The sequence below is a fragment of the Chelmon rostratus genome, chromosome 10, assembly GCF_017976325.1.
Source record: "Chelmon rostratus isolate fCheRos1 chromosome 10, fCheRos1.pri, whole genome shotgun sequence".
In the NCBI taxonomy this organism is placed as follows: Eukaryota; Metazoa; Chordata; class Actinopteri; order Chaetodontiformes; family Chaetodontidae; genus Chelmon; species Chelmon rostratus.
Window position 1 is genome coordinate 21,038,945 of NC_055667.1, and position 65,867 is coordinate 21,104,811.

Sequence of the window (65,867 nt, forward strand, 5' to 3'; positions counted from 1 at the left end):
GCTGGGGGCGCTAGAGGGAGTGTTATGGGGTCAGCAAAAGTTCTGCTGTTCTTCTCAAACTGGATCATTTCTCTAATGCTGATCAGTTCTGCTGCTCCTCATTCCTCCCGTAGGAATCCTCTTATAATTCATGCTGCAGTTCCGATGCAACCTCACCAATGAGTCACATCAGCTCAAGCTGGAATCAAGCCTGCAGTGCACAGTGACCACGTACTGTAAGGAGATAGCAATCATCAACACATGAGAGCCTCTGTCCTTATTCAGGGTGTCCATCTGTCTTTCAGCAAATCCTGACACATGATGACAAAACGTCACCTTCCATCTAATTATCTGTATAGTTCCCAAAAGGCACAGTGGTGACTGACTGGCAGAGACGTTTGGAATTTCACTTTCATCTTCAGGGAGCTCGAGCGCAGGTGAGCAACTGCAAACGCTGTGCTGATCAGAAGGACAACGTAATCCCACCGCAGCCTGTTGCTGCCATTCCTGCAGTGCCACAGCGTTCAAATTAGAAGCCACTAAAAGCCACTGAAAGGGAAAAGCCATCTCCATCATGTTTTTGATGTTTTGGTAAAATGTATTCTATAACAGAATTCTGCTTATTCTACATGAGCTGTTACAACCATTCAAATAAATGAATCATTCATTTTCTTTGGTGTTTCTGTCACACACAGATATGCATCGATGATGAGCATGAACATGTATGTTGATGTTGTCCAAAGTCTCTTAATCATGTGATAATAGTTTGCACTGGGGCCCGTCGTAACTTCCTTCCAGCCGCTGATGTCGACCCTGTGACAGTGCAGCAACTTGACACTGAGTGGCGGTCATGTGTAAAACCTTCCGTGGTAAATTGTGACTGAACTTTTTCTGTGCTTGGTTTCCTCCTGCTTGGCCCGAGCTGTGGTTTTACTCCACAACAGGCACGAATTAGGCCTCACCTCTCGCACACAATGGTGAACTGTGACACGATTACCTTGGTGGGTCAGATTTGATTAGATAAAGCTAGAATTTAGTCATCCTCCGGCTTCAGTTGTTTTGGGGCTTATGAAAAGCTGCCATTGTTGAAATGATTATGAAAAAAAAAACTCAAAAGGTGTATTCACAGCTTCTCCCCAGGCTGTTAAGACTCGGCGGGTTTGTTTACTTAAGGAACTCTCCATCTGAATACTGCCTCAGGTGATTATTATGCATGCACTTAGAGCAACCTCCCTCATTGGGACACACCCTTTTCTTCAGAATTGATATGCCATGAAGGCACCTTGTCCAAAAAAAGCCAAACCCTTGCTGTTGAGACCAGGAGTCAAACAAGGTGCCTCGGTTGGAGCGGACAGAAGCGATCCAGCTCTGAGTGCTGGGCAGGAGACACAAACCACCATCAGCACATCCTCACCTGAGGGCAAACGAACTGCTGGACCTTGACGTTAGTCCACACTTTTACTGCAGCAGGGGAACGGTTGAGGGGAAGAGCCTCAGCATTGGAAAACCTGCTGAATCCACTTTGTCAAACACTGACAAGGTAAGAGTCCAACTCACCATAAGTTTCCAAACACTCCTACTACTGCTACTACACTAACACTGCCACCGGAAAGCACTCAGGTTCTTTACTTGGGTAAAAGTAGTGCTACTTTGAGGAAGAGTAAGATGCTTTTTCTGTTTGTTTGATCAAAGCGTGGAGCTTTTCACCTGCAGAACTTACAGTGGATCACTTGAAGTAGTGAATGAGTGTGGTGTTTGTCTTTGAGTTTTATGGTAATTTTATTGCATCCTTGTGTGCTAGCAGTTTGCATCTTGTGCTGTTTTGTATAGATTTTAATTCTAGGGGTATTGTCCATGCTGGCTAACTGTCACGTTGTCTTGACTTGCTGAAATAAGATATTTTGTAGCTTAGAATGAAAACACAATGCTTGAGAAATGAACTTTTTGCTGTGACTGTCCACCTCTGTCTTTTGCAAATACTCCCGCTACTACGTGTGCTACTGTTGGTGCTACTGCTAGGACTGTAAAATGATCTCTGCTCCCGTATTTCCTTCACAGTTATTATGACTATAGCTGACTACACAGCCAGCAATGCTACTACAACTAACAGCTCCAGTGCCAGTTGCCCTCAAACTGCTCCAACTGATTATTATCATGGTAATGAGTTAGCTTTCTTTCTAATTATATCTAAAATAGACTTTTATTCCAATTGGTTGTTTTTTTCCCAGTTATTTTCTAACAAAGCACATATAATTGGATAAATGGCAGGTTTGTAGTGCCACTTTGTAAGAGCACAGTAACAAAAATGGCTGAGCTGCTTTAATAATCCATGTTTTGCATAAACAGTGTGCACAGCTACGATACGGTGACAGCACCTGTCTTTTATCATTTTCCTTTTTACCTGTAAAAAAACAGACATTTTTGCAGACGCAGAACGGCTCATGAAGGTGTGTTTTGTCCAAAGAACAGTGGAATACAGGAAGCGATGAATCACCACAGCTTTTCACATCAAAGAAATGCCCCTCATATCAGTTTTGGCGGCTGTAGCGAGGCGTGAAACGTGTCGCCTGCACCGAGGAGAAGCCTACAGAATAACAGACTGGCTTCCACGAGCGTGCCGCTTTCATTTAGGCAGCAGAGAACACACACAGAAAGGATAATCCAGAAGAGCCAGTTTTTACTGCCACTAAACATTTAACCGGCTGACACCTGGAGGCGAGGAAATCGTCGTAGAGACATGGACAACGTGTCCTGACACCTTGTTCTCATAGCCAGAGGAACGCTTTCTTCTAGAACTGCTCCTTTATTTTGACATTTGTTAAACAATTAATCATAACTCTGAAGATGATCCACCTTTGTGGAAAATAAATTTGATGGCAATAGGCCATAAATAACAGCTACTGATGTCTTTCTTGCCTCCTCTCATAAATCATTTTATCAGCGGCCACTCACTGACGGCTCTGTTCTGTCACAGCTCTTGAGAGCCGCCTTGTTTCTTATCGCGCCACCTCGCACCATGTGCCATTGTTTTGGAAGTGTTTTAGAATGAGGGCCCATTTGTGCTCCACGCTCATTGTTTGCTGAAAAGGTAGCCGGTGAATGATATTCAGCATCATGTGTTCAGAGTCTGATAGAGTGCGGAACTGGTTTTAGTAAAGACTGGGGATTTTTCATCACATTCGCTCACTTCTGCACATGCACTTCTACTTTAATCATGTTGAGCTGAAACAGGTGTATAATTTTGTCAAATGAAAAAAACTGGCCTGAAGCACCACTCCCAGCCTGGTGAGCTGTTCTCTTACTCATACCCTGATGAATACACTGCAGCTACTTATCCTTTATCCACATATTATATGAGTCCCACCCTGTATGCTGTATCCTATCAAGCTTTCTCTTGCAATTACCTTGTAATCCATCTCGATGACCTGCTGCACTTGACATTTTTAAAAGGCACCGGCCGTTACAGTGTGACAGTAGCCAAACACCTCTTTCACCGTGATCACGTGCATTTTGGAAGTACAGTAAAACTGACAAGCACATTCAGTTTTATTTATATTTGGAGTCTCAATCCAGGCTTTGATCCTCCTTTCTTTATTTGTATTTTCTATCTAAAAGGTGGAGCTGATTGCTTTCTGCTATTGTTGTTGCAAATTAAGGAAGATAAGGTCGGAATTTAACACAGGCTGACCCTGTTTGAGCTGAATATTTCCAATCATACAGATTTGTGAGAGAATTCTTCGAGTTTCTGATAAAAATTGAAATTTCAGTTAAATTAAAGCACGTTGAAAGGCAAACAGTGGCCTCAGTGGAGTTAACTTGTCATGAAGGCTCCAGCTGGCAAAGCTGGAATGACGGATTCCTTATTTCAAAGTAAGTCCCAGCAGAGTAAATAGCACACAACAAATGTCAAGTTTACTTTTGGATTGCTGCTGTTTAAATATTGGGCATTTGGGTATGGTTTCAGCAGAGCATCAATGCAAGTCTGTCTCACAAGGCGATGCCGCTGTTCAAAATGTCACACAGGGTGTGAATCTGTCACCGATGACAACGTTTTATGGACAGTGTGCTTTCTTCTTCCAGCGTTAAACAAACCTGAGCATGGGGAGTCCAGGCTGCACTGCTCCCTCGCCCCTGCACATCAGTCACCCCCACCACAGCGACACCAGGACGGCCTGGCTGGACGAGGCGGAGGACATCAAACCCACAGCCCACAGCTTGTTGGGGCTGCCCGAGTTCAGCTGGCCAGGGGTCTACCTCCCCTGCTGCGACAGGCTGGCTATAGAGGAGAACCCCTGGGTGCTGAGGATGACGGAGGCCCCAGCTCCCGCAGCCGCTCTTCCCTCCAGGACTCCGGAGCCGAGCCAGGCCAAGCCCAGCCTAGCCCAGGATCCCCCCTCCGGGGTGGAGGGTCAGGTGGAGGAGCGCTGTCTGGAGCAGGTCCAGACCATGGTGGTGGGAGAGGTGTTGAAGGACGTCGACACGGCTTGCAAGCTGCTCAACATTGCATCAGGTAGGACAGGACACAAGTGGTTAAAGTCGTGCTGTTATTGGACAGACATTAGAATAAAACAAACCCACTAGTGTAGGCAGAAGCTGCAGCATCATAAACCTTCAGAAGCCGTCATCTGTTTGTTTGCTCTCACATCAACATCCACACTGATAGCTGGTGAACATCTGAGGCCCTGCCCAGCCTGTGCAAACGTTTCTGTTGACAGAAGATTGACATCTCTTCTTACGAATATTTATCCAGAGCCTTAAAATCATACGCTGGTAGAACGATGATTTGTTTTCATTACAGCCTGTTTCCTGCCTAATGCAGAAAGTAGGAGACACATATAGCAGCTCTTGATACATGCTGCTTTAGAGTCATCATTTAAAAGAGCTTGAGAGTGTAAGTGGTGTTAACATTGTGCATTGGGCTTTGCAAGAGAGACTTTCCGTTTTTTTTATAAGGTCAGAATAAAAGCAGAAGAGACTCTACCTGCCTGCCATATACAGACAAATTTCAAACTTCGTATATAGGCTATGCAATACAGGCTTTCTGTTAAAAAAAAAAATGGATTGTCAAAGCCTAAAATGAGTAGAGGAATTTAGAAACGGTGTCGACAGGCTGAATCAACCCTGTGTGATGAGTACAATCAGTCATGTGGTCTTTTAAACATAACTTTCAGCAGCACTTCTAGGCTCTGTTTTTGTGTTCTGGTTGGGTTAATACGTCTGTGCAGGTCACAAAAGTCACATCTCCTTCAATCACATTAACCTTGCTCGTCTTATTAAATTCATTACCACCAAACTTTCTTCTTTTTTTTGGAACGTCTTTACTAGCTGCAGCAGTCATTTTGAAATGATTTCCTGGTAAATCTGGACTTCTTTCAAGCTCCGTTGTCCCGTTTGTAAAATTTTAGTCCCAAAATCAAGATGAGATAATCCAAAAGACTTCATCCCAAGCCAGTGAAGAAATTAAATGACTGTGTTCACAGAACGAGCAGCACTCCTCATGACGAGTAAACTGACCTTTATGAGTAAAGCTGGTGCAGTGCCCGGTATGCACCCACAATATGACAATGTGGGATGTGGTAAACTGACTTAGAGAGATAGTGGGCGGCAATATGCATCATTATCAATTATCATCAACAATGTAAAATTCAGTGCAAAATAACGGCTTCATCAAAACAAATGTCCATTAGTGACCTACTGAACTGTCAAGGTCTGCATGTTTGCATATTTTTAGCTTCAGACAATCAAAGCTGAACATGTGGGGAGCTGCCTGGAGGAAAATACCTCATCTCTCTGTGGTTTCCTCTTTAGACCCTTTGGACTGGAGCTGTGTCCACGTCCAGAAGTGGCTGCTCTGGACCGAGCACCTGTACAGGCTGCCACAGGTCAGCACCATGTTCCAGGAGCTGACCGGCAGAGATCTGTGCTCCATGACAGAAGCGGACTTCAGACAACGCTCCTCGCAGTTTGGGGACATGCTGTATGCTCACCTGGACATCTGGAGATCTGGTGAGGACAACAGGAACACTGGGAAATGAGCCTGCATCAACTCTGCTGTTTGCAAATTAGGAAAGGCTGATAGTAAAGCAAATGCTGCATGACCGAGAGCAAATTCAAGCCTTTTCTGTGCGGTGAACTGCTACATGACTTCTTTTCTGTCTGTTTCCTCAGCTGCAGCAATGAAAGAGCGCTGCCCACCAGAAGACAGCAAATCTGGTAAGTTTGTACATGTAACTAGATTTCTTTACAATTAAAATTGTTAGTATGGCTGCAATGAATTCAGTGATAAAACAAGGTGAAGTGAAAAAAAAACATCTGGTTTCTGAAAATCTCTCCTACATCAGCAGCTGATGAAGACTCCTGGTCGGATGTGATGTGCAACTACCCCAGCCAGCCCATCCACCTGTGGCAGTTCCTCCGAGAGCTGCTCCTCAAGCCTCATAACTACAGCCGCTGCATCCGCTGGCTTAACAAAGAAAAAGGTGAGGCGAGAGAGAGACACTGACACTTTATACAGACACTTTATATACTGTAGCTTTTCCATGGAGTTAGGCCTTTCTCATTGAACACATGTAAAGATGTCACAACAGGAGAAGGTGGAGCTAATAAAATGAAAGAAGGCTGAATTCCATGTAAAATGTTAAACCATTAGCAGTTAGCTGAAGGATAAGGGCTTATTTTATGGTTTCTTTTTTCTACTTTTTTGCCTCTTTATCTTAACTTGGTCACACCTTTACTTTAAGTCCCCCTCTTCAGCATTTATAAGCAGTATACTAACGTTTTAACACAGGTTTATAACACACTGTAATATAGTTGTACGCAGCTATCCAGACATTTGCATGGGTTTAGTAATGAACATATTTCTCGTATTTGCTAACATGCTAAACAAACACGACAAGCATTATATCTGCATAGTAGATCAGCGTTCGCACTGTCGTTGTGATGAATTGTCATGTTAGCATTCAGCTCAAAGTACTGCTGGGCCTATACAGTGGCAAGCCACTGTTCCCACAGCCCGTTATTGTGAAACCCCTCACACCTGTAGTCCAAAAAAAGTCCCAACAGGCTGTACTCCCGAAAATAAATGCCCATTGTTCCAAAAATACACTCTGCCTGCAGCTGTTAGCTCCGTGATTTCCAGCCATTTTCATGGTGCTGAATTGGTGGGGGTTTTGCCCTAATAATAAAAATAGGCTCTTTCTGGCCTTTCACCAAACTGCATACCCTAACCCTAACCTGACACTAAGATATTAAGGGCGAAAACCTCCAGGGAGGGTGCGTAGTCTTGCAACAACAGGTCTTTGGAGCAGTGGGCTTTTGTTTTTCGGATAACAGGCTGTTGGACAAATGGGCTTTTGGTCCATTGTGCCATTTTTTGGGCCGTCGGAACAACGGGCAGTCCCCAATTACAAAGCCTCACACTGCTCGTGTGGCTGTAGACTCCCTTGCTTTTCCTTAGAATTGCAACTGATGCAATTTTCTTCCTTTCCGTCTCAAGGTATTTTCAAAATAGAAGACTCAGCTCACGTGGCCAGGCTATGGGGCATCAGGAAGAACCGCCCGGCTATGAACTATGACAAACTGAGTCGCTCTATACGCCAGTACTACAAGAAAGGCATCATTCGAAAGCCTGATGTATCGCGCAGACTGGTCTACCAGTTCGTCAACCCTGTATGATGAAGAGGATCGGCCGATCTGAAGACAGCGAGCTGAGGAGGAACCAAAGATATGCTGGACATACAGTAGAAGTACCACAAACCCTAAAGCTCGTTCGTTCATTGTACTTGTATTTCAATTGTAAAGACTGCCTACTGAACTATGCACTCCTGCCTATCATAATATCCTTCTACTTTATTAGTCTGAAAACTGAATTTTGAAATGTGTCTATTTGTTGTTTTTAGCACTCTTTAACCTATTTGAAATGTATTTTTTGGTGTTTCTCAAAAGAAAACATATTTTCAACTTCTAACTTCTAACAGAAATAAGAAATATGCTTATTTGTGTTCTCTGCAAGAGTTACATGTAGCCAGCAGCTGGCTAGCTTAGCTTAGCATGAAGACTGGAAACAGCGAGTCTCGCTCTGTCCCAAAAAAACATCTGTGAGTGCCTCTAAAGCTCACCTGTTTCCAGTCTTTGTGCTAAGCTACGCTAACCAGCTACATACTTAGCAGACACGTCTCATCTAACTCCTGGCCAGAAAACAAATAAGCATCATTTCTCAGAATGTTACACTACTCCTTGAAATTCTCTTTTTTAACAACAGCTCTTGTTATTTCCATTCAAGCGTCGAGAATATGCGGAGGTTGCAGAGCAATGCCAAAGCAAGTGAATATTTTATTAAATCTGCCTGGATGGATTGTCATTTCTGTCTTTGCGTTCATGTTCAGAATCTACAATAAAGCAATAATTCACCTATTGTTGCCTCCTTTAAAGCAGAAACACGGGATGCTGTAATAAATCACCTCTTCGGGCCATACAAAAACCACACGGACACTAACTGCTTTTTTTTTTCAACAAACTTGTTTCCCTTTCAAACCAATATCGCAATATTGACACCATCACAACAAATTTGAGTCGGGTTTTTCATCACTATCGTCATTATTATCTGTGATCATAATCATCTTTATGCATATTTAAATGAACTTCTTGTTACATCAAGATGAACAGGCACTACACCAGTTAGGAGATAAAAGTACATCACTAACTATGAACATACATCTTCTAGACCGCTAATATAGGGTTTCCACAACGTGAGCTGCTGTCCCCTGTGTGCATAAGGAAGAGATCATCAACATAAAAAAGCATTTACATGTACACCTTTTTACTGCCTCGACGTGGTTAGGTCTCATTTTCAACTCAACACAGATGTACAGTTACAATAGAATATAATCTTTAAATTACATCATCATATACAAATCTGACAGCGTGGGATAACGTCACGCTTTTATGATACACTGACAATTCCATTGCAATGAAATTCATACGATATGGTACCTATTACTTAATATGTTTTCCGTTGCTGTTATTTTAATGAAACACATTTACATGTATAACACTACATTTTGTCTTAATAGTCAATCACTTGCATTTTTTTTTAACTTTTTTTTGTTCTGTTACATTTACACAACTCATACACACTGGATGAAGACGTTTTCCCCCAAAATATTAACCTGGTAATGTGGATTATGTGTTTGGACTTGCGTGTATTGTGTGTGTGTCGTGTGTTTAACGCGTGTGTGTTTGTATGTGTGAGTGTGTGTGCGTGTGCATATGCGCATCGAGAACGTGGGACAGTTTGATGACAGGAGTCCTTTTTGCTATGCTGGACAGCTTACTCTAAGACACAACTTGTGAGCTGGTGATGTGTTTCTCCTCATGTGTGAGACCCAAACCTGTCAAATCCTGTTCCAGACACAGAGCTAAACACATCTGACTGCTGTTGGTCCGGTGAAATTGAACAACTTCAGGACAGCTAAGTTAGAACAAGCATCTCTCCCGTCTAATCAGAGATTTAGGTGCGGCTTGTAGCGAGATAACTCACTAATCAGCGTCTGTTAATGCATTCCTGCTATAATTAAATTTTTTATTTATTAATTCTATGGAGCAAGTTAAAGATTTAAAAATAACCGTGTCATGCACTGTGTAAGAATCGCCTTACGTGCAGTGCAGCACTGGTGACGAATGTATTCCCTGTGTCGTTGTGAGTGCTTTGCAGACAAATGAAGTTTGGGTGGACTGGGAGGCAGCTACAAGTTGATCTTCGCTGAAGCTGTGTCACATGTGATATGTGAAGTTATTGCATGGAGAGAAAACATGTAGTTGATGGTATTGGGTCATTCTTTGGCTCAGCAGGGGAACGGGCCACAAAACTAGTGCTTTTTGCTAGGTAGGGCTTTAAATGACGGCGGAGAACCATGTTTAGACAACATGCCCTCTTTCAAGCCCAAACACCAGTACATTCATGTCCTGTTGGAGAGGCTTCGATCTTCAGACATCTGATCTGAGCACAGTAACGCAGTGACATGCCTCCATTGGCCCCTCGCTCTGAAAGAAAAGTGCCCGGCACAGGCATTGTTCAAGACCCTCCACTTACACTGCAGTGGCAAACCCAAGGAGATGACTTGGTCCGACTTCGCTCTGAGGAAATGTATCACTCGTGTTTCTCGTTAGCAGTTAGTGGATTAAAATGACACCTGGATTACTGAACCAAGAATGAAAGCCTCTGTGGAAACTGTATATCCTTTCCACTGATTGCATGGAGATGTGATGCTAAGAAAAAAAAAATCATGTTAAAAACAAAACAAGCGAACATAAAATCCGTTCATGAACAAGCGTCCTTTCATGAAAACAGAAGCGTGTGATGCTAAAAAGTGACTTTTGCATTTTGTAGTTGAAGTGTTGCATCAAGTCGTAGCCTGAACGAGGCTGCGGGATTCAGGGAATGCAAGTTGTTGCATAGCACATGCTGCTATGCAGGTTCAGAAACAGTTAAAAACACATAGCACTGCACACACTGGAAAGAGGTTGGACCAAATCACAAAGAAATACAAAAAAAAAAACAAAAAAAACAAAATAGAGGATACTGTCTGTGGTACTTTAAACACTACACAGCATTCCCAATGTCAGAATGAAGACTGACCGCACACAGCATCAGAAATGCTACACAAAAATGGCATCACACTGTATATACACAATGCAGGTTAAAGAAGCTCGTCTTTGTCGAATGGGTTTAACTGATTATATTATCTTCCCATTTTCACAAGAGAACCGACTGCAGGATGCTGCAAGTTTAAATAAGCTGCATTATACATTAAATACAGCTACACAGAGAAGCAATGTGTTCCTGCACTGTTGTGATGTTATACTTGAGTGTGTATATACTGGAATAACTGCTGCTCCTGTTTTTAAATGTGTAAGTCCACCCACCCCAAATGCTGGATAAAATATAATATACTGATATTGTCTTTTAGGTTACTAAGTTTTTATTTAGGCAAGACTGCTTGGCGCATCTGTTGGGCAAGGGATGTGTTGCTCGTAAGTCTCTGGCTATGTGCGGTGCAATTGGACGGGACAGTTCAAGCTGCCTCCAATGGCGTGTCCTTGTCCATTAACGTGACTAGATTGGCTCGACATAATTAGCCGGGTACAGTCCCTCTCGGCCGTTGTCCATGCGACCTCTACACCACCCCTGCTCGTCTTCATCCTCAGTCTTGGTCAGTTCATCACCTGTGAAGGAGACACCACTCCTTAAGCAGCAGGCAGTGTTTCAAAGAGTGAAATCTAAATACTGGCTCACATTTCTGCTGATTAATGCTCTCAAGATCTTATTGATGCAATGTTTTCATAGGAGTTTTGAAGCAAGTATTTTGGAAATACTGACATCATGAGTCCAAGTATACCCAGTTTCCAATAAAATTAACCAGACAACAAAAATATTTTGGGCATTTTTCATATTTGATCGTCTCAGTTATCCAGTCAAGAAACTGTTTGACACATTGACACTGTAGAGGAAATATCAAAATTCCTGCCTGCAGGCGGTTAGCTTAGCTTAGCTTAGCATGAAGACTGGAAACACAGGAATCAGCTACCTAGCAGCAGCCCCTAAAGCTCCAGGTTCCAAGAAACAGTTCAGTATGTGACTCCTGGTGAGATCACAGGCTGTTTTTAGTTTTTTGCACACAAATAAGATATAACAAATTAATTATTGAGCTTTAGCTTTGAGAGTAGGCAGATTTTGCTACCTTTCGACGGAGCCAGGTGAGCTGTGTCCCCTAGTTTCTAGTCTTTGTTGTAAACTAAGCTAACCGGTTGCTATCTGTAGCTCCATATTTAGCATACAGACAGGAGAGGAGGTTCATCTTCTCATTTAACTTGGCACAAAGCTGAGTAAAAGTATTTTTCAAACACAGGAACTTGGAGCACACCTGCACATCACTACAGCAAGGTGAGGTGTTAAACCACTGGAGGTCAATAAAAAGTAGATTTTCAGGGGGTGTAAGTTACTCTTTAATTGTAGAATATACCGGAAACAGCCTTTAAAATATCCACCCAGTCTTAGTCTAGATAAAACACAGAGGACATGACCTCAGTGTCTTCTGGAAGCTGCTGTGTTTGTACAGCATTGCACATTTCAGGTTTTTTTTACAGATTAAATCAATTTCAATTACTTGAACTTGAATGGGCTGTACCGACCTAGTTTCACCCTACAGTGAAAGTAAAGTAAATAAAAGGTACCCTGTATAGCTTTTTACCACAAGTAGCTCTATGGAACAATGTTTTCGCGAGTGGGTCCATGTTTTGTTTGTTCACATGAAGACACAAGAGGACACACTTGCACAAATATGCATGTGTGACGCCGTCCACTTCCTGCCAATAGCTTCACACTATTCCACCGATGTACAGGTGGCGACAATGCGCCAAGAAACACAGCAGCAGAAGACTCATGGCAAGCTAACACGTACGCAAACGATGCGGGTTTCCATGCAGATGTTTTCTGAGGAAACATGTGGTGAGTTGTTTGTTTACAAGAAATCGCAACTTTCTTTTCAGAAAGAAAACAAACAGACAAATAGAATTTGAATGCAGGTATTAGAACTCTGTAAAGATGAATTCAGTCGCTGCCAGATGTCTTAAAGATTATTTAAAAACACCTCATCTCAATCTGCGGGTTAAAAATAGGATCTGGATGTGTGACTCGAGATGAAGATGCACAGCTGTGGCTTCTTCAATAGGTATTTTGTCACGTAAAGCTTGTCTTTAAATTGTTAGTCACATCGTGGTGTGGGGCTTTAAAGCACTTTTTCCTCACCATTTCCCAAACAGCTCTTCTTAATTGGTGCCAAGCGCCTGCAATTTGTTTTCCATGTGGCCATTAATGACTAATCACTGCTATCTTCCGTCGAGGAAGGGAGCTTCAGAACAGGAATCAGGACAGAGTTGGTGATTTTTGACCACCTGTGTGATGTGTGATGCTGTCCCCAGGTGTTTTATATACACAACACGGTGGCAGAGAAAATCATGTATCCTGTGTCATCCGGTTGCTGATAATTACCTGCTTTGAAGGACAGCTCATCCTGTTCCTGGCCTTCGTAGTCATAGAGAGCGCGGACACGGACCCCTTTCCCAGTGCTGGAATCATCTTCGAATGAATTCCCGTTCCCACCGTTTTCGTTGCCAGAGTACGCAGCGGGCTGTTCGTCGTCGGACCACTCGGTCGAGTAAGCTTGGTTTTTATCATAGCTGCTCACGCTGGAGGATGGAGACAATGCGGGGTGGGAATTGATGTTAAATGCTTCCCCAAAGCGAAATGCTAAAAGCAATTTGAAGGAAAAAGTCTGTCTAATTGTCAGGAAATCCCACGAAAAGGTCTGACGATGAACTCATCCGACTAACGAGCATTGTCTGTGAAGCTCATTCCTCTGTGTCATACATCTAAATATATTAAGAACACATCAGCAGGCCCCAAGGTTGCACTGTTTCTTCATTATGATGAACATGGGCACTGTAGTTGATTTTGAATTGATCCCTGCTAGACCGTCCAGCCGCTGGAAGCATCTGCAGCTGAAAATAGTCCCCAGCAGATGTGCTTTTTACTCCCATTTAAGTAACATTTACTTAAGATTATGGAGCCCATCTTTTAAATTTAGCCTTTAAAAGAATAAAAGTATATTTGTGACCTCTTTTTAAAGATCAAAGAACCAATGGGCTACGAGCCACACACAGGGCAGGAAAGTGTGGATGAACCAAGAGACACACTAACACATTGTTGGTTTTGGTCTTTTCATGAGATTAGTTGACAAAAACACAAATATCAGCACAATATCAAGAAAATATCTGAAATAAAGTTTGTACAGTTGAATGAAGATATTTGTCAGAGTGTGCTTCAGCGTGACTGATCTGATTGTCAACAACAGATCGCCTGAACTAACCTGCTACGATCACCAGGTGGAGCCACATGGTCAGTGCTTGGAGTGGGTGGGGCTCCGTCAGGTTTCTTCTTCTTTGGAGGAGCGCTGGCCTGGTCTGGGTTGTATTCCTGTAGAAACGCATGAAAGCAGAATGAAGGAAAACAAGCAGCAAATGAAGAGGTTTTGTTGTTTTCATGCGCGAGACTTTAATGCTGCACCTCAAATGCGGGCCAGTTCATATGCATCCCCGGGCCGTGGTTGTTGCTGAACCACTTCAGGTCCTCTTGTGTGTTTGCAGCCAGGATCGTGCGCTCCAGCTCTCTGTATATTGTGGCGTAGCTGCGGAGAGGAAAATGGAACAAATAGTGACAATGAAAGTGCCAGAAGAGGCCTGGGGGTGCTGCCAATTTGGCCACAGAACCCACAGTGTAGTTCAAAATCTGGGTTGAGCGGGATCCAGCGTTGGGTCATGACAAGACTCGAGTGTCTCCCTGAGTTTTCTGCTGACGCTGAAGCCCTCAACAGCTGAAGTATTTGGCCTGAATAATGCTGATAATCCTTTATGAGGATGTTACTGTTTGTGTTGCTACAGTTTCCCCAAATCTCTGCAGTGTGTAATAGATGAAAAAGGGCACATTTGCCTTGTAGTTTTATTACTTAAATCCAACAAAATCAGTGACTTGGTTTGACTTATTAATGCAGTAAGATGAACTACAGCACACTGAAAAATTAACTAATTTGATTTTTGTAACTAGACTTTGCAAAGATGAGAGTATGTTCCTTGTTAAAGGCGACGACAGGCTGTAACGTCTAGCGGAGCGAATGCCTCCCTGCAGTTACATTCAATGATCCAGGAGGAATATTTGAGCACATTAAAGCCAACACAAGCTCTCGGAAGCACGCTGAACTACAGAGGAAAAACAGACTGATGTAAGTGTATTTCAGAAGAGACACTGAACCTCAACTTCACTTGCACTGTGGTCATCATAATCACACCGAGGCTAGAAAATGAGCACATAGTGTAATAACGTTAATTACTTTCTGGCTTTCAGGATAATGAAATTAGCTCATGTAACTAAACAAGACAGTTTCTGGTAATTTGCACTTTTAGTTTCGGTGGGCATTTTTTTGTGAGTTGTAGAAAATAATATTAATTCCCAGGCAGCGTCTAATTGGAGGAATCTGGCAATAATTTCGAAGAAAACTCACATTCAAATGATAAAACGCGCTAAAAAATATTCAGGCTCATATGAGTTTAATCTGCTTTTGTGTGGATAAAGTTTAAGGGCAGATAGTTATTTGAAGGTCGAGGAGGATTCAATGATAAATGAAATGAAAACTACATAAAATTATAACACTTGGGTGAGTCCTATTCCAGTACATGTTTTACACCCCAAAAAAGCAGCTGTTCAGGTAAACACAGATGAGGTCGTGGAGAGCACAGGAGACGTGTGAAACGGCTGAAATGAATCAAATCCAGCATGAATGATGAAAGCAGTCAGGATGAAGTACAGCGCAGTCCTCTAAGGGCTTGAATCGTCCGTGACAACCAAAGGCAGGTTTGCTCAAGGAGCCTGGAAACCACTTCGCCATGGGTCCCGGCTTTGTTGCTACGCGCAGGTTTAAAAAAACGGGCCAGAATATGAAGAGCATTCGCTCTGAACAAAATTCAGTTTGGCAGAAACGTCATTGACTGAATCGTTCATTAATTAGTGCCGTGAGTCTGAGCGCTAATGAGAAATGCACGCCTGGTTGAGAGGAGTGCTGAGATGAATCAATCTGAAGTGAATGTGACTCAAGAAATCAGAGTAATCTCTTCTAAACTTGTTGGCAAAGTGCTAATTTCTCACTGTAAGTAAAGGTAAAGTGTGTGTCATCCGTTCACTGAAAATACATCAGAATGAGAAGCTGTGAGCTACGCTGCAGGGATAAGATTTAATGCTGCAGCAAGAAACCTGCAGGTGCTGAAACAGAAGCATATACAATGGACCGAAATGGGATTAATGCATGTATAAAATCACACGAGGACTGTCTAAGGTCTGTTTTACCTCTCACACAGCCAGAGAAAACACAGTCAGTGATGCTAAACCAGCGGCTCCATGAAGCCGAAATAAAACCGGCCTGGCTAACCTTTGGTTCTCGGTGAGGTTAAGATGGCGTTTGATGTCCAGCAAGGCCTCCTTGAGGAAGGTCAGCCTCTTAACTTCGTGCTGCTGGCACTGGTCAAACACCTGCTCCATGCTCTCCATGTACTGCGGGGTGCACTTATTCAGCTCCTCCAGAGACTTCTCGTACTTTTCTTTAGCCTGAGACGGAAAACAGGAAACACTGATGACTGAAACTGGCCGGAAAGAACCAGCTTGGTTTCACTATTAGTTCTAGTTTTTCAGCTGGTTATTCTTATTTATGAGTTGATGATCCGTTGCTAAATTGTATATCGCCAAACAAAGCTTAAACAGCACTTTAATTTGCACTAAACTCGTCTTTGAATGGTTTTAAGGTATGTTGTGACTCTGTGACAAAGATTTAAAACTAAATATCTGTTCCTACAACTGAAAATATCACCTTTAAAATACAAAAACCCACTTTTATCCTGAACACTGCACACACTTATCACAATGTAACATCTTCAACTGTTCATTTGAATAAGAATATGTCAAAAGCCTGATCTATTAGCCTGATCAATAGCCATTTAAAAGGCTGCCAGGAGAGCCTGGACCAGCAAGATAAGATAAGATGATCCTGTGTGTGTGTGTTTGCACAGAAACATCTGACATCCACTGACCAGTACGACAAAAAACAGCACAGAAAACCTGTTTGTGAAGATATGTTGGAGGAATCCTTCCTCTCACCTTCTGCGTGTCCTGTTTGCATTTGTCCACTTTCTCGTGGAGCTTCTTCTGCTGGTCTGGCGTGACAGAAGCCTCAGTCTTGCCGTTGGCCTCTCGGGTTGCAGCCAGCTTCTCCTCCTTGCAGGCCATGTGATACCCTTTCTTAGCTGCCTCCATCTGTATGTCCAAACGCAGGCACTGTCAGTATCTCAACTACATGATCCGATTTGACCAAAGGAACATTTTCATCTCAAATTAGGAATGGCCTTGTCCAGGAGGGATGCTCTTAGTTTAATGTGATCAGTATCTACAACCACATAAATATTATGTCCTGGATGAGAGCCATATTTTGATTTTTAGGGCAAAAAAATAAAGTGAGTACAAATATACAATACTGTTCCTGCTCCAGCTCAGCAGAATCCATTTTTGATTTTAAACATGCACAAGGAAGGAGTTTGTGTTTTCAATGCCGAGTTAAAACACACAGTTAGACCTGTGTCCTCTCGTACCATGCAGAGCCGGTCGCCCCAAAGCAACGGACCAAAACGACCCTTCAAAAGGGCCAAATAAAGGGAAAATTCAATCTTGAACAAAGTGCTGTAACAGCAGTTCAAGGCAGTGAAGTCAGAATCTAAAGTGCCAGAAATCAAGACTGTGTTTGCTGATAATTAATTAGAGACTGACTCTGCTTCTTCATAGCCTACCTGTCTGCTGTGAAGACATTTGTTAAGATTCACACACTGAACTTAATACGTGCAATAACTGATCATCTTGTCCACTTGGGGGCAGCAGAAACAAGTTTTTTTGATTTCAACACTGACATATGATCATCTTTTAAACTGATAAGGCGAACCTGTTAGCAAACAGTTGCTTACTTACACATCCAGCTGCGTTATCATTCATTTGGAGTCATGTTTCTGCTCACCTGTAAGGCCGATACTCACTCTCCTTTAGCTCTAGCTTTGGTCTCTACCATCTCCTGAGGAAGTTAGTTGGCTTTTCAGCTCCTAAATGCTCTGCTATGTTCACCAGCTAGTCTATAACAGTTTCTGTCTGCTGTTTGGTGCTAGGCAGGTAGTCTACAGTGTGTTTTTGTAGTTTTTTTGTTGAAAACAGCCTGAACTGTGCTACGACAGCTGTGAGAGTGAACCACAGCAAAGTTTCAGGTCGGACAGCGAAACAATGAGCTGAAATTCACTATCAAGCTCTGTAAAGAGGAGCTGCGGCTCACTAATGTCCTCCATTCATGAAGTGAGTACAACTTGTTCTACTACACCGAGGATGAAGATGCTCACCTCCTTGAGCTTTTTGGCCCACGGTTTCTGAGCCTTCTTGAAGCCCTCCTCTGCCTCCTTGGCCTCTTTGAAGCCTCCGATCATTTGCTTGTGATAAGCCTCCTTCTGCCAGTTCTTCACCTTCTCCACGTCATCGTTCACCAGGCCGTTCTTCACCTCTTGGTGCAGCTCACTCACCTTCTCTGCCTCGGTCATCACGGCCAGCCAGGCTCTCTCCACAGAGCCGTACTGTGGGCCTGGGGATAAACATTTGAGCGCGATAACACACAGCCAAACATGACCACAACATCAAACTCTGTAAACGGAGCTTTGGCAAATTGAAAAAAAGTGTGTCGGGCTATTTATTTTTTGACCCAATCCCACATGCTGACCTTTCTCAATGAGCTGCCTCCATCTCTTGGACCATGCAGTTAGCTGATCACCGTAGGCTTTTTCTATCTTGGCACGTTCCTGCAGGCAGCCCATAAGGTCATTGCAGAGCCGGTGGCCATCATCAAATCTCTTGACAGCACGTTTGTAGTTCCCCACCTGCGAATTGCAAGACAAACAGGCTGAAGGAACAGGAAATCTGTCTTTACATAGAACACAGCAAGAAAAAAAACACTAAACGCTCATCTAAATCATAATATACATCAAGCTCTGAGATGTGTAACTTAAAATGAGGATGCTCCCCTTATGAAAGCCTGTAGAAATGTGAGCTTTTTGAATGTGGTGTCAGTATGTGTGGTATGATCGTGCATAAACCAACACAGTTTGAAACCCCCCAAAAAAACAAGCTAATGGGCAACTGTGTCATAATTGATTTTAGCTATCTGTAAGAGTTTATAATTTCCATAATGAACACTATGTTACCACTATAATTTGTTTATTGTTTTAAAAAATGACAGTAAAATATGTTTTTGAAAGGCGAAGTTCATGGAAATATTAGGCTGCCTTAACGAGTTTTAGCTTCAAAGGTTAATGGGCTGCAAACAGAACAAAATGACAAACAACGAGCGCCTTGGCGGCCGAATGGTTAGTGTGCATGACACACGGCTGCATGGCCTCCGCAACATCACCGGTTTGATTCCAGCCGGCGACCTTCAATGCATATCACACCCGTCTCTGGTTTCCTGTGTGCCTACGCTGGCTAATAATGAAGGCGGATAAATGCTGAAAAATCTGTCACCATTTGCACATTTTAAAGAGAACTCTATGATATAATTCTACCTTATTCTTCACCAATCATTTTTCAGCTGAATGCTAACTGTAGTTAGCAGCTAGGTTTTTCTGCATGGAAACCATCTTGAGCATTATGAGAGTATGAAGTCAGTTCCTGAAGCAGGATATAACGTCTTTTCCAGAGATCGTGGTGTTTGTATCTGTGTCATTTTGACACAGCAACAAAAATCTGACTAAAAAGAATCGAAGTCTGGGAGCAGGGATTTTTTTCTTCTTTTTTTTACATTTGAAATCTCAGTAGAATAATCAAATGTGTATTTTGCTCTAAAGTTATGAAGAGTTCCTCACATAATAATAATAAACTTATTTGAATAGCAACTTTCAAACAGGAATTGCAGCTCAAAGCGCTTTACAACTAAGAAATCACATGCACCGAGAGGGTGCTTCACACAGAAAAGACAGACTTTAATCAAGTTTCCTCAAAATCTGTTGCTTTGCAGAATCCCAAAGCAGTAAGACAAATGTCAGCTCTTACTGCATGCAGGCAACACATAAACATTAGCTTTACGTGCATGTCTTTCATTCGTTTTCTCAATAAAATAATTTTTTGCTATCCTACCCCCTCAAACATACCAGTATTCAGAGATATTTCTTGCCAAAATTATGTTGCTGCCTTTTTCTTCTAGATCTCACCACCTTAAGCGAGACCGCCTTAAAAAAAAGCAGTGGCAGCCCGTGTGGCTCCGCCTCTTCGGTGCCTGCAGGGGGCGTGAGCTCATGGTGCATGATGAAGGAAGGATAGTGGGGGTTGGGGGGGGGGGGGGTTGCTCGTGCCTGTGCATGTGTAGTTATGCAATGACATGGGCTTGTGTTTGTGTGTGTATGTGAGCGTATCTGCGTGTGTGTGTGACTGCTTTAATCCTCTTGAGTGGTGTAATGCAGGCAGACAGATTCTCAGGGGTAGACGACGAGGTAGAGACAGGAATACACAGAAACCAGGGACTGCGTGTGTAAATACATGCAATCATACAGTATACATCACCACACAGAGCCTATCTGCTGTGCTCGCTGGCTGCAGAGCTGCACTGTGATTGGTCCTGACGTGGGCATGCATGTGCGGTTACTGTTTGAGATGAGAGAGCTGCAGGGAGGCAGTGAGACAGGTGTGTGGTGGTATGAGTTTTGGCCTGTGTGACAGCTTGCTAAGTCACACCAACAACAACATGCAGGTGGACTGCCTCCACATATGAAAACACGTTTGCACGTTTGATTATTTTGAGCTTTTATTAAGTTTAATTGTGCTTCTCATCCCAGCTCCATCAAATATTAACATTTCGGATGACAAAACCTTAGAGTTAAATGTTTTACTAGTGTTTATGAACCATGAGCTGCACAGAGCTGTGTTGCTAGCGTACAGATGCTATAGGCAGGTGCATGTGGTGAAAGGCCGCCTCAGAGCAGCTGATGACTGAGGCTCTTTGTCTGTGTCTCCGTGGCAAAGAGCGGCGACACAAAGAAGTCTCTGTACTGAGGGAATTCATTAACGCTAATTTGGTGCACACACAATTGGTGCACACACACACACACGCACACGCACACACTGCATCTCTGCACAAGTGAGGATGGATAGAACTTCTGTGGCGTTTGTGTTTGCTGTGATGCGTCCTGTGATGACACAATTTTCCAGCAAATATGATTTACGTTACAATTAGTGACAAAGGAGCTCTCTTAAATAAGAAGCAGCTGTGTTGAAGAAGCAGGTTCACATTTGTTACATCTTTAAGTAAGAAGGAAGAGTATTTATAATGAACACATTTATCTCACAAGTAAATAATGGAGGCCCATTTATTCCAACAAACGAACTTTTGCTTTCTTTTCATTTGCTTTTGTGAGCATGTACGTGTACCTTTTTAAAGTATTAAGTTTTTCATAGCCTCTCTTCTTGTCTGCCAGGATAAAAGATACACAAACAGAAAAACATAACTGAGCCCAAGTCGAACTAAGTCCACAAATTTATTTGACTTTGTAGCTCACACCTTTTACGTCCACCGAGTATATTTATTTTCATGATTTCCTTCCTGGCAGGAATGTACTTCATTAAACAGAACACGAGGAGAAAAGTTAAGGCGGTTATTTAAAAACAGTGTATGTGCACGTTCACAAAATAAATGAGAATAACGCAAATGTCTGTTCAGATGATTAATCATTCCATTTCTTTTCTTGGTTACGACACAGCTCAAGGTGTCAAGATAAAACCTAAATGTAGTTATAGCTTCTGTACTTTAACTAAATTTGACTATATTTTTAGCACCATGACCAAAAATACAGATGCTGCAACTTTCCAGTCGCATCAAATATTTTTAGCTGCGATTCTGCTTAATGAGGAGGAGGAATCTCTAATCAGGACACCTTTAAGAAGCTTTTCATTTAGCAAACACACTTATTCACTGTCTTGCTGAGAGCAGGCTGAAAAGATTGATTCCACTCTCGTATCTGTCCCTAGCGTAGCTTAGCATAAAGTTTAAAAACAAGGCAGATTTAAGGCAGTCTACTCATCTAACTCCCAGCATCAAATTGAGTTAGTTTAAAGTGTGAAGTCATGCTTAATTAGATCTTTCTGCATTTTTAATGTCTGAAATATGGATAACAACATCAGGACCCTCTGCCTTGACTCTCAATGGGTATCAAACAGCATCGTTATAAATTCTGACACTTTTTCTTCTAAAATTTCAGTGGCATAAATCTAATTTTCATGGTTTCAGTGGTGAATCTGTCGGGTCTCAGAAGCCAGATCAATACAAGGAAAAGGGGGGTGTAAGGGCTTGGGGGGTGCAGGTTGAAAACTCATTAGAACAGACATGACGGTGCGTCTGTACCTCCCAGAAGCTGTCCATGGTGTCGTCAGCACCTGCACTTTCATCGTAGGAGCCAGACATTTTCCTGGATGTGGCAAAGCACTCTAATGACTAAACCTGTCCTCTGCAGCAGAGCTGGGTTCCTCATGCACTGAAAGAGACAAAGAGAACGACAACAACGTGAGACAGTAACACCAAATCACACCAATGCACGGGTGGACATCACAAGCAGAACATGGCTAAGCTAGCCTCTGCGGAACACGCTGGAAAAGCGTTGTAGTAGTTTTTCCCCGGCAACTGGAGGAAACCTTTCAGCGCGAGGGCTTCTATCTGAGCCGTTTGTAATAATGAGATAAAAATAGTCTGCTTCGCCATGCATACAGCGCCGTGCCCTGAGGAGTGAGAAGGGGCATCTTATATTGGCGTGTCCTAGAAAAGACACCAGAGAGAGTGGAGCATCAGTGCCAACACACAGCTCTGACCCTGAATTCTTCCACTGCGAAAATACTCATTCTTCTGACACGTTACGTCTGGGAGGTGGTTCATCAACACACACACAAACACATGCACACACAAGCACACATATGCTACACTGTATAGTAGCCAGGAATGCGTCTGGCATTATTATCATTATTGTTTCTGTATTAGCATTAGCACTATATATTTGCTGTTGTTTCCCTTTTTCACTCCACTCACTTTCGGGTATTTTGCGTGTGTACATACATGTTTTGTGTGTCAGCCTTGTCTGTCTTTACATGTTGTATCACTGATTATTTTTGTCTTATCTGTGAAATCTTTATGTATTGTTTTGCACCAATAAATAAACATCTTGAATAAGAATAGAGGCTTGAAAACCAATTTCCTGTTAAATCGTCCATTAAATTAGCTCTCTGATTTAAACCAACCCTAAAATAGAATGGAAGCAAACAAACTGAACCAAGATCACGCTCCTATTTTTAAACCTATAGACGTTAATGATGTGCTTTAATCACCCATTACTTTGTGAAGCCTACAGTATACAGTTCCTGCTGGATTTCCTCCGGAGTTTACGGTGATTTATATTTATTTGTTTGACGTCCGGTCGATATCTCACCACCGCCGTTAAAACAGAAGAGACTGCGAGGCACTATATTGGTATTGAACTCTGTTTGAAGCCTAATCCATTTTGCTCACATGACTAATGGCTTTGCCTTGACAGAGAGCTCTTCATTGAACTGCAACAACCAATATGACAATACAGCACACTATATGTGCCTAATAATAATGAGCCTCTGTTGACACAGCCCCTGGTCTGACATGCTTTCTTGGTCTCAACAATTAAATGCAGTTGATTATGGTTCTTATCTAATTGTGCATGTGGTCCAACAGTGCAAAATGCAACGCTATGATAGCTTTTAATTAAAATGAATGAAAGAGTTTTGCAAAAATGTTATTAAGAGCACAGTGTGGTAATTGATTCTTAGCATGCACAGTCCAAATGCAGTGTTAGTTAAGCGTGCTGGATAGAGGTGAAGCAGATGATGGATGACTCGTGGCCATTTCAGATTATAAGATGAGTCTGCACACTCCAGCCTGCTGCATCACAAGGAATAATCTGTTCGAATATTACCAGCGCCCTCTGTGCTTCATCCTCCAACTTCCCTCTGCAGTCAAGTGCAAACTAATTCCTGCAACATCCTTCATCCCTGGAATGAGTCATGAAAAATGACTTTCTGCATTAGGCTCAATTTGAACCGGCCTGACCTCACTTTCCTTACACACAACATAACAACACAACTGTCCTTGTGAGAAAAATAAAGAGTCCTGAAACTACAAGGTCAGCTCATGATGGGAAAGTATTTTTAGTAGCAGCTCCTGCAACACACACAGACAAACACACACACAGGGGGTCCACTCATCAAAATGTTATCAGGGGAACATTTGTGCCCCATGTTACTGGTTCTGGTTTCAGCTGCAGAACAGGCAATCTATCCCTGCTCAGTCAGTGTTGCCTTGGTTACTGTCAGCACCCATCACACCAGCCTGTGGGGGCCCTTAACAGTCCCGGCTTTCAGACACCGGCTATTTCAAGAGTGGACAACACAAAACACCAAAGAACTATGATTCCATGATTTAGCAATTTTAGCGTCAGCGTCTGCATCAGAGGCAGCTTGAGCCTCGCACTTGCACTGGGATCAGCAGCAAAGTATTTTTCTGGCAATTCATCTTTTTGTCTGAGGAAAGGGCTCCACGGCTCAGAGAAGAAAGGAATAAAAGCAATGTTTTCTGTGCACTCTATTCCTCTATCACACCTCCAGGGTTTGCTACAATTGGAAACTATTTCTATTTATAGGAGAAATACATTTGACTGAACATCGAGGAATACTGGAGGTTTTGCTAACAGTGTCCTAAACCAGACCTATACATCTCTATTATTACCTAGAAAGTACAGCAAAGACAAAGTATATAAAGTCAAAGTGTACATGAATACATTTTAACATGCTTCTACAAAGAAACCTTTTAAATCCCTTCTGTATGCTTCCATCAGTTTGTTGACCATCATCATAGCTTCATCTTTTAAGTCTTATTAGTTCTTGGTTTTAGATGTAGCCCATCTAGAAGGTGCTCGATTTATGACCCAGCGCCATCCTGCACTCCCTGCAGGACCTTCTGCAGAGAGTGTCACTCCGACACACCCTCAGTAACCCTCTTCTTGAGAACGGGGACACAGCCCCTTTCTGCTAATCCACACAGCACCGAGGGGGCATGTTCGCCACCCTCACAACCTGTTCAAACTCAGCAATCCATACATAGCATCAATGAAAACAATTCATTGAAGAGACATTCAGTTACAGCTCTGACCTCAGCTAAGGAAGTGCACTCAACCCCGACACCCCAAACCCAATCTATTGAAATTATGAGTTATGCAAAGGAAAAGTTGGACATTTTCCTCAGAATTAGATCAGGAGATAGATACGACTCTGCAGCCAGCAGGTGATTAGCTTAGCTTAGCGCAAAGACTGGAAGCATGGGGAAACAGCTAGCCTGGCTCTGTTTAAAGGTAGCAAAATCTGCCAAACAACACCTGTTAAACTCAGTAATTAACATCTTATATTTTGTTGAATATGCATACAAATGACAAGTTGTCGTTTTCCAGTCTTTATGCAAAGTTAAGCTAACTGGCTGCTGGCTGTGACTTATAACTAATATTTGCAGATTCATATGCAGCTTGACCTAAGGCATTCATTTAGGAATTTGCATTTTGTTGCATAAACAAACTTATTATTAGAATTATTACCTGCATCCCAATCCGAAATGAAAGAATTCTGCTGAATGTGCACAGAAGTATTAGATGGGTAACTTCCCCTATAGTGCAGTATTTCAGCGATTATGGAGCCAGAACAGAGGATCTCAAATACACATGAACTGGTAGGTGTGGTCATCTTGAAAAAATACTGGAGAGCTATTGGATTCATCATCTTAAATGTTCCTATCCTACACTTTACAGTCCTGTTTGATTCCCTTCCAGTAAATCTGCAGACATGGTAACTTCAAGAGAATAACCTGTCCTCGCCACACCCAAAAAACCTGTTTCAATAACCTGATTTTTAACCATCTTTCTCAAAGCTTTTGTAGGCTACTGCAATAAAGTAGGAATTAAGAATTTTTCTTTGTGTCGGATGTTAAAGTATCTTGGATTAAAAATGTTCTGTCTTTTGGAAGTTACAATGATCCCTGGTAAGATACCACAATATTTATACCAACTATTGGTTGATTGGTTTTATGAACGCCGAGAAATCTGAAAAAAGAAGAAGAAAACTCACTAACTAACACATTATATTTTGTTCAATCTGTACAAAAATGACATAGTGGTTTTCTGCTAAATTAGGCTAAATGGCTACTTACTGTAGCTTCAGATTTTCCTTATGTGGTCTTGATCTTAAAAATTTGTGGAAAATTCCTCAATTGAGCTCACAATCAAGGATGATTTTTTTTTGGCCGCTGGATGTAATGAACATGTGTTTTTTTTCTCCACAGTGATATGTGATGGTGTAGGTAGATAAAGCAAACTGGTTTGTTCCTTTTTTTAGGGACTTGTGTGTTTTCTGTATGCATTTACTAAAAAAACCCCATACTTGCTGCTTTAGTACAAGTGCTTCCACTTAGTCTCCTCAGTAAATACAGACATGATCAGAAAAAGCAATGAAGTTTAAGACACCATAAATTCATATTTTATAGATAAAAAATGTGTTTTGATTCACTTTTTTGGAGAAAAAAAGGCACATGATGTAAACACTCCACTATGTGATGCAAGAAGGCACAGCTAAGCAGCCTTACAGTAGCATGGTCTTAACCTCAGCAGCATACAAACACCATTGGTCCAGCCACCTGCGCATCAGTCGACTCCTCCAATTAGCTTCTGTGTCCGTGACTTCAACACCTAGTGACATCAAATCCAGTTAAGCTGCGGAACGATGCCAGAATGCCAGCTCATAACAAAACCAAACGTGTCCCGGACTTAAACCAACACAACACTTGTGATGCTTCGAAAGCATTAACACAATAATTCCCAAAAAGTCTTCTTAAATGGACAATCTCAAACTAGGTTGCAGTCAAATAACTGTGCAGCAGGGACAGCTGTATGGAATGTTAATGAAGGTGAGAAGCTCTCATAATTTCAAGAATACAAAAACAGACATGGTTCTGACATCATATTGGCACACAGGACACTGTGGACATAAAAGCCATCAGCCTTAGCTCGCAGTTTTGGCCCACTTTGACACATTGTCATGTGTCCCTTGAGATGAACAAAGGTGGAGGGTGGGAGTGCTAAGCATTGTGGAGGGGGGCTTATACTGCAATTATTGAGGTCAATCCACCTCAGTGGCTGTGGACACACCTTCAATTCCCCTGTGTATTAACTGGTGACAAAGTCATAGTAAAGACGGAGTACTGTTTCTCATATTACTCAGGTTTCAGATAAACAAATTTGACATAAATGCGACAGAATAATGAAACAGGCCCGTATATAAAGCAAAGAAGCAGCCAAAATATTGCAATCAAGAGTAAAACATAAAAATAACAGCTGATCTGTACGAGACACAATCATCTGTTTGGATGTATCTTTTGGTCTGAAGCAACCAGCTCGCTGACCAGAACGCTTGCTGCTGTCAAAGAAACCCCCTTTGTAACTTAAAGTCTTTTATGAGTCTGTCCATCTGAAGCTGACAAAATACCACAATACAAACTTTTGCAAGCTTGTAAGTAACTAAGTAGATTATCCTGCACATTCACTTACCACGGCTGGCTCCATCATTGAAAAAGACAAAAAGAAAAACAATCCCAGAATTTGAAAACAGGCACAACTCCTTAAAAACGGCAAACTCCTTGTGGATGTCGCAGTCCAAATATGTCCTTTACACTCGCTACTTGGAATTGGTTGGTCGCAAATTTTATTTTTACAGCTTTGACCTCTGTGGCCAAAGTGAACCCAGAGAGGACGATAAGTCTGACCAAACCAGCGTGTCTCAGAGGCTGAGGGATAATCCTGCAGTGTGCCACTTGAATAGCTTTAGAGGGGGAGGGTGCTGGCTGGGAAGAAGAGCAAAGAAGCGGATAGGACGGGTGAGAGAGAGAGACAACAAGTGGAGACAGGAATGTGCTGCTGAATTATGATGTTATTACTGACAGGACAGTTTATTACTGCATGGGGGCGCATGCATTAGCGCTTGTGTGGTGGTGTAGAAAGGGCATAGATGAGGAGATTCCTCCTATCAGTTTAATCCCAAATGCACTGCATAAACACACCTGAGACTCCGCTCACAGCAACACGACGCAACTAGATACTGCAGGTACCTGCTGAACATGAACGCTATTCAGAGAGTTAAAGAGAAGCCCTGATCCAGGTGAGAAGCATGTCCATGACACAGTGAGAAGGACCAGCATTGACAAGCCTTTGAAAGCACTGAATGGGAACCATAACAAACACATAAGCTTGTTACAGTAAGAAGATTTCAGGGAGATGAACTAACTTTACTCTAGCACACTACTGAGATCACTGTGTCCTGACTGATTAGACAACAGCAATTCAAAGAGAAGCCGCTGACCAAAACAGAATGTCCTTCTTTCTCTCTAGTAATGCAACTGAATTAACTACGGCTGCACTTTAAACGAATGTCAAACACTTTGAGAAGGAACTCCACTAGAAGCTTTCATATACGGTGGGTTCATGATGCATTCTGGTCGTCTGTGGATTCAGTTTGATTAGCGCTGCGTGCCTTCCTCCTGCACTGACTGAGTAACAGGACACACAAGGAGAGAGACCGAGGGAGGTCTTCCATTGAGATATGAGCCAGCAGAGAGTGACAGAAACAGTGGCACGGAGAAGAAGAGGATGGGAGGCGAGATGAAGACTGAAACCGAGGCAGGGAGGGTTGTTGAAGGCTGGGCGAAGGTGCTGCGAGCTCAGGGCGTAGCTGGTCAGACAGCCATGCTGTGTCTGAGTGGAGCCATAGGGCCAGCTGAACCCTTCAGCACAGAGCTGTGATTCATCTGACGGTGCAGCGCGGGATAAGCAGACTGCTAGATGTTGCCAGGAGACAGAGCTGCCTTGTGCAGACTTCACACACGTCGTAACAGCCGAGGCCGTCATTAAGCTGGCCATGTGACCGACGCTTCAGAAGGAGCGAGAAGGCCGGTTCGGCGGCGTCAGCTGTCCATCCCGCAGCGGACGAGTGGGACGTCCTCGAGTGCGGACATGCAGCAGCACACACTAGAGGGGAACTTGTGAAGTGTGAGAGCATGCTGAACCAAAGGAGAGAGGGACAGAGCACGGAAGAGGAGAAAACACTTTAAAAAATGCTGCAGTGATCAGAGATAGATTGAAAGAAGGCAGAGCAGTGGAGATAGAGGGGAAGTGAAGGAATCAGTGAGGGTGGAGGGTGAGGGCGGTGTTGTATTTATCAGCTGAACATGTAGTGCAGCGAGCCCCCCCTCGCTGCTCACTGGGGCATGGAGCAGGAGAGACAAATCTGAACTGACGTGTTGATCCAGACGAGGAGTCTGCAACAGAATTCAGGAAACAAAAGCCCTCATCTTCTCCCTCCTCCACTACAGAGGAAAGCCCTGAAACAGCTTCGTATGATGACGTTTGTTTATTTGTTAAGAACCACGACGAGCAGAAGAAGTAGAAAACAGTCTGATGTGAGCAAGGAAGATAAATGTGCTACCCATGTGGTTTTCCATCATGAGGAAACGCCTTATGTAAACAAGAGGCCATGCTAGCAGCTCTGTTAGGGCGTAATTAGGCACGGAGGTGCTTTGAGCTAAATGCACATTTTAGTTTAGCGTGTTAGCATGCTTACATTTGCTAATTACAACTGAAGACAAAGTACAGCTGAGGCTGATGTTAGTGTCACTAGCTTTCCAGGCGAGATGATAAATGAAGGAATCACCGTTATTATTAATTATTAATCCTGAGGAGGGAACGACCACCTGTACCAAATTTCACAGCAATCCGTCCAATAGTCATCGAGACAAAAGAGAAACGTCAACCTGCTGCTGGCAGGAGAAGTCATTAGGACTCATGAATGTATGCATAAAATAAACGTTGAGATATTTTACTGGCTGAGGCCTGCTGGTGCAGATGTAGATGTTCCCCCTGTGTCAGCGTGGGTTTCCTCCAGGTGCCCCGGTTTCCTCCCACAGTCCAAAGACATGCAGGTTAATTGCCAGTCTAAATTTCCCATAGGTGTGAATGTGACTTTGATTGGTTATTTGTCTCTGTATTCTAGGGTGTATCCTGTTTCCAATCCGATGTCAGCTGGGATCAGCTCCACCCTCGACCCTCCAAAGGATAAGCAGTTATGGGTAATGAATGGATGGATGGATGGATGTTGTAACATAGCAACCCCGTCCATGCCTGCAGGCTGGCTGTGTGGGTCATGATTTCAAGCAAACAAGCGCAGGATGACTCAGCTATCTGATCATGAGCGTCTCCGGAGATGCTCTGGGTCGAAGAATCAGGAATCAAGTTGCTGCATCATTGTTTGTTTCTTGTGTGCGTGTGTGGAGGGGGGGTGGGGGTCTTTTCCTGTCGTGAATCATCCAGGTGTGCTCTTGCTCAGCTCCCAGAACAACAGGCCACACAATAATTTGTCAGCACTGGGATGCAAATAAGAGAAAAGACAGCAGCATCATAAATATACATTGTTTTCTGCAGGGGAATGTTCTCTCCCTCCTCCCCCACCTCACAGGGAGGTCAGAGGTCATGGTCAGCTACAGGTCATATGGAGCTGGTAGCTCGCAACATGCTGACTGAGCAACATGCCACCTGACATCTGACAGCCTATAAAACAGTTTGTGCTCTGGTTCAATCTCTAATGTGTGATTGAAGGATGATCCACTATCACCAGAGAGAAAAGGTAATGGCCAGGCACTATGATATGGGCTTACAGAGTACATGTTACCAACTGAAAGCAAACAAATACTAGGTATGCACAATTTTCTGGAAAGATGAAATAATTAATCAAAAAGTAATTAATGAAGGAAAAAACTGAAACCAGTTAAGCTTGTTCACAATAATATGTGATACTAACAGAATATTGGTTCAGCAGAATGAATCAAATGGAGACTGAGTATCAGACAGTAAAAGTGTTAAGAGAATCATAACACTGACTTTGTTTTTAGACCTTTGGCTGAGAGAAATGGAGAAAGAACTGGGTGGTCATGAATGGGCTTTATTCAATTCACTACGAACACTATGAAAATAGAACAGCCAGCCTTTGCACTCCATTCAGAAGTGATCACTGAACTGAGTCTGCAGCCATGCTAACAGCACAGTAATGCTTTGAGCTAAACTTGGATCATTAACCAGTGTGTTGAACAAATGGAAATTTTGACCTGATGATGGCGCTAGATGAAAAGTTAGCAGCTCACCAGTGTCATGACAATTAATCCTGAGGTGGACGTGATTGTCTGCACCAAATATCATTGAAATACATCCAGTGACTGTTGAGACATTTCATACAAAATCATAAAAATGTTAACCTGCTGTAACCTTTTCCACACACGTGCAGTCTCAGCTGGACTCGACATGCATCTCCATTACAACAAGGCAACCTGCCTGAAGGTGCATCTTTAACTGATGATTCGCTTGTCTTTGTTTGATGCACTGTGCAGTGGTTGTTGCTACCTCACTAAGAGCTACTTATCATGGATTTTCAGGCTGTTACGGCTTTTCTTGGCACCTGCCGCTTATTTCTTGAAAAACAGAGATGGGATCATTGAAATTGATGAAGTGTCTGCTACTTTTGGCAACAGCTGATGTTATTTAAACATGTCGATGAATTGTCCCTGAATGATGATGAAGCCCATCTAATGTCAACACGCTTCGAGGCGGTCAGGCATGCTTTGACCCGACCCGGAGATGATCCTGTGACTTGGCACAACTCAGCAACAACTAAACCGGTAATGAAAAGGAAAATGAAAGTGGTATAGTTTGACTCTGCATGGCCAAAACTGCCAATGGAAAAGCCGTCAAGGTAAGTCAGTAGGTTGCCAAATCAGCAGTGTTTATCCTCTGGGGAGCACGAATGCACCAGCTTTGATTGCAAAGCACCCAATGACAGTGGAGATTTCACTCCGGATCAAAGCGGTGAACCAATCAATTCACGCGGCTAGAATAGCTGAAAACTTTAGCTTAAACTAAAGTGAGTCTGAGACACATCGATAGAACTTGGCAGTTCACATCAAACTGTTTCTGTCCCTCTGTTCTGCCTTTCCCTCCTCTGCACGTCGGCTCTCTCATAATTGCCTCTATCCTACCTCATTGTTACCTCAATCGCCTTCCTGCACAAGAACCAGTTCCAGTTTTTATGCTCCTGTAAAGTCCAACACATCTGACATGCAGTATAAGCATATAATTTAACAGTGGTCATACCTGCTTTAACTTGCAGCAAGAGCCTCAGCGAACGTCAGCGAGATCAATCAATAAGCTATAGACATAATGACATGACTCACTGCAGCTGTAACCTTGTTTACAACTATTGCTACAAACTAGGCACTGTGGAGACATTACTCGAAGCGTGACGCTACAGCTACACAGCCTTTTTCAAGTTTATGTAGAGTTGAGCTGTCAGAAGCAAACAGCAGTGACAGCCCAGTGGGTGGCGTGCGCTCATCTTAAGGAGGGTTCACGTTGCAGTGAAAGCGAGTATTTATCATTATGTTATACAGCCTACTTGAAAAATAAGTAAGATCATGCAGGGTAGTGAAGATGGAGGTGTCATGAGGTAGCAGTTGTCAAAGTTGTGTTTCGTATCTGCTTAGACAAAGCTGTGCAACTGGCTGTTTCAGCATTTTCAACTCTTAGATGTGAATGAAACTGTGAGTACAAACTACCAGCAAAGGTGAAAGTGAAAACTTCTAGTTCACTGACAAGACTGAGTACATAAACACATCACGACAGAATTAAAAATCCTAAGCAGCGCTACAGTGAGAAACAGCCATTCAAAGAGCCTTAAATTCTGTCTGCTTCTCCCGTTAACGAAGGGCTGCAGTTGTAATTTGAGCTTTGGAGAAATTTTTAAATACATAAAGCAGTTTGGATCAGCTTAATATCGGCTTCTGCGTCAGTTTTGGATCAGTTCATGCTAATGTTCATGTCCTGATTGTTTAGCCAGACTAATGGCATGGCTCCATTCGGATGGAAATGTCACGTGGTAAACTGGCTCGCCACTTTGGTCTAGACTGAAATATCTCAACTACTATCAGATGGATTGCCTTGAAATTTTGCACATTCATGGTCCTGAGAGGATGAATCCTACTGACTTTGATGATTGGCTGTTCCTCTAGTGTCACCATGAGGTTGATATTTGTGGTTTTGATTGAAATATCTTAGTAACTGTTCGATGGCCAGCCATGTCATTTTGTACAGACATCAATTTTTTTTCCATAAGGAAGAATTCAAATAACTTTGTTGCTGTATTTTTCATCAATTAATGCAACGCAATTAATGTAACACTCGACTAATTTGCAAGTGTTGGCATGCTAACATGCTAAAATGAGATGGCGAGCATTATTCTGGCTAAATATCAGCAGGTCAGCTTTGTCACTGTGAGCCTTTTAGCATGCTGATGTTAGCATGAAGCTCCCTGCTGTGTCTAAGTAGAGCCTCACAGAGATGGTTTTGATACATTCAATACGTCAAACTAATTGAGGAAAATAACTAAATGAGGAAAACATGATTTCTCAGAGGTAAATTCAAATAAGATTGCTGAAAGTGGTTGTTGAGCTGTTGCATTATACTGGAGACTGTGGTGTTTCTTGGAGCACTATGAATTACAGAGTGAAGGCTAGTACTGCTAGTACATACATGATAGCTACCCTAATGAACCATCCATGCCAGATACTTTGTGAACATAAATACCAAAGAACAGATAAACAGTGAGAGATCCCAGACAGATGGAAACAAACAGGGACAGAGAGAGAGAGACATTCAGGCAGAGAGACAGGAAGAAACTACTGAATGAATGCTGGCTGGATCCAACCTCAGATTTGAGGAAACACACATTTCACAAAAGGAAGCACCCACAAAGACACACACACACACGCACACGCACACACAAACACACACACACTTGACTGAGTTGTGATTTAATGGAGCGTCCTGAGCGCTGCTGCAGTGGTTATGTAACTGTCAAGCCTCTTGCCACAAGCCTCCTGGTGACAGTGTGGTGAAGACAGGGGGAAAAAGCGGCCGGGGGAGGGCAGGGAGAGACGGACCGGGGAGGCAGAGCAGAGCAGAGGAGGGGGAGACAGACATATTGTGATGGGCGGTGATGAAGGAGTGAACTGCAGCAGTGGCTGCGAGATGGAGCGGAGAGGATGGAGGCTCTGGTTCCAGTCCAGTTTTTCCTGATGTCCCGGCTGACAACGGCAGCAGAGGAGGGGGGGTGCGTGAATGAACGAGGCAGTAGACAATCTGGGAATGTTGCTCTTCAAACGCACCAGCTTTCTGCCGTCTTACTGTTTAGCTGCCTGATGCTGCGCTGAATACTGATGGGCTGCCTTCAGGAGCGCCGCCTGTACGTGTGTGTGTGTCAATGTATGAGGTATGCACAGTTAGTGGGAGGTGGAGCGATGTAAAAAAGAAAGAGCGCTACAGATGATTTCTACTAAAAAGGGTTACACGCCTAAAAATATTTAAAATATGCAGGTTTTACTGCTTTCAACAACAGAAATTACATTTAATTTCCTTTATCAAAAGCAGCTTGTTAGTGACATCCTTCGGTCCACTCTCTAAAGTAAATGTTACACATGTAGGTGATAAGCAATAAATAAAACATTCACCATCACCATCTTGGTTTAGCCTGTTAGCATGCTAACATTTGCAGCTGAGTCTGCAGGACAGAAACCATCAGAGGATGTTGCAGTTCATCCTGAGGGGAACATGAATGTTTTTACCCGATTTCATGCTAATCCATGGAATAGTCCAAGGGTAAATTTAATAAAAGCCATGAATGTCCACCTTATGGTGGCGCTGAGAGAAAAGTCACAGGATCACAAAAGTCAGGAACATTCATGGCTACAAATGTCTGAATGGGACATCCATGTTACTTAAATACTGACCAGCAACATAAGAGCAAGCAATCTCCCCCAAAATGGCAATAACAAGTCAAGATATATAGAAAAGGTGCATCAGGCACAGTGTCAATGCAATGAGCATCTCCCTGATGCAGTATGATAACAATAACAGGAAACTGAAAGGAGAAGACAAGCAGCAACACCAGTTTGCCCAGAGACACGTCTACTGAATGTCCAGACTATAATCATCTTACATCCCTATTTATACACCCACCTCTAATACCCAGAGGCCATTTAGGGAGGGTAACTGACTGATTCCACCGTATGACTGGAGACTGAGACTCAAATCAGACCTCAGTTCCAAAAATCAAGGGCTTGGACTCCCATCTGGACCAGGACCTGTTTGCAGCAAGAGTCAACTCACAGCGAATGAAGACATAACTCAGCACTCGAGAGCAAAAACCGTGATCAGATTAGACAAAGTTAAAGCGCGGCGAGCTGTAGCTCATTAAAACAAATCAGTGTATCTTTTATTTGCGTTCATATCATATCTTGAATTGGCACACACCTGTGCTGTTTATTTGAGGCGGTCTCGACAACCGATGTGGCCAATTTGGCTCGCAGAGTGACTGATGGACGCGTCTAATCATGAGCCAAACTAGTGCTGGTGGCTGTTAAATAAAGACGGAGGGAAAATAAATAAGTCTGGTGTAAATGTTTCTGTGTAGGAATTGGCTAACGAGCCTGAAGGCATAAACAAGCCACTAAGCCTGGGCGACCTCCCCAGCTGGCAGGAGGGAGGGAGCAGCGATCAGCTCTAAATCTGACTGTAAGAAGTAAGAATATCAGTACCCTACTTTCCACGTTTTTATAGGCCATGCAGCGAAGTGCGGCTGACAGCAGATAACAAATGCTCTTTAAACATTATTACTGGCTATACAGCAGCTACAAACCAAGACTTTCACAAATAAATTCTACCCTCCTTACTTTTTATGTAATTGTATTATTACAAATGTTATTATCAACGTAAAGATTTGCTTCTTGATTTATGGCTTTCTCGAAAAAACAATCATGGCGATACATCAAGAATTTACCTTTGACCAAAACAGCCAACAAGTTCTGTCCAGTGATTCAAAGGCTCAATTCAAATCTCTTGCAATTACTAAAAAATGACATTTTATATTATGAAAATGCTGAATCAAACTGGCACATTTTGTCCTTGATTATATATTTGAAATTAAGCTAATTGAAGTCTAGAACTCCCCTGATCCGACGAGCCACTTTGTGGTTAAGTGGTTATCTGAAAAAACTAAAGAATAGGAGCATTTCTGAAAATCAAAGAGGCAACATGATGTGAATAGTGTATTTGCGGAGGATGGCGATGTATTTTCAGAGGCCAGAGAGGAGAAAACAATGTCTGGGCAAGACTAACAGGTATAATATTGCTGCTGGTGATGTTGTTTTCTTTGCAGCTGTATTTCTTGAGAAACCTTTTTGCGCATTTGTTTACCGACAGTATAAACACACGATATTCTTCTGACCCAGCTTCCTCTCCCGGACCAAACTGCACAGGATCCCCGGAGAAGCCTTCCTGAACTGGGCCATCGTGTGCTGACGAGCCTTCTCGCACGCACAAACAGCAGTCTGCGCTCATCAAACAGCTGCTCAACCTCCCTGCTGCAGCGGGGTTCTGTCATAACGCTCCGTAACAAAGAGATCAGACGAGGAAATCAATAATCACTCCTGAGTTATCCTTCCTCCCAGTGAGACAACCACAGCTGCTCTTACCAAGGTAACAAAAGTACATTCTGAGATAATCGCCCCTAAAAACAACAACAAAAAAAGGGTGAATTATTAAAAGAGTCAAAATGTTATTGATACCCAGAGACTCCAGTGGATACGATGGACTGGAGCTGGAGAGCTGGGATGCAACCCTACAGTAGCAGTGTAATCCTATATGCCACGTTAATCATGCAGCACACACTCCTGCTCAGAGCAGACCACATAAAGGACAATTCAATATAAAAGTCTCATATAAGAAACGAAAATGACCTCCAGTTAGCACACTGCAACACTCTCATGAAATATTAACAGCGCGGACAAAGAGCTATTAATTACCTCAAGTGGTGTGTTTAGCATTATAAATTATACAAAAGGTCCTAAAGAAGCCTGCTATGGACCTGCTGGATCACCCGTGAAACCAAAATGAGGCTAAAGCTGACGGGAAGATTTCGAAGAACACACAGCACAAACGGGTTGAACTCACCTTCTCCACCAGTGGGAGGTCAGGTTTCCATAAACCTAACAGAGAGCTGTTGGTCCCCTGCAGGAGATCACCTGTGCAAAGAACAACACGAGATGTCGGGGTCAGTCCTCCGAGCGTCGAGTAACACTAAGCTTAATCGCTGCTAAATTGCTCTTAATGGGAACATGAACGGAAATCAGCCCGACGTGTGTCAAAACACCAATTATCTTTACAGACGCAGAGATGTTGAGAGATTAGCTGAGTTTCATTTTGAACCATCACAGTCAAGGGGAGATTAGTAAACTCTGACTCTGTGGGAAGCAGATTTAATAACCTCAGCCTCCTCTATGTCTTTACAGGTTTACACTCTGATAATCTGAGATAATTAACGTTGGCAGAATCATAAACCAGTCACTCTTAATGTAAACTAATTAATCAAGCACTGTGCTGATTTCTGTTGTGCAATGATTTTTGGATTTTGAGGAATTTGGATGTGTGACACAAACACATTACAATGACATAAGATGAACAAGTAATATATGTATATATGTATATATTCAGCATTCATTTTAAAAAGTGTAACATTTCTGCTGTCATACCGCATTTTAACAGTATGCAGCCCACACAGCCCACAAAAATTCAACACATACTGCTCACCCACACTGCAAAACCATGATATACTGTAGCGAAGTACATTAGAAAGAGCTCATAATATATGGTCCTCGAACGCAACATATAATAAACCTCAAAAGACCGGGTAATAATCACTTCACTCACATGCACGCAGGTTTAAAGCTTATAGTTGGTGTGAGAATGCTTCAGATAGGTTTCTTTCTCTTGAGGTAGAGCTAACATTTCAGCTGGATTTACCGTCTGTTACCTCGCCATTAAGCTAACATGTTGAAAACCACCGTGCAGCTCTCTGGATAACATGATCGTTTCAGGCATGTTCATTTGCACTTGGCGCTGGGATAATCCAGTGGATCATAGTGCTCTTTTTCAACATGAATTATTCCGTCGCCGGTGCGGGCTAGAAATGCTTGAATTTACATAAAATAAGCAAAGAGGAAAAGAAACCGACACTCTACATTTTAAAAATCGCTGGTTCGATATTCTTTGAAACACAGGGATCTCCAAAAAACAGTGAGTCAGCCTCTGAAAAGTGATGATTTGCTGCTTTTCTCTGTTTTATATCATTGCAGACTGAATATCTTTGGGTTTTAGACTGTTTGAAGGAGCTTTTTTTTTTTTTAATTTAACAATTCAACCCAGTAAATAATTGACAAATGGATCAGGATCACCAGTTGCAGCTCCAGCTTCGACATCATGCTCATATCATCATACGGCCATCTTGTCTTCTCTTTAATACCTACATATTCAGTGTGCAACATTGATGAGGTCATAATGACTTCAATTCAGCTTAATCTGTCTGAAAGCATCACGTGACTGACTGAGTTATTCTCTTTTCTGCATCTGTGTTTGAATACGTGTGTGTTTGAGTCATTTAAACGTGGTGTGCCTGGACCTGTGTGTGTGCGCAGGGATCTGCTCCTGCACCTCGTGAACAGGATAAGCAGCTCAGATAATGGATGGATGGACTGGATTTGCAGGCCAAACCGCGATGGAGCAGCCCACCCATCGAAAGGGAGCAACCGGAGCTGTGGGCGCAGTGGGACGCCTGACAGCGGCCACCTCCAACAGCTTCTGGCACAAATTAAAATGCTGAGTCATGGTCACTTTATGGTGGTTTTCATCTGACTGTTCATAATTCTGAAGAGAACTGAAGGACAGACACCAGCAGCCTCCTGATGAAGAAATCCCAACATGGATTGCTAATTATTTAGCAGCTAGCTGCAGGTTGAAACAATTAACTGATTAATCTGTCAGTCAACAGAAAATTAATCAATTGGAAACTTTTTTTAAAGCAAAAGTGGCAAAATTACCAGGCTCCAGCCTCTTAAATGCTCATTTTCTTTATCAGGCATGATAACAAATAAATATCTTTGGCTTTGATAACACATTTGACGTCACTCTGGCTCTGGGAAATTGACATCATTCACAATTTCCAGACATTTTATAGACCAAAGGATTAATCTGCTGAGCGGTTGTTAATTGCAGCCCCAGCTTCAATCCAAGAATGTCACCACACACAGCACAATGAAAACACAATGAAATGCTTTACTATTCCAGGAGGCAACATTATATCATCTGTCTCTCTGAACATGACCATGAGGAACACACCCTCTAGTGTTCAAAACAATGACGTGAAGCTGCTGCATTCACAGGTACGTTCAGCCGCCACCAGACAACGCATGAACGAAACCCACCGATGCTGAGGTCTAAACATTCACGCCAGTACCGATCCAGACCCCGGTGCATGATTCACGCCCTCGATTGGCACGCTGGGACTCCATTTTGAATCGCCCGAAAATACCCTGACACATACTAAACCATTGCTCCGCCTCAGGTGGAGCTTCGCCTCGTGAGAGGCGGCAGGTAGCATGAACCTCATTCACACTGCCCCACGAAAACAAACACATCTGTTGGAGTAGGAAACTGGAGAGAGATTATGTGACTCCTGGAGATAAACACACAGTAAAGGACAGTCATTATTAAAGTTAAAATCAGCTGTCAGATATCCCATTGAGCGGATTGATTATTCCATTAATATTTCAGAAAATACACAGTGCCTTACAAATGGAAGCAGATTCACAGATAGAAAAACAAAACAGAACTCGTTCTGTTTTGAAGAAGGCACCGTGGACGCTCCTGATAATCTCCAATGTCATAAATCTTCCGCCGAGGATAGAGTCTTCCCTCCGTGTGTGTCCTCCTGCGCCGAGAGAAATGAGACACGCCAGCTGCCCTTCAGACTCCCTGTTCCTACATTGCCTCTTTTTTCACACCTTGTCAGACACCACTATCTCCTCCTTTAACAGAGCAACAGGAACCTTTAACCCTTTCATCAGCAAGCACATGAAAGAGGACATAAAAAACAAAAAAACAGACAGCCCCACTATTTCACACATTGTCCCGTCCCTCCTCACACGACGTCTCAGGACCGTCCACGAACACCAAAACCTGCGACAGTGTGGCAAAACAACAACAAAAGGTCGCTGACATGACTAAACCCCACGTTCCCCCCTGTGAGGTAAATAAAGACAGACATGACAAGGACCACATCTAACCGAAACCTGTTTTGAATTGCTTGGATGCAGGTTTGCATGTGAAATGTGATTTGCACACATCAGTATTCTGCAGCAGCTCCTCTATTAGCCCTCACATTGTTCTAATGAAACATAATAACCAAGCGGTGGTGGGAGGGAAATCTCATCTGAAACTAAATTATTGCTATGTGTTAAAAAGCAAAACTGATTATGCATTTAAGTGGCATCTAATGTGATGAGAACACAGCAGCCCTCACTTGTCAGAAGTCCTGCACTTATTTTAGATATCTCACATTTAACAGAAGAACAAACAACCAAAAAAATGACAATAGCTTGAACTGTCGTGCTTCCCACACTTCCCACGCTCCTGCTAATCCTTTGTCAGTTAATGTGGACGAGGCCAAAAAGGAACAACATTCAGAGGATGCAGATTAAAAACTACCTAAAACTATTACTTTCACTCTGTGGGTTAACCTCACTGTGCTCCTGGTGGTGGATAAAATTCATGTCACAGCTACTGTTTCCCATTAATGGTTAGAGATAACCACAGATCAAGCCAGTGGCCGCATGAGTGCAAACGGTAATTAAATTCCTGAGCGGGAAGATGCCGCCTCATCATAATCACAAACAAAACGGGTCAAGCATGGAAACACGAAATGAGCAGCACCGCAGACACCGTGCGCAGTTCGAGGTGGCATGCTCGTGGTGGCCTTAGAAAATGAACGCATAGCCTCAAAGGGAGAAGGGAGAGTAGTTTGTGACTTAATTAATAGCTCTATGGCGCTCAAGGACACAGGCGAGCACGGACGCCGACACAAACAGAAGCACATGCAGAGAGTTATTACCCGAGTTTCAGCACTGATACCAAAATAAGCTTTTCCCTTTTGTAATCTCTCACAACTTAATCATACAGCATGTTATTTCTGCCACTAGGGGTCTCTCAATCAAAACAACGACAAAAGAGGGAATTTGATGATGTCATGAAGTAGCGTGGGATCATGTGAGTTGTTGTCTCCATTGCTGATGAAAATGAGGAATGGTGCTCCATCATGACCGAGCACTACAAACAATACTAAACAACAGAGTGGCTAGCTAGCTAGTTCCTCGACTTCCTTCCTAGCTCTCTGACGTATCTGTTTGTGTTTCCTGCTTTCTCTGGAAGTTACAACAACTAGAGGGGGTAAAGGGGATAAGATGACATTGACCGAATGAATGTCAGCTTGAATCAAAGGGCTGGTTTCTCCGGGTTTGAACACTGCTGGAAACATTTGGAATAACAGAAGTCAACAAAACATAATATATATAATATTATGCCTTTAAACGCTGCATAAACACAAGAAGCTATACAAGTCCTTTGCCCTTTCTCTTAAATTAGCAAAAATTGTCATTGAAATCAGTAATAATTACAGACTATGGACACATTTCAGTTGGTACCAAAAAAAAAGGATTGAGGTTCGATACCCAGTTTTACTAACTAGGCCCAAAGTTAGGCCTGAACAGCCTGCGATAGGTCAGCGACTCCAAACCTGCAGATAAATCTGAAGGTAAATCTGAGGGGTCACGAGATGATGATGGAAGGATAGCAATGAAAAATAAAACATCTGTTTTTCACAAAATTGCAGTATGATTATTTTTGTATGACTTCAATGAACGATTTTGGCTTTTCCCCCATGCTACATTATGAATACTTTGATATGTTTTTTTTACCGTGCACTACACTACCGTCCTTTATGATTAAACACAAGAAGGCCACAGTTTGTTTTGTGGTCACAGTTTCAAGGGTGGGAACCAGACAGACAGACGAACAGACAGACAGACAGACAGACGAACAGATAGATAGATAGATAGATAGATAGATAGATAGATAGATAAATAGACAGATAGACAGATAGATAGACAGATAGACACAGACAGACAGATAGATAGACAGATAGATAGATACAGATAGACAGAAACACAGACAGCAGACAGACAGATAGATAGACAGACACAGACAGACAGACAGACAGAACAGAAATCAGCACAGGTCCCACAGATCTTGGAAAAATGGTATTTTGAGCAGATATTCGTCTGGAGGACTTCCTGGTTCTAGCTCGTCTTCGAAGAGTGAGGACTCTGCTGATTAATAGCCAGCACTCTTGAACCCCCCCCCCCCTTCCGCCACAGAATTGGATTACCCCCCCTGACAGTATCATCATCTCTCCTCTGCAGCCTCGTGTCAGGCTCTCTTGGGGGCACCTTGACTGCTGACAGCGAACAGTGAGTTCAGCACCGCGGACAGCTCCACAACAAGCCGAGGCGGACACGAGCGGCCCGTCTGTCATCTGCTACGTCACCGGGAGGCTGGACAGCTGCAGGGTTTGATTGGAAAACACGCAACAGCCGTGCATCCAGCCCTGCATCCGACCCTGCATCCGACCCTGCATCCAGCCCTGCATCCGACCCTTCATCCAGCCCTGCATCCAGCCGTGCACTCTCCGCGGACAGCAGCTGCGAGGCACGGCTGGATGTTCGCGCAGGCTTTCAAAAAGAGCGACGCTACCACGAAACAACAGCACAAACACTAACATCTCCGCCGCCGAGCTCATCAGCGTGGCTACGGGTCAGCTGTGAGCCTGGATGCATTTCAGCTCGGGAGCAGATTTGATTAATGATTAAAAAGACCACATGCACCTAATCCCGTGTAGAAAGCAGGATGCTCCTCCTCTGTGGTCGGTTTGTCAGAGAGGAAGAAGAGGAAGAAAAAAACAATGACGCTAGAGATGGCTCCTCGCTGTGCTGTGACAACCAATTACATAACGTCAGAGCGGAGTGCTCATTAACATGCGCGTCCATTTCATCGAGAGATTCTTCAAAAAACACCCTGACTCATATGCAATGAATTATTAACGATTAAAACCCATCATGCAGAGAAAGAACTCGTGATTCCGACGCGTTTGGTCGACGCACTTAACGTCCCTGGTCTTGTTTACCCATTTGGCGCATGGATAGGAGCATAAAATGGCAATCCTTCCCCAGGCTTGACCACCATCTCCATCTACTGTAGTGCAGCAAGCCAACAATCTTTAATATCATATTGGTCATTTATGTTCTGCAGAGACTATTTAAGCAAATAAACACATTGCATTGCTGACACAATTTGGACACTGAGGTCAAATCCGCTCTTCCTGGTAAATTCAAAGGGCACCAGAAACAGCTGCATAGTAAAAACAACACCCCGCATCGTGTTAGAAATTCAAAGGAAGTCACAGAATTAGGTTGACAGTGCAAAACCAAAGTGAAGCACTCGAGAATATAGTTTCGCTGGAGAGCAGAAGCTGCAATAGTAATCCAAGATGATGCAAGATGGTCCTCTTCACCCTTGGCGTATGCAAACAGCGGTACACCATTTAAAATGACGCATGCATAATTGAAAATCGCTCTATTGCAAGTGAATCTGTAGTACTCAGTCGGTCTCGCGGCAGAGGGGGGGTTGAGACATGGTCCCAACGATGGGAGACGACGCGGGGAACGAGATTCCTTTATCCCTGCGTCGCCCTTTGCTATGAAAGGATGCTCAGCTTCTCTTCCCTGTGCAGCAATGTGGCACCAACACGGGGAGGACACACGGGCTGACTTACCAGAGACGCTGGCTGCCGCTCAGGTGCACCGCTATCTGACAGCCTCCGCTGCGGTTTATTCAGTATTTCCCCTTGCAGTGACAGAAGGTGACCCTGCGTTCTCCGCAAGACTCCGCATCCACTAGATCACGATGCACGCAGCAAGGGGGAGCTCCACAGCACAGGCGCGCGTCGGGGGGATGGCCCAGCGATTTCCTTTCAATGGACGACAGAAATAGGCTGCGGGGGAAACGAGCGGGCCAATGCAGGACTTTTCAAATTCCCCTCCCAACATTTGCCCCACGAGCTTAGGGGAGCTTTGCCAGATGTGTCCGCATCTGCAGGTGGGAGCGGGTCGTTCGCGTTCGTCGGCTTTCACGAGCGTGAAAGTTTTGTGTGGGCCATATTTGAGTGCGTGGAAATTATTTTTTCATTATAGTAAATAGATAACTGGCTAAAATAACATTGCAGTTTATGTTTATAATTTAAACTGGGGAGAGCCCCCCCAAATGTGACTTCCACTTTCCGACCAATAAGGAGAGGGGATGGTGAGAGGAGGCGTCGCCGCTTCCCCCTCTTGTCAATCACGCCCACATTGCACTACACTGCAGGGCAGGGAGGTGGAGTGTTTTTGTCCTTTGGCTGCCAAACAGGCCTACAGACTCTCCATCCGCTGTCTCAAGTACATAAGGAAGGTCTGTTCACCTGCTGGCTGATGTAGTTCTGACGTTTTGTACCAAAGTGCTCTCTCAAACAATGAAGTGCTGTGTTACACTCAGTGGGCCAGCGGCACCGTGAGCGCCCACAGGTGAGCTAGATCCACCTGGACACATGTTAGGAAACATGCCTTGAGGTCAAAGAGGAGTGCAGCGCTGAGCTCTTCTTATCTCTGTGTTTTTGTCACTTTTTTGGAGCTGCTTTACGTTTGGATGACCCAGCGTAATCATGAATGATGTTAGTTTGGTTCGTCAGCGTGAGAACATTTAAATGACAAAACCCAAATAATGATGTTTTCTGCATTTGTAAGGATTTTTCTTCGTAGGTTTAATCACTGCATCGCAGCCTTGAGTATAAAATGACTCATGGCCTATTGAAGTTTTTCCTCTTTATTTACTCAAGGACTTCCTGAATGTTATTCTAAAGAATGTCTGTTCTGAGATATAACTATCACATGCTCACAGTGCAGGCTCTTTCCATCGCTCTTCCTCTTAAAGTGCACTTTCAAACCATAAGCTATGTGCCTCCACTCTTTCTGGACAGGTGCACTGATAATACCCTTTAGAAATTTCATCTGCCTGTAGTCCCACAGTCCCACAGACGTGCCATTTCTCTAGTTCCCAACAAAACAAGAAATAAACAGCAGCCACCTCTGTTAAATCAGGGGAGAGAACATTGTTGTGCTGGTCCTTTCGACTCTCAGCGGAGCAAAGCGCCCTGCCAAAGCCACTCAGCATCTAACACAAACAGGGTGAAGAGAGGAGGTGTTTGTTCCGTGGAGATGAGGCTGCTGGAGGAGCAAATGCCTTAAAGCAGATCAACTGGATGGCGGCTTTGGTCTGACTCTGAGGAGCAATGACTTTACGCTAATTACATAATGAAATCTCCATCAGTACTGATTGTTCATTTGATCATTGCGGTTACTCGCTGCTGAACAACTTTTCTTTATCTGAGCTGCAGCAATGCTTCGATGCACAGTCACATGTGCCCGACATATTTCTGTTTTTACATAAAAATTAACAAATACTTAGGCACTGTCTCCGCTGCATGTCTACCCTTGACCTGCAACCTGCACAAACATTAAATCATCACACACAGATGATTTCATCTGAATCTATATTCTGCTAACACTAACAGCCCCTTCCAGAGGTGATGACTGACAAAATTAAATCTTCCTTTCGGCTTTGATTAAACAATACAACCTCCATTCCTCCTGCTCTCTGCTGTGGTCAGACTGTAAACTGTTGAGGGAAATCTAATCTCCCTGGAAGCGATTGCACTGACAGATATCCGCTGCTAATCAAATTCTCTTTGAATGTTCAAAAAGCTAAAGCATTCAGAGGAAGGAGTCTTAGGCTGCACTGTGTGATTTACTTTGATCTACTGATTAACCTGAGCTGACAGATAATGTCAGAACTTTACATTGTAACACACCAAGTAAACATACGAGTGCATTGTGACTGAAGTGAGATTACAAATTCGACCCCTTTCAGTGTGCTCTCCTTGTTAACTCAAAGGTATTTAGTGACATCTAGTGGCCACAGGCTGAAAGTGCAAAAACTATAGTGAGGATACGATGAGACACTTTTTTCTTTTAATTATACTTGTATGATAAAAGTTGTTATGTGACATACAAACATTTTAAAAATGTAAACTTTTTGATTTATGGTTATAGTAACACTGATCCTATACATGTCATTGCATAGTTGTCTGCTATTATTTCTAAATACAGTCAAATATGATGTTCTTTTCATTAAGTCATCACATTAAAGATAAATGTGAGTTCTTCCTTCATTTTAGAAAGCTGGCCATTATCAAACTCTGTTGTAAACCCAAGCCACAATAGGGTTGTGTTCTAATATTGCAATATGCAAATACTATTTCAAACTCGTAACTGAGATGTTTTTTAAACTACACTCAGTGATTATTTTGGTGCAATTCTGTTAAATGCATTTAGTTATATATAAAGTCAGATTGTTTGATCTAAATTCACACACGGCTTCTACCATAGCTACAGATTTAAGTCTCGTCTCACCAAATGTTGAACAAATGTTGGAGACATCCCACATTTTGCATCGCTGTGCTAACATTGAATATGTTCAGTCCCTAGGTAAAAGAGTCGCAGACCAGTTGCCAATTCCAGCCCTCAATCCCAGACCCAAACCAATCTGTAACACCTGCTACCTGACTTGTGCCTGTAAACAGGCTTAGAGCTGGCTAAGCTAATTTAATTAGAGCTCCAGTGGCAGGCTATTTTAGGTTCTGTGAGAAATAAAAAAAATAAATAAATGAGTGTTGCAGACTGCGGAGGCAAAAGCATGGAGGATCCATGTTTTATCTCTACTTATTCAAATTTGAATATTTAATCCTGTATTTTATCCACACTGTATTTACAGCCATTTCAAATACCCATGGAGACTATTCATCCAAGCTTTCTGTTACAGTCTCTTATACTTTGTACACCACATGCATGCATTCATAATGGCTCTATTGAATTCAGTGGGTTGTTATGCTGTCACATGGTCAATAGTCTCGAGTCTCAGTTGTCATTCTTGTGTTCTGAATTGTTTTCCTGGATTTCAGAAGGCTGTTGAGTCGGGGTGGGAGTCGCAGAGTAACTCATGATATATGTCACTATACGTTGCCCATGAGAACGATGGTTTCACGATACAGTGATTCTGCAATAATCTATACGTTGTAGGACAATCACCTACAATACGAAAGAAGAAAGAAGAAGAAAAAATACCCCTAAAAAGGCAAAAAGTGGGAAATACCCATTTATTCACTGCCCTGTGGTTTCTCAGAATTTCACAAATTAAATGAAATGATTTTCACCCCCCCCCCATTCTTCACACCTGCTAATATCATTATATGCTATATGAAGCATCTGAGAGTTTAAATGTCAATGCAAGTCCAAAATGTTTTGATCAATGGGAATTCTGAAAGGAAAATATACAGATTCATACATAGACAAAGGAACAAATGCTAAACAAGCCTGAGGCTGCAGATACACTGGGGTAACCTGTTTCACACCTGCTGCCATGCATCTCCACATGCATCCAACCACGTCAATATTCTCTATGCAAGTGTGTTTTTAACACAGTCGATGATGGTGGTGGCGAGAAGTTATTTTCAAACACTTGCTTGCAAAGCTGCATTCACAAAGGTTTGCAAACCTGCACACGTGCAAGCATGAATCTGTGCAGGTGTTCTTAAAGCAGGTGTTTATGGCCCACTTTGGTGTCAGTGCTTCTTACCCTGCTGAAAACCCTGTTCTTCCCACAGGAGCTGGAGGTTTTCCCCGTGGTGGGAACACGGGCTCCTGCTTTCTCTCTGTCTTTCAAACACAGTGTGTGGACCGACAGGAGAGCTTTGACCAACCCAGGACAAAACCATGTCAGCAGACTGACTGGTGATGCTAGCAGACGACGCTGTTTTGTGATGTTAGCTCCTGTCAGTAAATGATGTGGTTCAAAAATGATTTGCACACAAAACGTCCCTTTAAAACGCACCACCAGAGTTTGATTAAACTGGATGTTATGCGTTCTCAATACGTGTACAGATATGTTAATAGTTGTTTCACAAAGCAAGTAAGTATGTTAACCCTGAAATGAGGGAAACTCTGAGTTTTCTGTTTCACATAGGAAGGTAAGTCAAACCAGAGAAAGAGGGGTAACTCAGGCCTGTTTCACAGACAGGGGTAAGTTAAACTCTGGGTCAGTTACCGTAGTAATAGACTCTATGAACCTAACCTGGTCGGGACCAGGTTTTGCTCAATGAACCTCGAGTTTCTTTGTGTCTCCGCCCTCTTTCAACCACACACCGCATTTCACTTCCTCATTGATTCATTCAGTCAGCAGACGAGTTTTGGCATAGTTCTGCCGTCTGTTATTAAAAAAATCATTCAAAATATCAGTCAGTGGAAGTCCATTAGGCACAGTAGGTGGTGACTTTTTTTCGTTAACATGGCATGTCCTTTTGATCATGATCCCGTGGATGAAGGTGCAGCAATACTGCGCAGAGAATTAAATATTCGTCGGGAGATAGTTATCAGACCACGCATAGATGTTCTACTTACAGTTACAAGGTCTGTTGTGGCTTGAGGTGGCTCCACCAGGCAGACAGTACCATCAGAATCTGTTGGGACAAACAGAGAAAAAAAAGACATGAAAGGAAAATTAATTTTTATGAATAGGCTTTATATGTGTGTGTGTGTGTGTATGTATGCCAAGGCATATTACATTTTATGAAGGCACTTGTGTCTTGGATGGTGGTCTCAGAGGATGAACTCCCTCCAGGGATTCCCTCAGCCACTGGCCTTCCTACATTCTGGCTCCTCTGCCTCAGTTAGAGGTGGCGGTGCTGGGCCACCACCCGTTTTTTGGGCATCTGCCTTCTTTCTGTTGGCTGAGTTAAAGTCTGTGTTAGTTTAAATATAGACTTATTTATTTAACATAACAGGATATAGATGAGAACACTTTTTTTTCATTTTTAAATTTCATTTCATTCGTTAACAAAAAACAAAACATTGTATGAACACAATATACCCAATTTTACAATGAAAGGGAGCCACTTAATATTTACTTTACAATGTAAAACATGATCAAAATGAGGTAGCTACCTCAATGAGATCATGCAGAGGTCTTACCTGTTTGAACAATGCTTTTGTATTTCATTTTAAGCTGCTGCCAAGTGCGCTTCTCCCCCGCGGGATTGCACCTTAATGAAATAAATTAATAGGCAACCACTCAAACAGTTTTGCCCTGTAATATTATTGTTATTTCAAAGGACTACATTTATACTCACGCATTGACCCGAGCAGCAATGTTCTCCCACGCCGTCTCCCTCTCCTTCGCAGCTGCAGCGGTGTTGGACTTCCGTCTAAAAACATGTTCATATTCGCTGTATGAGCACATTAAAATGTCTAATTCCAGTGGCGTGAAGTAGGCAGCCTTCCGCTTCCCCGTTGCCACGGTGACTCCTCAAATGACACTCAGAGTTTGTTGAACCTGCTTTGTGAAACGGACAACTGCTTTGTGAATCGGACCCCAGGTGGGAGGATACATTTTAGCATAGAACTAGTTCTGTGTGGTCATGGCGCTTTTATTCTGAAAGATTCAGACAGGAAGTGTTACTGCTGCTGCCGCTTGCGGAAGACAAACTGCAGCCGAACCACAACGTACCGTTATTGCAAAGAGAAGCTTTGCACATCGCACAGTAAGTAAGAATTTACTCGAATTTACCTGAAACGAAAAACAGATCTCTTGTAGCTCGATAGAGCTTTTCTCGATCCAGAGGACCTGTTTCGGCTTGTTTATGCAGTAAAAAACGCTTGTTAGTAACGGTTTCATCTACCCGCGCAGCTAACGGTGGCATTAGCCTTGTTTATACACGTTAGCTAGTAACGCTGTTACACGTTAGCTCTGTGCGGAGCTTCTAAATAGCAAAGATTATTAACAGAAGTAGCTAGTCACATTTTAGTTTAGCGTTAGGTGGCTAGCGCAGTTAGGAGGCGCTGTCTGCTTTATTTACCCACAGCAAGAAAAGTGGTTTGTAAATAACGGTGAAACACTTTTTAAAACTTTTTGTATATGATTGAATTGCTAATTCAACCCAACTGGCATGCGCGGCTAAGTTAACTGCCGCTAAATGACCTCACAACTTCCGTGTCTGTAACTGCGCAAATTCTTTTCTTTCCGTGTCCCTCAGATTTCTCGCTGATTAGGGAGGGCACTGATACCATGTGGAAGTCACATGAACGACGAGGATGAGGCACAGACAACACGCGGGTAGCTTGAGTAGAAAGCCCCTGCACAGTTTCGGCCATAGGGAGGGGGTCTGCTGCTTGTAAAGGCCCTGCACAAGCAGCCCCCTGTGTCCCCACTTCCTGAACATATGCAATGAACAGCACTACTCAGCCTCCTGCCATCATAGATGGAGATGTGGCGGTCGGCTATGTGTTGGTGCCGTTTCTCCTCATCACCACCATTGGAATAGCTGCAGCTGTGGTAAGTGGTGTGTTGGGTTGGTTGGTGCAGGATGACCTACACAAAGCATGAGGAAAATTAAAAGAACTGAGTCAGGATTGAGAGACCTGCTTATACACAGTTTATGTAATGTTCTTCATTTTTGTCTGTTCCAGGTCATGTATATTCGTAAGAAAAGGAGGTAAGCCTTCGTATATTGATTTCATGGCACAATGCTTTGTGATAAACTTGATTGCTTCACTTCTGTGTCTCTGTGATCCATTAAATCAGTGTTTGATTTCTTTTGTCCTTCAGAATCGACAGACTCCGTCATCACCTGTTGCCAGTTTACACATACGATCCTTCAGAGGAACTTAATGAAGTTGAACAAGAAATGTTGTGGAGAGAAGAGGACACAAGGGTATGATGCACTATTGCTTTTCAAACTTTTGGAGTTTTGTGTTTTCTGGGACCTTTTTACATGTGGGACCAGTTATAATGCTACCATAAAGAAGGTATGCATTCTCACTAAATATAGACGGTTGACCAACGTGCCAGATCTGAATGCAGCTAACCACATTTTACACACAGGACGTCTACTGTTGCCCTGTTTTGTCACGGTGTATTTCTTTTCATTGTGTGGTTCTTCACTAAAAGCACAACAGTTCCTCATTTGGTTCTCACTCCCTCCTCCACATAGAAACCTAGCTTCAAAGTGTATGGTACAAAGTGTAGTAGTAGTAGAAATGTACGGTACTTTTTTTGTTTGCAAATCAAATCCCTCACAGTAGCAGTCTGTGGCTAGTTTCAGTTCCTCTTTAGTGATCAAATATTCTCCAAACATAAACTACACGGAATTGTGCCTTTCAGACATTACCTGTAATCAGTGTTTATGGTTAATTTAAAACCAAAAGCAAAACCAAATCTATTTTATGTGGCTGTCATGTTATCTAAAGGCTGAACCACAGGTATTTTACATGACTCTGAACCTGCTCTGATACTCCTGATGTTACCAAGCATCTAGTTCAGAAACAGCAGACATATAAATAGATGGTTATGGCTGGAATAAGGGTTTTGAAATTAAGCTATTGGCCTGGTTGATCCCTGTCAAAAATCATGCACTGAGCCATGAGGAACACTAGGTGGCAATATTGACCAGGTGTAAAGTTGCTCAATAAGTTTTTGAGCAACTTGGAAGAAAAAGCAATCATATCAAGTTCTGTATTGCTTCAAGAGGCTGTTACGTCCTTTAAGGGTCAGTTCACCCAAATCACAAAACAATATTTTGTCACTTACTCCTTCTGGATTTCTACTTGCTACTGTAAATTTTTGCTTTTATCTGCTGATGTTTTGTGAAATCGGCCCCTTATCCAATAGAGAAAGTGTGACAAAGTCACAGCAGCTTTACATATCCTCATTGGGAACAACCAGTTCTGCCTGTTAGAAATGACTGCTAAACTAATCATGCACTTTGCATTTTATGTCCCCAGATTGTACAAGGTTGGGCCAGAAGCTACCAACAGCGACGCCCTCTTCTGACCAAAGACGTCAATGCATGATGTTCATAAACCATGGCATACAACATTTTCAGCCACAGAGATCAATCATTCTTGAAGTCATGCTCATGACCTTCCTGTTTTGTTTGTCTTTGCTACCATTTGCCGTTATCTTTGAGCACATCAGCGACAGTCAGCATTTTTGAATTTCCTGTTTTATGTACAGAAAGAGTGATTGTTCATTTGCGTGCTTCTGATGCCAATCCTGTGTGCCTAACAGATGCCGTACCTTAAACTTATTTATTTGAAATTATTTATTCTGACTTTTTACTGTGTTACTCAAGGAAGCGACTCAAAGTTAAGAAAGGTGGAGTATATCTAAAGACATTTTGTGTCGGTTTACTCTGTTGTTTACATTCACAGTGTTGTTGTGGGCGACGTGTGGCAAGCAGTTATGTTCCTGTGGGTTGCAGTAGGCATTTGCACTGGCTATAATTTAGGGGCTGTGTTCACTGTGTGGTAGGAGATTACTGTTGTGCACTAGTTAAAAATCATCGCTCCTGCTGTGAGAGGGCTTATGATCATCGCCTGCCTAGGTTGTTGTGCAGAGGTTGTTTGCAGTGCTTTAAAAACAAATCTTTGATGAAATGAGAGTTGCCAGCAGTCACATTTGCTGACATAAAACACTGCAATATCACACCCAAAAAGAGGTTTGAATTCAATGTTTCATCTTGATAAAGTTAGCAATGGCTGTTTGGTCCATTTTACTTCAGTTTCATTTTGAGTGAAAAGGATACACACGCCCTCTTTGGTTTTAATTTCCTGTGAAGATTTAACTAGCTGCCCCACGATCCGGATCTTTCTGTGGTTTAGCCAAATCCTATGACTCTTATCAATGGCATGAAAAGCCAGATATGGAAGTAAATAACACCAACCTCCTCTCATCCTCAAAATGAGTTGTGACTAGTGCCCTAAATATGTCCTGTCTGCAAGGCATGGCACCAGCACAGATTTACCTCCAGCTGAAGAGTCTGTTCAGATGAATGCCATAGGCCTGACTGTATCAAGCACTCAGGAAACCTCACTTTTTCTTCCTTGATGAATCTCAAGCGTTCCTGACCCTCATTTGCCCTGCATCTGTGAATGTAAACTTAATAAAATAGAACTGTTAAGCTGTTCTTGTAGGGGAACGTGTTGTAGTGGTTGTGAATATACATGTCTTGGACAGATAATGCCTAACACTGATGCTATCAAGCATGACATCTAGAGGTGCTTCAGAATGAGCTTTTACTTGGATGTTTTCAGTAGTCATTTCTGGACCTAAAAAAACATCTCCAACCCAGAATATGTTCCTCGGTGCTCCTCAGTCATCTCACTGTTCATTTTCTATGCATTATTTAAACTCTATTTTATGTGGAAAAAACAATAAAATAGGGTTGTCAACATAGACCGTACAAACATCTAATCGTGTGATATTTATTTGCACTGGAGAGACACCTGGTAAATTTAACTGAAGGCTCAGGTTGTACTTGATAAGTCAAAGAACTACTGATGTAAATGAACTTGGCAGCACTGTTATAAAGTTTAACTTTGAGACTGTTGTATCAGTTTGTTGCTGGGAGAGAACTGATGGCTGATGTAAGCTTTGAACCTGCAAATAAAGTGATAACTTTTCCTTTTGTGTTGTAATTGTCATTTGCAGTTCAATTATTTAAGTAGTCCAGATGCTGTTTAAATTGCAATGCATATCATTAACCTGTATGTGTACTGGAGTGGTGGGTGGAAAAACATGGAACAATACAAGTGACAAAAAAAAATTGACAAAGAAAATTCTCTTTATTGACCATTTCTGATACAAATTGTAGGGCACCATAGAAAATATAGACATTGTACATTTATATATGGTGTACATTAAAAATGATCCCATCCTGTTGAGTTTACAGTATATAAATGAACAGATGCAAGATGTCAGTATGTAAAATGACACTGATATTGTCAAGAGTAGTTGGAGGATGTTGAAAAAGACATGAATTGACCGTTGTATGAGTATGGCGAGGGTGGGCTGTGTGTGGTAGTGCCAAACACACTGTGGCCAACAGAACAGTTAAGTGGAAAGAGCGGCCAGTCTATCACAAACACACAAACATTTGTCCATGAAAATCTGAACCAATATTTCAGTGCACCAGAAGAATTATTTTTCAACGGATAAAAACACACCTGCTAATCTACCACAGTCAGCGAACACAGTCGTCAAGCTGACAGGTCTCCCTGACTTGCTTCACACATTTAATACAACCTGTCTGCAAGCTCCGGTTATGAATGAGCCACGATGTGCTGCGTATGCACACGCACAATCACAAACTTGATATCTTAGATACCTCATTACAGCCAGGTTAAAACAAAAAACAAAACAAAACACATAACTTTGTAATAACGACATCTTTCCAACTCATGCCAGAGGTTACATTTAAAACAACAGAAAACCAGTTAAATGCAATTATATGGTAAAGTAAGCTGTTGAGTGAGGTATGAAATCCCAGGCCTTGTATCGCCTGTTTGCAGTTTTCCGGGTTTCGTAACTGAGGTTGTAGCAGCTTAGGTGTGTGGAAAAACCCAGTTAAGTGGACTGTGACCGCGGGTTCCCTGACACTTAGAAATACAAACATCTTTTTTCCTGTAGCAGACAGCATACAACACACATCTTCAAAAAGACTAAGAAAGTATATTACTGTACTATGTGATGACAGAAAGCCCAAGCGAGGTGAAGCAGTTGAGAGCTAGATGGAATGAAAGAAAAAAAAAAAAAAAACGTACAGCCCTGTTGGATAGTAGTGCCACCAGCTATCCTCTATTACAATCAAACTCCTTGTTTGACGAATTGCAATTTGCCTTTGCGAGTGATTGAGTGAGCGCTTGGAAACTGAGGACCATGTGAAGACAAAGACGCCAATGTAACAGCATTTGTAAAAGCTCCCTGAAGAAACGACACTGATGCTCTCAGCCTTGAACTCTGCCGACGCTATCCTTAAAAACACACATTATACCAAAAAGATTTGAGTTTTATTATAACATGAAAAGCAGCACACTCATGTTTTTTTTAAACGTATGTAACCCGAAGGAACAAAACAGTAAGTCTGATCAGACTATTCTGATTACTAACGATATACTTTACATCTCCCCTCTACACGCTGAGGACCGCGAAGGAAGTTTGAGAAGCATAAGTAAATCTGAACTTTCCTACAGAAGGGGGGAGGGGTTGTAAAGGTGATTCTGCTTTACTGGTGAGCAGGAGGAGGGGGGGAGGGGCAAAATCAGTTATGCAGGTTAGAAATGGAAAAAACACTTCTACCATCAGTCACCTAAATTCATCCTAAAAGCTGAAGCTCAACTCCATCTATAATACGATGCAAAGGATAGGTTAACCACTTCACACAAACAACAAAAAAAGAAAGAAAACAAACAGCAAGTATAGGTAAAATTCACCTTTGTCCAGTACAAAACATGGATAAATCTATATGCCCTACCATCTCAGATGCGGGTACAACAAATAAGTAACATTAAGCAGAGAGAATGTCCTACAAACCATCTTTCGGGGGGAAAAAATGGAAACGTCCAGGCTCCTTTGAGCACACCTTTGTCCAGTATAAAAGACTTGTGATAACATGACATGTAGAGAAAAGGGCTGTTACCTTTCATGTAATTCTTAGATCTATGCTTGAGCAAGGTCCATCGTTCTATCCAGTGCTGTTGCATGATATTTGTACTGTGTTTAACCCTCCTTCAGGCGAAGAGGGCTTTGTCGTGAACAGTGGTCATGTGGTGGCACTGGTGTTGGAGATACAGCCCAGTTCTGGTTAACAGTAAGTCAGTATGTTGAGTGAGGTAGCATGCGTTGTGAATTACTGGTCCTCTTCTTCCTCCTCCTCCTCCTCAGATGATTCCTGGGACGCCTTTTCTTCCTTCTCCTGTGACAGGGGAAAAAAAAAAAAAAGTCCAGTCAGGCCTCGACTACGCCCACAAGGAAAATGCCTCTCAAGTGCCATCAACAGTCAGCAACAATGGCCGCCTGTGATTCATGTCTCAACGTGACTGTTTTCACTTTTCATAGCTCCGAGTACCAACATTAAAAAACACAAATGTTATTATAAATCTCTTTGATAAACCGCTGTGGCATGAAGAACACCCAGGGGAAGGGTGAGCCATCTGTAGTGAAAAGTGATTCATAAGAGTGGTGAGTCACAATGAGGCATCCTGCTTTTGCTCTCTCGCCTTTCCTCCTCACTCACTGCAGCCCAAGATGTTCATTCATAAAAACGAGGGGGATAGTTAGGAGGGTAACTTTGGGTCATTCCTTTCTGTGACTAATTCAATCCAGACTTCTTTCAGAGTACGCCCTAACCACTCATGCACATGACAGAATGTTACTACAAGACCGCAATTTCTTCCTAGATTAAACATGCTTTTTTGACCGGCTGCGTGTAGACTGGCAGCCCATTTCTGCAGCAGTAAAAAAAAAAAAAAAAAAAAAAGTTGTGCTGTCAGTTAACGCCATTGGGAATGCTTTAAGGAGAAAACTATCGTGCAGGTTCAGATTTGCCTTTGCATGAGGTCCTGGTTCCTAGAGACCTTCTGTCGACCAAGTAGCTGCTCTAAATGAATGCACCAGAACCAAAATAGCTGCGATGAGTAAAAATGACTCGTCTGAGAGGAAGGAGGCAGGCAGGGGAATTAGGAAAATGCAATTTCGCCCTGCAGACGGTCATACCAATCATAATTCGATTGGGGAGAGGAATGGTTTAAACAAATGTGAGCACTGATGCTGCATTGTTTGCCCTTACCTCCTTCTTAGGTCTTCCCCTGCGTTTCCCCCCTTCAGACGGGGCTGCTGATGCCTTCTGCGAAAGAAAACAGTGCAATGTTATTGGAGCTTTGGGCGGGGCAAGGCAATGCATCTTCACGCTCTGCGACCCGTTGGTCGGCTTGGTGAAAGTCAAAACCTTTCTGGGGGGATTGGTGCAAAAACTTGTGATATATAAACAATCCATATCTGCACAAAGCTCTCTCTGCCTGTGGCTGCCTGCAGATGGCAGTAGTACCTCTGTAATGACACAGATGGAAAGGGGGCATTGGGTTCATTGGCTATTATCTGGAAGGCCGACAGGAACTGCACACAGGGCACTCCAGTTCGCTGGCCACCTGGTCTGAGGCTCAGAGACAGCTGGTGGAACTGAGCGGAGACACAAACCCTCTGCAGCTTGGCCCTCGCTGCTAAACCTATATCATACATGTATGTGTGCTCCGCTCTCCCTTGCTCGCTCTCCCTTTCCCATACATAGCAGCGAAGACAGAGCGCACGGGGGAGCCGGAGGGTTGGGGCGAGGGAGAAAATCAGTTGTTGCTATGGAGACGACAGGCAGAGAAGAACTAGGGCTGTGTGCTGGGTGGGGGTGGAGGGGTGCTCAGTGTCAGCTTGGAAACAGTCTTGTGGCCTCTGCACCTGCACCACACTGTGCATGACAAGCTGCAGGAAGCTGGAGGACAGGAAGTACAGAGTGAGCATCACTCAAAAAAAAAAGTAAGGCAGTAAACCAAGGTCTTTACAATGGGAAACCCTAGCCAGGCTATTTCTGACACCAGGAGGGGAAGCAGCTACATCGCAGCCAACCAATATATCACAAGCAACAGCAGGACGTCCTTTTGAGAGGATGAGGTTAGCTACCGTTGAAATGTTCATCGGCCAAAAGGAGTCGAGGGCTCCGAAAAGGGAAACGCTTGCAAGAGAAGAGGGGACAGCGAACGCCGCGTGCATCTTCACTGTAAAGCCGCATCCGTCTTTCTTGGCACGGATGTCATTCCGGCTCAGGATGCACGTTAGCTGTCGCTGCGATCGCGCCGCGCCGCTGTGCGAAAACACGTCTGCGGGCAGCATGGACTTACTTTGCCCTTGCCGGTTGTCTTGTTTTTGCTGCCCTTCGGCCGTCCTCTGGGCCTCTTTGGAGTCGGGGACCCACTTGGCTCCTAACAAGACAGTTTAAAGATAAAGTTAGCATGCTACCAGAAAAAAATCTGGATATTTTTACAACATAAACATTGAGTTTCTTTAGGGCATATTATACTATCAAGAGGATCAGGTCTTACAATAATATGAGCACTGATATACTTCAACATGCAAAACTCTCACGGACATAGTTCATTATTCAAGGTTAGTGCGACTGACATGTACTTTAAAGACTAACAGGTGGCTGGGGCCTGACACGGAAACAAACTGCTGTCTGAAACCCACAACTCATCTGTTCACAAAGACGAACAAACACTGGTACACAAATAGCAGAACGTGCCAGTCAGAAGGCAAAAGGCAGAGGACTCTGAGGTGTGCAAAGGGGGGTTACCATCAGCTCCGAAATGCAAGGTAACTTCACTCCGAGCCATCTTGTTCATGTGATAATTTGTGGTTGTGAGCTGCGCCATGGCAGACCCGTCTCCTGTTGCATTTCTAGAGTGTTTACAACCGCAGCTCATAGCAACCGAGCAATTCAATACGAAAACACAGCACACTGAGTGACAGCTATATGAGCCAGTCTGAGCTTCCACTCGGCTGTGTCATCCATTACATGAGGAGCAGAGGTGGGTCGTGAGGGGGGTTAAAGCCAGTTTAAAGGTGTAGGGTTACAGGTTGCTTACAAACACGTGAGAATACACAGGAAGTTTGTCGTAGGGTTACTACATTAACACTGATAAGGGGTGAGCGGATGGTCACAGGGGCTCGCTGCAGCCATATCTCGATTCACTGAGGGCTCAGCAGAATAGCAGGGGGCTTATGACATGGATATGCATGAGCACCTCACCTACATCATATCTACCTGAGCATCAGCCGGAACAGATGTGGGCTGTTTATCCGCCTCTACACCTCAAAGCCCTCCCCTCTCCTCGTGCACGGGCACATTCCTGCTGGGGTTAGTGGCGCTTCCAGGACGTGCAACCCTGACACAAATGTAAGAATAAACTACTTACGTCAGTGGTCTTTACCTGGGGCTGCTTGCGGGGTCTTCCACGCCCCCTCTTCTCTGTCGCCTCCTTCTCCTTCGGTGAGACTGTCCCCTTGTCGCTCATGTTTGCGTAGCTTTTTCACACCTGGGAAATAAATCACACCGGTCAGGCTCGGAGCAAGACAATACACACGCAGCACATAAAAAAAAAGAAAACTAGCGGGGGAGTTAAACTCGCTGACCGCAACAACAAACCGCAAATGACCGGGCTAACCGTGCACCGGTAACGCGTTTAACTCAATTAATCCGCATTTGTTTCCAGGTCTATTTCCGTCTCATCTGCGCTCCATTACACAGCCGACGGTGCCGCACAAATAAGGGATTGATATCGGAACCGGCTCGCATGGTACAGCTGGGACTCTGCAGGCCGCACAAACGTGCTGGAACCCGGCTGAACCCGGCCGTGCTCGCAGGCCCGCTTGCTGCGGCTGTTGCGGCCAATATTCGGGCCTTGCATGAAACTATCTCACACAGCGTGTCTGCACGCCGGGACCGTGGAGAGACCTCCACACACATACACTAACACACACACATACACACAAACACAATGGCTAGTGTGTGCTCGGTGGGATCTGCAGGCTAAGCGCAGGCTGCACGGACAGTCGAGAAAAACAAAAAAATAAAGGTGGACACAGAAAACGCAGGCGAGCGAGGCGGCTTGGTTCGTCAGCGGCGGCGATAGCCCGGGCCAGAGCAACAAAAGACGGGCTTCACGTCCAGAGCGTGCAGCCTCCTGTCGCCGGAGCTCCGGCGCCGTGAAACGCACCAAAACCCCGCTCGCGGCTTCCCTGCGCGTGCAGAAGTTTCACGCGTTCGCCGTCGCCGTTTTCCTGCACTCACCTCGGCTCGCTCCGTTATAACCGCCGCTCCGAATTCAAGACGAAATGTTCCCTTTAAGCCTGGCTGGTTGTACCCGGTTAAAAGCCCTGCGCCGATCTATAGGCTACAGCTTTTATTCGTCAGACAACACACAGCCCGCCCCCTTCAAATCCCAGCTCATGCAGCGTTTAAAAAAAAAAACAGTTATGAATTGGAAAAGAAGAGGACAGGTCTTCCCCCAGAAAGAAACAAGATTTTGGATTATTTACCAGCAGGTTGAGAAGTTGGTTCCTGCGACGTCCTATAAATAGCACGTGCGTGTTGTCCCTTGCAGATAAAGAGAAAAAGGCGCGAGCCAGGAGCAGTTTTGGGGCAATTTAAAGAGCCGCCCTCATGGGAGCTGAAACACTGGAGGGCGGAGATATGATAAATGGGCCACCAACAGTACTAGAGGAGCTCAGTCCGCCACCCCCTCCGCCCCCACCACCACCACCTCCTCCTCCTCCTCCTCTTCCTCCCGGGTCCCTCAGGTTTGTCCACAAAACGCCAAAAAGCATGTGTTGAAGTTGCAGAATACACTTTGAGCGACAGCAGGAAGTGTCGGGATTAAAACGCGCAGTGTCTGATGCGGTGGGCGTTTGCTCAGGAGCAGCCTGCATACCACAGCTGCCACTGTGATGGCGAGTGAACTGTGACCTCCCCCAATGTAAACACGAGCTGCTTTAAAGCTCAGACAGGCATCTCGCCTTATTTTCCTCCTGAAACGTTATCTTCTACAATGGCGGAATCCACATCTTTTGCCACAATGTAAAAGCGCTCCATCCTTAAATGTTTAAAATGTTCACAAAGTCAGCAAAACATACTCAAACTGTCAAAGTTAGTGTGCTTAAAAATGGTCCATGTCAGTGTTTTACTATTATATATTTCATTATTTCATTATGTATGTATTATTGTAGTTCCAGGTGGAGCTAAATTGAATCTACTTAATTTACTAATGTGTATTTCACTATTTAATGAAGCATTTTATTTTATAAACTAATAATATATTTTCTATCCACAGCCTTAATTTGTGCAGCTAAATATCGCTGTCGAAGAGTAAAAAGTGCAGTGAAGTATGTAATGAAAATACTCATGTAAAGTATTAGGAACTCAAAGCTGTACTTACACGAAGTATTTAGGTAATGTAATTAGGTACCTGTTGCTTCACAGTGCTTTGTGTGATTTCTGTGGATGCAAATGACAAATTTATCTAAATTTATGCCAAGGTAAAAAGTTAGTTACACACCTTCATGCACACAAAACTGCAGATAAAACATGTAGCAGTGTGGCGTTATAAAGACTGCTGCAATTTATTATTAAAGCAGAAGTGCTTTCTGGGTATTTTACTTGAAATATTTTAAAATATACTTGAGTAAAACATTCTTTTAAAGTATATATCTATCCATGAAGTCATTACTGGGTTACAGCAACCTTATATTTATAATTTTATTCAACAAAAAGTTGTGACCTGAGATGCTCATTAACCAAAGAACTACACAAAAATGCTTTTACTGTATGTGTTCTGCTGCTTCTGTCTGGAACTTTCTGCACTTAGTTAATAAACTTGAACTCTCTCTGTGCAAATTTAATTTTTTGCAGCAGAAATCTGCTCTCGTTTTTAAAACTGTGGTTCCTTTGAGGTAACTTTTTTTGGTACTGTAATCCCTTAAAATGAAGATGAATGTCCAAAACCAAAACCAGCCACAAATAATATTGAATTTTTTTAGAAGCCCAAAAAGGAAATTTTCCCTGTCAAAAGAGAAATGTTTGAAAAAAAGAATCAATTTTTGAAGACATTTTTTCTCCTTTCCTGTTCGATGAATCATGTCACGACCCCTTATGCTTATCACATGAAACCTCAGTGGGGTCCCAACCCTCAGTTTTGGAACCAGTGTTTCAGAATCTTGGTGAGATCAAGTTATTGATGAAGATCGATCTCGTTCACTTTCATGGTTTTCGACAGCTCTTGTGTTGTTTTAAGGTGCAACGTAGGTTGTTTGCTGGATAAAATCTTTTATCTGATTATGATTTCATTATTCTCTGTCTAATTCTGATTTGTGGCATATTTTGCGTTCTCTGTTTAATGTCATTTCACCGTTACTGCAGCCTGATCAGGACGATTCTGAAACAGATGTTTCATCTCCATGAGGCTTTCAAATAAATGTTATTATGTAAAAAAAAACTCAGCTAAAAGGTACTCAGCGACAGTTACTAACAAATGAAAGTAGACCGTTTTGCATGATATTTTAATAACTCTGAAAGGCTGAGAAGAGAGGGCAGAGTTCAGAAAAAACACACTAAATAAACTAAAGCAAATCAAGTTTTGTCTTTAGTTTTTGTGCTAACTGAACACTTCAAATGGTTTTAGATCAAGCAGTAACACATAGCATGGGGTCTGTATTGGATGTGGATATTTCCATCCTTGAGTAATTTAATAAGTTAAAAAAACACACTTCCTTCATGAACACATAGGTGGACCCTTTCCTGTTGTGTTTATTTTGCATGTGAAATAAATGCCTCATGTGTCTTGCAGGGGTGTGGTGGATACAGAGCAGACACGGCGGCATGAGTCAGTCCAACCTGTGCTTTTATCAAACCACCTACAAGTACTTTCACACAAGAGTTTCTGATGCAGCTGACCTGCCCATCTGGATCTGCTGCGCAATTGAAAACAGATACTGAGAATGCAGGGTGACCTTAAAGTGGTCGAAACGGGCCATTTGTCGTCGCCTGCGCGCATCTCTGCGCTCCATCCGTTTTGTCGGGATTTACCTCAAATAACTTGAGATTATATGACACGTTAAATGAATCACCTTAAAACCCTTGTCGTCTGCGGGTAGATATCAATACACTGTACGTACATGATGAGAAGAGTGGGAGTTTGGTGAAAAGGCGATTGGATGGGGCATGAATGGAGAGAGCGCTTTTCTCAATGACTCCAATGTTCTGCTCAGCATGTGCTTGCCTTGCATGCCACCCCCATCCCTCCCCATTTCTCACTCTATTCACTTCCTTCCTCCTATCTTCCACAACTACTTCAGCCCCATCCCCCACACCATCACACATCTCTGCCATATACCCGGCCCCTCAGTATGTGGATGGAGACAGGGAAATAGGTCCTGTATGTGTGTGTTCGCATGTGTGAGGAATGTTCTCAACCACTGGCACCACCTGGAGACCGACGAGGGGACTGGATGCTGTGACCGATCAGTCGATGCAAAGCAAAAGTTGGCATTTTAAATTCAGATGTGGGGTAAAACAGCTGGTCTCTGAAAGCTGATAACAGAGCAGGTTTCTTCCTGTCATATGTCAGGGAGGATGATCTTTAAATTTGAGAACAAATTTACATAAAAAAATTCAAAATCTCTCCCAGTTCTCATCATTTCCTCATCATCGTGTCTTCAATTCCTTGCCTGTTTTTGATGGTCCTCAACTAGCGGCTGCTGCAAAGAGCCGAGTATCATCACCGCACAGATATAGGTCATGTCAGCAATTTAAAGACAAGCCGCTTCTGTCTGTGTCAGGATTTAATTGTACAGGATGAAATAAACGCTTTAGAAAATCAGCATCTTGTCAATAAATGCAATCAGGTGAAAATCTTGGTAAAATAATGACGACATTCTGGTGAACTTAAATTCTCCAACCGTTTTTCCTCTCGATGTCGTCTCTTTATTTTGAGGGACCAGATTTATTCTGAAAATTCGTCTCAGGATTTGCGCTGAAGTGACACTAAATCTCCTCACATCATCACTTATCATAGACTAAACGAATAAACGTCTTCTGCGCTGGAATGACCAGATCTGAACCTGCGGCGCAAGAAAAGCCACCAAACACACCGGTGAGTCAGTCTGAATCTGAACGCTAATCAAACCTTACAGGAGACAAACACTGCACATCAGACGCCCTCTTCAGAGTCGTCTCCTGGCTCGTGAACTCAGGGCAGACAGAATCCTATTAACCACTGGGGGGGGGGGGGGGGTCTTGGCCCACTTCGGCATGCTCCCCCCCTCCCCCCACCTATGTCCTCCTCCTATATGCTCATCCGTCTTCCCCTCCAGCACGCTCTCTAGCTCATTCTAGCAATCCATTTTTAGGCGCTGTGTAAACCGCGAGAGTGCCGCAGCCAAACCGACTAACAGATGTGGACAAAACATCCTATTCCTGCCTGTGCCTGGGTTTCCCCCTGCCTGTGCTGCTGTTGGCCCTGGATGAGCCTGAACATGACTAACACACACATACACACACGCCACTCACATCCTCCCTCTCGTGATCTAAAGAGGAGACGAAGGGAGGAAAAGAGAAAAAAAAAAGAAAAGGAAAGCAGAAGGAGAGCGAGAGAGAGCGAGAGAGAGAGAAAATCCACCGGGAGGGGAGAGGAAAAGTGTGGGAGCAGTTGAAAGGCAAGGTGGGCGGAGATGGGAATATGTGTGTGGGTGTCTTTTATACTTCTGTGAGGGGGCGGATGGAGGTTAGTGGGCGGAGGATGGGCTGATTCAGTCTGCTCATGAGTAGTATCTGACTCACACAAACACAGGAAGTAGCGCGTGCTGCTTGTTTAGTGAACACAGCACTGTATTTATGTGATACTCCTATAAGCACGGGATAATAGGAGTTCTTATACACTACCTAATTTCACCTCCGTACGTCGGTCACTGAGTCAACGCTCCACTCTCCCTTTCAAATAGTTTCATATCCACATCCTGAGATTTTTGGAAAGAAATCCAGCGGGTGCATCAGTCATACTGTGACTCAAGCTTGTGAAATTTCTAAGGGTGAAAACAGTGCCATATTTGAAACTTCCTTTGGCAACAACAGCCCTAACATGCCAATAGGTCTCTCTTTTTAGGTTTTAATATTAATTTTTGTCATGTGCTGTTCTGTTAGAATCAAGACAGAAAACATATACGTCAGCTCATTTTCTTCTTCTACTTCTTCAAAATCATTTCAATCACATCCACTCAGGCCAATTGCGTGTAATACTGTCAATAGTCATGCATCCAATTGTAAAATGCTCAAAACATACAACACAATGAGCATTTTATCATTATTACAATGACATCTATTCATCCCTGGAGGTACTGCTTCTTGCCTGGTGCCTCTGCAGGGAGGTCAGAGGTCAGGGTCAGCGACAGTGCAGCACTCTTCAAGCTGACAGCAGTCCTGTGAACTGCAGCGGCTTTTTAAATATGGAATATTTAACGTTTTTAATCCCTGCTATATATTTGCGACAGTGTGCCCTCGTCAAAGTAAAGGTCAGCTTTGTTTTAGAAGGCTTGTGTCCTCAAGTTGAACTATGTCAGTACCTGTAGCTGCAGAGTATCTGTGATCATGGTTAATACAGCACAGTCTGCTCTCTTTACCAATAGGTGGCAGACACACATTAGCTTTTCCGGGCCAATGCCATGTGACATCTTTGAGAAATGACACCATCTTGTGGTGACACACGAACAGCACTTGTATGCTGAGTGAGAAAATGCCTTTAAAACATTTCTCGCTGCTTATTTAAATATCAGAGGGGACGAAAATAAAAGAACAAGCGGCACCTCTTCTCCTTGTTCCGCCAGCACCCACCAGGAACAGATTGTCTCTGGAGACGTGCATCTCTGGTGAAGTGTTGCCGTGTTGATGTTCAGTGATAAAAGACGCCTCAGCTCTGGTTGTCAAAGACGTCTCCTGGCAGCCGAGCACATTAATGATTGTGCCCAGCAGAGGGTAGTCTTTCCCTGAGGAAATCAGCAAGGCACTGATTCCTCACCCGAATCTGAGGCGTAGCAGGTTCGCTGTCACAGAGAGACGAAGACAATGCAGTGAATATAAATCGACAGCTCAGTCATGTTGAAACCACTGTGGCGACGTGAGTCCATGACAGCTCATCCACTCAAAACATGCATTAATAACACTGGAGAATTTGCAGGTTTTAAAAGGTGTTACAATACAATTAAGGCTATTTCAAGGAACAGTTGTTCAGGTGTTCCCCACTCCCTCATTAATTCTCATAAAATATAGAGTCCGCACACTGCAGCGTGATTTAAAGCCTGCCCTCCAGAAATGACAATCAGAGGCAGCTGAATTAAGTTACCACTTAATTCAACCGACCCTCATCAGGTCCAAATCCAACTAGAGTAGAGAAAGCAAAGGAGCTGTGTCACTCTGACAGATGAGCGTGTGTTCGGGGCGGCTGGGA

At 43.2% G+C, this 65,867-nt stretch overlaps 4 protein-coding genes across 9 annotated transcripts; 2 read left to right on the forward strand and 2 right to left on the reverse strand.

Moving 5' to 3' along the window:
* The first annotated feature begins 1,320 nt into the window (after positions 1-1,320).
* LOC121613167 (SAM pointed domain-containing Ets transcription factor-like) lies at positions 1,321-8,366 on the forward strand. 2 transcript variants are annotated; one of them, XM_041946459.1, is made up of 6 exons: positions 1,321-1,519; positions 4,060-4,489; positions 5,788-5,985; positions 6,148-6,192; positions 6,321-6,458; positions 7,475-8,366. In XM_041946459.1, the coding sequence occupies exons 2-6, from the start codon at positions 4,078-4,080 to the stop codon at positions 7,651-7,653; spliced, it is 972 nt and encodes a 323-aa protein (XP_041802393.1). In that variant the 5' UTR covers positions 1,321-1,519; positions 4,060-4,077; the 3' UTR covers positions 7,654-8,366. The 2 variants fall into 2 exon arrangements, with proteins under 2 accessions (XP_041802393.1, XP_041802394.1); XM_041946460.1 differs by having other exon boundaries at positions 6,324-6,458.
* Positions 8,367-8,509: 143 nt separating this feature from the next.
* Positions 8,510-43,500, reverse strand: LOC121612556 (protein kinase C and casein kinase substrate in neurons protein 1-like). 2 transcript variants are annotated; one of them, XM_041945514.1, is made up of 10 exons: positions 43,447-43,500; positions 22,047-22,176; positions 18,381-18,537; positions 18,010-18,245; positions 16,736-16,891; positions 16,014-16,189; positions 14,102-14,222; positions 13,905-14,011; positions 13,028-13,224; positions 8,510-11,202 (listed from the first exon to the last, which is right to left on the reverse strand). In XM_041945514.1, the coding sequence occupies exons 2-10, from the start codon at positions 22,104-22,106 to the stop codon at positions 11,093-11,095; spliced, it is 1,320 nt and encodes a 439-aa protein (XP_041801448.1). In that variant the 5' UTR covers positions 22,107-22,176; positions 43,447-43,500; the 3' UTR covers positions 8,510-11,092. The 2 variants fall into 2 exon arrangements, with proteins under 2 accessions (XP_041801448.1, XP_041801447.1); XM_041945513.1 differs by lacking the exon at positions 43,447-43,500 and adding an exon at positions 27,304-27,522.
* A 5,966-nt stretch (positions 43,501-49,466) lies between these two features.
* Positions 49,467-53,439, forward strand: smim29 (small integral membrane protein 29). The gene is made up of 5 exons (XM_041946321.1): positions 49,467-49,534; positions 50,027-50,325; positions 50,460-50,485; positions 50,599-50,704; positions 51,774-53,439. Exons 2-5 carry the CDS (start codon positions 50,218-50,220, stop codon positions 51,840-51,842), a joined length of 309 nt encoding a protein of 102 aa, XP_041802255.1. The 5' UTR covers positions 49,467-49,534; positions 50,027-50,217; the 3' UTR covers positions 51,843-53,439.
* A 186-nt stretch (positions 53,440-53,625) lies between these two features.
* hmga1a (high mobility group AT-hook 1a) lies at positions 53,626-59,972 on the reverse strand. 4 transcript variants are annotated; one of them, XM_041946277.1, is made up of 5 exons: positions 59,914-59,972; positions 58,806-58,910; positions 57,717-57,797; positions 56,618-56,674; positions 53,626-55,744 (listed from the first exon to the last, which is right to left on the reverse strand). In XM_041946277.1, the coding sequence occupies exons 2-5, from the start codon at positions 58,887-58,889 to the stop codon at positions 55,679-55,681; spliced, it is 288 nt and encodes a 95-aa protein (XP_041802211.1). In that variant the 5' UTR covers positions 58,890-58,910; positions 59,914-59,972; the 3' UTR covers positions 53,626-55,678. The 4 variants fall into 4 exon arrangements, with proteins under 4 accessions (XP_041802211.1, XP_041802208.1, XP_041802209.1 ...); XM_041946274.1 differs by having other exon boundaries at positions 58,791-58,910; positions 59,914-59,963; XM_041946275.1 differs by lacking the exon at positions 59,914-59,972 and adding an exon at positions 59,666-59,745.
* Positions 59,973-65,867: the final 5,895 nt, after the last annotated feature.

What these genes read in the sequence shown, in the direction of transcription:
- LOC121613167 (XM_041946459.1), top strand. Translation starts at nt 4,078, where the DNA reads ATGGGGAGTCCAGGCTGCACTGCTCCCTCGCCCCTGCACATCAGTCAC. An exon ending in CCTGGACATCTGGAGATCTG is followed by an intron (nt 5,986 to 6,147) that starts GTGAGGACAACA and finishes CTGTTTCCTCAG; the next exon opens with CTGCAGCAATGAAAGAGCGC. An exon ending in CTGGCTTAACAAAGAAAAAG is followed by an intron (nt 6,459 to 7,474) that starts GTGAGGCGAGAG and finishes TTCCGTCTCAAG; the next exon opens with GTATTTTCAAAATAGAAGAC.
- LOC121612556 (XM_041945514.1), bottom strand. Translation starts at nt 22,106, where the DNA reads ATGTCTGGCTCCTACGATGAAAGTGCAGGTGCTGACGACACCATGGAC. An exon ending in GGGCCAAAAAGCTCAAGGAG is followed by an intron (nt 16,892 to 18,009) that starts GTGAGCATCTTC and finishes TTGGACATACAG; the next exon opens with ATGGAGGCAGCTAAGAAAGG. An exon ending in TGAGCTGTCCTTCAAAGCAG is followed by an intron (nt 11,203 to 13,027) that starts GTAATTATCAGC and finishes TCTCCTTCACAG; the next exon opens with GTGATGAACTGACCAAGACT.
- smim29 (XM_041946321.1), top strand. Translation starts at nt 50,218, where the DNA reads ATGAACAGCACTACTCAGCCTCCTGCCATCATAGATGGAGATGTGGCG. An exon ending in TATATTCGTAAGAAAAGGAG is followed by an intron (nt 50,486 to 50,598) that starts GTAAGCCTTCGT and finishes TTTGTCCTTCAG; the next exon opens with AATCGACAGACTCCGTCATC. An exon ending in GGAGAGAAGAGGACACAAGG is followed by an intron (nt 50,705 to 51,773) that starts GTATGATGCACT and finishes TTATGTCCCCAG; the next exon opens with ATTGTACAAGGTTGGGCCAG.
- hmga1a (XM_041946274.1), bottom strand. Translation starts at nt 58,889, where the DNA reads ATGAGCGACAAGGGGACAGTCTCACCGAAGGAGAAGGAGGCGACAGAG. An exon ending in CCCAGGTAAAGACCACTGAC is followed by an intron (nt 57,798 to 58,790) that starts GTAAGTAGTTTA and finishes CTGTCTTGTTAG; the next exon opens with GAGCCAAGTGGGTCCCCGAC. An exon ending in AGACAACCGGCAAGGGCAAA is followed by an intron (nt 56,675 to 57,716) that starts GTAAGTCCATGC and finishes TTTCTTTCGCAG; the next exon opens with AAGGCATCAGCAGCCCCGTC.